The sequence below is a fragment of the Mesocricetus auratus genome, unplaced genomic scaffold (genome assembly GCF_017639785.1).
Source record: "Mesocricetus auratus isolate SY011 unplaced genomic scaffold, BCM_Maur_2.0 Super-Scaffold_100676, whole genome shotgun sequence".
Lineage (NCBI taxonomy): Eukaryota > Metazoa > Chordata > Mammalia > Rodentia > Cricetidae > Mesocricetus > Mesocricetus auratus.
Genome location: NW_024429266.1, coordinates 57,588,389 through 57,648,987, shown reverse-complemented (window position 1 = coordinate 57,648,987; position 60,599 = coordinate 57,588,389). Strand labels below are relative to the sequence as shown.

General features: G+C 48.2%; 2 protein-coding genes and 2 long non-coding RNA genes across 4 annotated transcripts; 2 read left to right on the top strand and 2 right to left on the bottom strand.

The window, feature by feature from the left end:
* The first annotated feature begins 5,943 nt into the window (after positions 1 to 5,943).
* Positions 5,944 to 28,325, top strand: Pm20d1 (peptidase M20 domain containing 1). The gene is made up of 13 exons (XM_040738279.1): positions 5,944 to 6,159; positions 7,414 to 7,500; positions 10,603 to 10,835; positions 11,401 to 11,487; positions 11,977 to 12,110; positions 12,398 to 12,517; positions 13,709 to 13,784; positions 14,067 to 14,128; positions 14,362 to 14,440; positions 16,327 to 16,398; positions 22,067 to 22,235; positions 23,945 to 24,044; positions 25,995 to 28,325. Exons 1-13 carry the CDS (start codon positions 5,991 to 5,993, stop codon positions 26,116 to 26,118), a joined length of 1,512 nt encoding a protein of 503 aa, XP_040594213.1. The 5' UTR covers positions 5,944 to 5,990; the 3' UTR covers positions 26,119 to 28,325.
* On the bottom strand, positions 20,385 to 25,999 carry LOC121136851. Its single transcript, XR_005874010.1, has 2 exons — positions 25,368 to 25,999; positions 20,385 to 22,362 (listed from the first exon to the last, which is right to left on the bottom strand). It is a non-coding gene; the product is annotated as an uncharacterized LOC121136851 (long non-coding RNA).
* Positions 28,326 to 37,210: 8,885 nt separating the features above from the next.
* On the bottom strand, positions 37,211 to 40,996 carry LOC121136700. Its single transcript, XR_005873756.1, has 2 exons — positions 40,875 to 40,996; positions 37,211 to 37,489 (listed from the first exon to the last, which is right to left on the bottom strand). It is a non-coding gene; the product is annotated as an uncharacterized LOC121136700 (long non-coding RNA).
* A 118-nt stretch (positions 40,997 to 41,114) lies between these two features.
* Positions 41,115 to 60,240, top strand: Slc41a1 (solute carrier family 41 member 1). The gene is made up of 10 exons (XM_040737542.1): positions 41,115 to 41,496; positions 50,667 to 50,774; positions 51,684 to 51,755; positions 52,364 to 52,508; positions 52,646 to 52,792; positions 53,524 to 53,671; positions 54,469 to 54,548; positions 55,460 to 55,594; positions 55,795 to 55,943; positions 57,953 to 60,240. The coding sequence occupies exons 1-10, from the start codon at positions 41,122 to 41,124 to the stop codon at positions 58,136 to 58,138; spliced, it is 1,545 nt and encodes a 514-aa protein (XP_040593476.1). The 5' UTR covers positions 41,115 to 41,121; the 3' UTR covers positions 58,139 to 60,240.
* The last annotated feature ends 359 nt before the right edge of the window (positions 60,241 to 60,599 follow it).

The following is a 60,599-nucleotide window of genomic DNA, read 5'->3' as shown; positions in this document are numbered from 1 at the left end:
AGCCTGTGAAACACTCAAGAAGGACAATGACAACACCAGGTGATTGAAAGACCACCTGCTCTCCTGGGCTGAAAAGAAGGAATAGTGTAAAAATAGGTATCTTAGCATCCAGTAGACTCAATGCAGTCTGATCAAAATTCCAATATCATTTTTCACAAAAAAGAAAGAAATCTTAAGTTTCATTTGGAATCATAAAAGACTTGGAATAACCAAAATGATCCTTAGCAAAAAGAATAATTCTAGAGCTATCACCATACTTGATCTCAAGTCATATTACAGAATTGTAGTAAGGAAAATAGCACAATACTGGCACAAAAAGGCATGCAGAACAGCAGGACAACGTAACGCCAGAGCACTCTTCCTGCCAGCCTGGTCCCAGAGCCGCGTCAACCCCAAATAACACGCAGGATGCTGTATTAATTAGGAAGCCGTTGGCCTTTGGCTATGGTTTCTTAATGGCTAGCTCTGACTTAATTATTAACCCATAAATGCTAATCTGAGTATTTCCATGTGGTCTTCTCTTACAGGAGAAAGGGTCCGGACCTCTTACTCCTCTCTCGTCCTACATGGTGACTGACTGCGCCTCCATCTCCCAGAATCCTCCACCTCTCTTAGTCCCACCTATCTTGCTTCTCTGTTGGCCAACAGTGCTTTATTTATCAACCAATAAGACAAACATACATACAGAAGGACTTCCTCCATCAGAACAGAATAGACATCCAACACCAAACCCACACAGCCACAACCCTCTGACTTTTGGTAGAGTCAGAAAAAAAATACACATTGGAGAAAATACAGTCACTTTAGTAGCGATAGGAAAATTGGACACTTACATGTAGAAGATTCAAACTACATCCTTCTCTCTCGACCTGCACAGAAGTCAACTCCAAACATATCAAAAACATTAATGTAAAACCTAAGACTCTGATAAAGAAAAAAGAGGGAAAATGCTTCAAGATATGGGCATAATAAGGACTTTCAGAGTAGAATCCTACGCTCCAAGGTGTGACAGGGCAAGACAGTGCAGAAGTTTTCCATCTTGTATTCTTGTCGAGGCCATTTCAGGCTTTACTATAATTTTATCTCCTTGACAAGTGAATCTGTTGGAAAACTATCCAACTCTATTCTAGGAGCCCCAGGTCAAGATGTCCCAACTAACTCATCTTAACTTCTGTCAAACTGCTGTGTATGCATAGCCTCCATCCCTACCCCACCCCACACCCACCTATAGATGCCAGGATGTGGTTTCTGCCTTCAGAAACTCTGTGCTCTGGACACTCTGTGCTACCTACACTTAGTACCTGAATGCCTAAGTGTAGTCCCAGCCAGCTGGAATAGACACTTTCTTTCTTTCTTTCTTTCTTTCTTTCTTTCTTTCTTTCTTTCTCTGTATTGTTTGGGAGGCTGTCCTGGAACTCGCTCTGTAGACCATGCTGGCCTCGAACTCACAGAGATCCACCTGCCTCTGCCTCTCGAGTGCTGGGATTAAAGGCGTGCACCACCAACGCCCAGTTTGGAATAGACACTTTCAATTGGCTTTATACTATACCTGAGTGGTCACCTGTAGTGGGCTTCTCATAACACATGAAATATAGTAAAGAAAAATAGAAAATAGACTCTCATGAAATAAATTGAATTTCTGTACAGCAAAGGAAATAGTTAATGGAATGAAGAGACAGCCTTCAAAAAGAGATATTATTTGCCAGATGTACATCTGACAGAGGATTAGTATCTGGAATACATAAAGAACTAAAAAAAACTGAGCAATAAAGGACTAGAGAGGTGGCATTGCAGGTAAAGTACTTGCCACAAAAGCATAAGGACAATATCTGGATGCCCACAACCCACATAAATGGTGCTTGGAAGGCAGAGAGATTGAGACCCCTGGAGCAAGTTGGTCAGCTAGACTAGCCAAAGCAGTGAGCTCTGGGTTCAAATTAGAGATCTCACCCCAATATATAAGGTGGAGAGTGATAGAGGAAAACACCCAACGTCAACCCCTGGTCTCCGCACATGCACACACAGGCACACGATCATTCACATACATATACACAGCAATAAAACTGAGCAATAAGAAAACAAATCATCCGATCAATAAATGGACTAATGAAATGAATAGACAGTTCACAAAGGAAGAAATACAAACGGCCCACTATCTTGTGAAAATAAAGTCCAAGCTCTCTAGCTGTCACAGAAATGCTTTACAGCCTGCTGTGCTGGTGCACACCTTTAATCCCAGCACTCGGGAGGCAGAGGCAGGTGGATTTCTGTGAGTTGAGGCCAGCCTGGTCTACATAGTGAGCTTCAGGATAGCCAGGGGTATGTAAAGAGACCCTGTTTCAAAACACACACAGAGAGAGAGAGAGAGAGAGAGAGAGAGAGAGAGAGAGAGAGAGAGAGAGAGAGCTGGGCATGGTGACACACACACACACACACACACACACACACACACACACACACACGCCTTTAATCCCAGAACTAGGGAGGCAGAGGCAGGCGGATCTCTGTGAGTTCGAGGCCCGCCTGGTCTACAAGAGCTAGTTCCAGGACAGCCTCCAAAACAATACAGAGAAACCCTGTCTCGAAAAAAAAAAAAAAAAAAAAAAAAGAGTGACTCCTTTTTTAGCAAGCAGGAGCTTTCAAGCCTCTGAAAGAATAGTAACTTTTGTCTAAATGCCTGACTTTAGGAAAGGGGCTTTCTTTGGGGATCACACACTCCATTATAGAATATTGCAGTTTCTTGTATGGCTTAATTAACCCAAATAGCTAAAGCTTAAAGTGAGCAAAGACAAAACTAGACAAATATTAATGTGAACCTGAGTAGACCTTAGGACTTTATAAATAGTGATTATCAAGTATACCTTGTTACTTATCTAAATTTTCTAGCAGCTTAAGGTTAACTTGTGTGGTAGTAACCAGAGTTGTCACGCTATATGGTCCCAGAGTGGTAGGAATTTTTTCCAAGGAGTTTTTTTGTTGTTGTTGTTCAGAAAGGCTGCCATTTGCATACATTGTCATCCTTAAAAACCTGCACAAATTTTCCTAAAGGGAAAGGCATAATAGTGAGGTTTATTAGAAATGAAAGAAAAAGGGTGCTGGAGATTGTGATACACAAGTCTGCAACACTGGAACTCTGTCAAGCAGCAATGGTTGCCGTGCATGCTGTCCACTCCATAAACTGGTCCCATCTCTGTGGAGGTTTTCAAAAACTAGAAACAGGGGCTGCAGTGATGGCTGCTCTTCTAGAGAACCGGGGTTCAGTTCCCAGCACCCACATGGTAGCTCGTACTGTCTATAACTTCAATTCTAAGGTAGATGATGCCCTCTTCTGACTTTTGCAGGCACAAGTAATGCACATGGTGCACACACATACATGTGGGCAAAACACTAGTACACATAAATTAAATAAATCAAAATTTTAATTTTTATATGATGTATTTTTATATTCTGATTATGTTCCTTCTTCTCCCTCAACTCCTCCCCAATTCCCTCTTACCTCCCTATCCGCCCAACTTTATGCTCTATCTCTGTTTAATTTTGCTGAGTTTTTTCTTCTCCTTTTTGAAAATTTATTCTTCTCCCATGTATTACATCCTTGCTGAAGTTTCCCCTCCCGCAACTCCTCCCAGTTCCTCCCATCTCCCCTCTCCCCCAGATCCACTCCTTCATTTCCAAAGTGCAGGCCTCTGAGGGACATCAGCTGAGCATGGCTTAACAAGTTGTGATGAGACTAGGCACAGACCCTCACATGAAGGTTAGACAAATCAACCCAGTGCGAGGAAGGGATCCCAAGAGCAGGCAAAAGCGTCAGAGACACTCACTGTTATGAGTCCCACAAGAACTCCAGGCTGTACAACCATAGTATATTTGCAGAGGACCTAGTTGCTGATCAGTCTCTGTGAGCCCCTGGGAGTCCTGCTTAGTTGACTCTTCGGGACACTGTTCTCATGGTAAACTGGACCCCTCTGGCCTGGCTCCTACAATCCTTCCTCCTCTTCGTCTGCTTGGTTCCCTGAGCTCTGCTCAGTGTTCGTCTGTGGTCTCTGTTTCTGCTCGCATCAGTTGCTGAATGAGACCTCTGATGACTATTTGGCTAGGCTCCAGTCTACGGGTTTAGCACAACATTATTAGGAATCATTTGATTGACTTTTTTTTTTGGCCAGTTAGTCATGTTTGGTTCTATCCAAAGTCTCTGGGCTACCCCGCCTCTTGTTCCTGGCCCTCCACGCAGAATCAGGCGTGGGCTACCACTCATGATGTGGGCCTGAAGTTGGACCAGTCATTTGACCACTCCAACAAGTTCTGCACCACCATTACCCCAGCACATCTTGGAGGCAGGACAAATTGTAGGTCAAAGGTTTTGTGGCTGGGGTGATGTCCCAGTCTCACCACCGGAAGCCTTGGTTTGGGCTCCACATCTCCTATTATGAGTCTTTGCTAGGGTCATCCTCATAGATTCCAAGGAGTTTCTTTTCTTTTCTTTTCTTTTCTTTTCTTTTTTTTTTTTTTTACTTTTTTGTTTGTTTGTTTTTTTCGAGACAGGGTTTCTCTGTATTGTTTTGGAGGTTTCCTGGAACTCACTCTGTAGACCAGGCTAGCCTTGAACTCACAGAGATCTGCCTGCCTCTGCCTCCCGAGTGCTGGGATTAAAGGCGTGCACCACCAACACCCGGCCCAGGGAGTTTCTATTGCACTGAGTTTCTGCACACCCCTAAAAAACTATGCGTGGTGGCACACACCTTTAATCCTAGGACTCAGGAGATAGGGGCAGGTAGATCTCTGAGAGTTCAAGGCCAGTCAGGGATATGTAGAAACACCCTGTCTCAAAAATAAAATAAAAAATAAACATACACACACACACACACAAATGAAAATTGAAAGAAGCAACAAAAAAAAAGAAGCCACATTAAAACAAAAAAATCCCACCCCCAAAAAAGAAGCACCACACACACAAAGAAACATCAAGTTTATTTTATGTTGGCTGTTTCTGGGCCTGTGCCTGTCCTGGATCACTCCGTAGAAGAAAACTTGCTTTCCTCTTGCCAGCAGGGATCAGTAGCAAAGAACTTGATTAGGAGTGGGACCCTGTGTTCACTCCCTCTCAGTGTTGGGACCCTACCTGGCTTGATAGTAAACAAACAAACAACTAGATAATAGATTACTGCATAGCCTAGCTGTACCACTCCTCAGCACTTCTGTCTGGAGGACACCAAGTCAACAGATTACATAGATACATACTCATCAGTCTTTATTGCAGCAATATTCACAATAGCTAAATTACAGACCCTTGGTGTCCAGCCACATAGGAATGAGTGAAAAGGTGTGATATATACAGATTTTTTTCAGCCATGAAGAAGGAAGTTATGTCATTTGTGGGAAAACAGATGCACCTGGTGTGAGAGCCAGTTACATTTGGTTTTGTTGTTGTTTTGCTGTGTTGTTGTTTTGGTTTGTTTTTTTTTTTTTTTTTGAGACAGGGTTTCTCAGTGTAGCTTTGGAGCTGGTATGTCAAAGCACTGTGTGTTAACAGTCATTTTGTTGCAGTTTTCATATATATATATATATATTTGGTTTTTCGATTGTTGCAGTTTTAGATGTAATTAAAGCCGAAATTCACCGCGTTCCTCCACAGAACCTAGGGACTGGGAGTCAAAATCTAAACCTAAACAGACTCCAGAAAGAAACTGAGGTCTAATAACCTTGATTTACACACAGAGAGACTAGTTTGCTCTCTCATACGGCAAAAGATTTCACAGACAAGCCATAACCTTTGCCTAGAGCGCGGTATTGCTTCACAGTTTGCTTCCCGACGCTACTCCCGCCTACCATGGGAAACCACACACCCCTAGAGGCCTGGCGGGCAGGGGGCGGAGTCGTTCTGTTGATTGGTTAGCTGCCGACCGGGACAGGCGGTGATTGGTCAGTTACCAGTCAGGCTTTGGGCTTTTAGGTTCAAACTCCGCCCGGACTGGCGGCGCTTCGGTAGAGACATGGCTGGGTCCAGTGTGGTCGCGCAAGTCTTGGCAGCTGCCCTTCTGCTTTTTCTCGCCATCGTCTTTGGATCTACGGTCCCTAGGAGTGGGGAAAGTTGGGGGTCGTCGCGGATCCCTTCCCAGTTCAGCGAGGAGGAGCGCGTCGCTATTAAGGAGGCGCTGAAAGGTGAACCTCCGCCCCCTTGTGCTCAGATGTGGGCGCTCAGTGCCCAGTCAGCCTGGGACAGTCTCCCTCTGCAAAAGGGACAGATCGCTCGTTGCGGCTTGAGTTCCACTCGCCACACTGAGCGAGCCCAGTCAGCGTTCCCGCACACGTCCCGGCACACGGTGCACGGTTCTAACACGTCCCTCGCGTCGGTGTCACCTTACCTACTCCAGCTTCTCTCCTCTCGGCATAGCCCGCTCCCACCCTACCCCTACCTGCCTCCAATAAGTGTTTGTAGCACTTTGAACCTCTCAAAGGTTTCATGGCTGTTAAATCTACTCAGTGTCTTAAAACTGATTAGTTTCGATAAATCATTTCCCAGGGCCCCCGGCAAGGGCTGGGCACTGGGTAGCAACTTTTTAGAGTCAGTGGGACTCCCTGGCTCTGAGAGGAATGAATTGTTCCTGGCGTGTATTATTTATCTAGTTGCCCCTTAATACGAGGACCTAACAAAGCACCCAACTCATTGTCCCGAGTTTGTACCATTCCGGAGGAAAGAGGAGCATTTGTGGGGGCCCGTGGGATGCTTTGTGAACGCCGTTCTCGACCCCTCTTTTCCTCTTTTCACTAGACAGTGGGTTAATAAAAACTGCATACGCAAACATGTGCAGGCCGACACAGGGACCAAATGCTAGCCTCTATGTGGGAGATGGATTGTGCATATTCTGGAGTGACAGGCCTGGGAAGAGCTTTCCCATCGTGCATATAGCCCTCTGCAAACTGGTGGGCTGCTGCAGTCCCTTTGCACACAAGAAAGCAAGAGCTTACCAAGACCTCATAGCATCATGGTGTAAACTCTCTAACAAGATGGAAAACATTGAAGTCCGGATGTTGGATCTGCTCTCTGATGGGCAGTTTAACCTGTTTGGATTTAAGATTCCCCATCTGGGTAGTAGGCTGTGGTGTGGTTAGTTGATCCTTAAATAGAAGTAATTGTGTCTTTCGGACAAAACCTAAGTGCTCTAAAATCCAAATTTTCTTAATGTCGTGTTAACCCTCAAAAATTTTTGAGTTTCAATTTTTCTGTCTTCTATTTGGGACAGTTTCCTGCTACCTCAGCCTAGGTTCAAAATTGCAGTCTTCTTGTTTTAGCCTCCAGGTGCTGGGATTAAAGGTGTGCACCACCACACCTGGCTGTTTCAGACTTTTATTTTTATTGGAAATATCCAACCTCTATCCACTTGAATCCTCCATCTCTGACTTGAATCTTGACAGGTGCCATCCAGATTCCCACAGTGTCTTTCAGCCATGAGGAATCCAACACCACAGCCCTGGCTGAGTTTGGAGAATACATTCGCAAAGGTCAGCTGTAAACCGCGGGCAAAGGGTGGCAGAGATACACCGGAGACCTTGTCCTTGACAAGGTGATAAGGAAATATATTTTGTCATGAATAGAAGACAGTCACATTCTCTCGGGGGGGGGGGTTGCTTTTTACTTTGTACATAGAATGTATAAAAGAGAGAACTCAAAAGTTACACCGTCGAGGGCAAAGTGAGGAGTGTAGACTTGCCTTTGAAGAACTGAGAATTAGCTATAGTTCTCTAAACATGCACCCATTAGTAAACCAGATCATTAGCAGGTAAAGCAGGTTCCTTCTCTTGTGCAGATGTCTAGAACTCTGACCCAGCACCTCCCACTCCCGCTACCATACCCCCATTCATGCAGCTTGCAAAGACACTCCACCTAGTGGGCTCCATTTACAGTAATTACTAACACATTCCTAAGCCTCTTGGCAGCCAGCATCCTTGACCTGTCCTATCATTCTCTCTCTTTATCCTTATGACTGTGGAACCCAAAGCTAGGGAGAATGGATTGGAGAGAGTGTTAGAATCTTCCTTAGTAAAAACAAACAACCTAATGGAGAATAGGGAGCCCCCCCTTTCAGAGTGTCAAAGTAAGCTGAGTAACAGGCTGAACCACACTCTTTAGGTTTCTTTTTTTTGCCGTGTGTGTGTGTGTGTGTGTGTGTGTGTGTGTGTGTGTGTGTGTGCACAGAAGAGTAAGTGGATTCTTCCCAGAAAGTCCAGGAGGGGATTATCTAGACCACCTGTATTAAGGCCTGCCTATAATGTGAGTAATCTTCCCTGAGGACATCCACACCTACATACAGAAATATGGTTATGGTCTCACAGAGCAGATTTTGTCTCCACAAAACACAACTAGTGAAAAATTGTATTTTCTTTCTTCATGGTAGCATTATGTATAGTGTGTGTGTGTGTGTGTGTGTGTGTATCCCTCAATTAGAAACAACCCAAATTTCATCACTTCATAAATGGTCCATTAAAGCAAAGTACAGGACCTGGAAGATGGCTCAGTGGTTAAGAGCACTGGCTGCCCTTGCAAAGAACCTGGGTTCCATTTTCCTGTATCCACATGATGGCTCACACCTGTCTGTACCTCCAGTTCCAGAGGACCCAGCAGCCTCTTTCCCTTCATGAGCACAGGCACAGGTGCACACATGTGGTTCACTGACACACAATCAGGCAAAACACATATCTATTTAAAAGAAAACAATAATAAAAGTAATAATAATAAACTTTTTTTGAGACAGGGTTTCTCTGTAGTCTTTTAGAGGCTGTCCTGTAGACCAGGCTGGCCTCGAACTCACAGAGATCCGCCTGCCTCTGCCTCCCGAGTGCTGGGATTAAAGGTGTGTGCCACCACTGCCTGGCAATAATAATAAACTTTAAAAAATATTACACACAGCTGTCTGTATCCATGGATTTCATGTGTGGGTTCAACCAACCTCTGATTGAAAATATTAAATAGATGGTGGCTCACATCTGTAGTCCCAGAACTTAGAAGGTTGAGGCAGAAGGATCATGGGTTCCTAAATGACGTCGTGAAAACATGTCTCAGAAAAGAAAAGAAAATCTTGCTGTCCTGAGTAGTTTCATGTCAGTTTGACCCAGGCTAAAGTCACATGAGAGAGGGAAACTCAATTGAGAAAATTCCTTCATTGGTTTGGGCTGTACGAAAGCCTGTGGGGCATTTTCTTAATTAGTAGTTGATGTGAGAGGGCCCAGCCATTGTGGCTTTAATCCCAGCATTCAGGAGGGAGCGGCTGGTGGATCTCTGAGTTCGAGGCCAGCCTGGTCTACAGAGCAAGTTCCAGGACACTCCAAAGTTAAAGAGAAACCCTGTCTTGAAAAACAAACAAACAAAAAAAGCAGGCTGAGCAAGTCAGTAAGCAGCCCCCCTCCATGGCCTCTGCATCAGCTCCTGCCTCCAGGTTCCTGCCCTGTTTGAGTTCCTGTCTTGACTTCCTTCAATGATGGACAGTGATGTGGAAGTGTCAGTCAAATGAACCCTTTCCTCCCCCAGTTGCTTTGCTCATGATGCCTCATCACAGCAATAGTAACTCTAACTAGATACTTGCATGTCTCTGTCTTCCCCCCACCACCCCCATCTGTTTTGCTTTTGAGACAGGGTCTTACTGTGTGGTCCAATAGCCTCCAACTCAGGTCCTTTCTCTTCTGCTTCCTGTAGGCACATGCCCATGTTGTTTTCTTAAAAGAAAAAAGAGCTTGCCGGGCGTTGGGGCGCACACCTTTAATCCCAGCACTCGGGAGGCAGAGGCAGGCTGATCTCTGTGAGTTCGAGGCCAGCCTGATCTACCAAGCAAGTTCCAGGACAAGCTCCAAAACAATACAGAGAAACCCTGTCTCGAAAAACCAAAAAAGAAAAAAGAGCTTAGGATGTTTTACATGATTATGCTTACCTCTGAGTGATTTGGATATTAGGAACTATTACATTCAAGTTTTAGCACAATAACACAATCCTCATCTATAAAGGTGTCAATATGTGATAGCATGTTAGGCTAGAATGAGCCAGATCTTGTGCTATTACCCAGTGGTGTGTGTGTGTGTGTGTGTGTGTGTGTGTGTGTGTGTGTGTGTGTGTGTGTGTGGTTGTTTTGCCTACGTGCATGTCTACACACTATGTGTGCAGTTCCCTCAGAGGCCATAAGAGGGCATCAGATATCCTTGGAACTTGAGTTACAGATGGTTATGGGTCTCCATTGTGGGTTCTGGGAATTGAATCTGGGTCCTCTGCAAGAGCAACTAATGCTCTTAACCTCTGAGCCATCTCTCCAGCTCTAATATCTAATGGTACAGTTTTAAATAGCTTATTAAAATAGGAGGGGTTTGATCCTGGAGGGAATGTCTATATGTGTATACATTATGTTACATATATGTTATAATGTACATACACACAGAGAGAGAAGAGGAATTTCAGAAACTGAATAGATGGAACAGAATGTATAACTGTAAAGAGCATTCATATTCAAAAAGTAGAGAAAGAAAGGAAGAGAAAGGACTTGGGAGCAAAAACTGGGAGGGGAACAGAAGGAAACTTGGCCCTGGCTTTCCCTGCTTCTCATCCCTTTGCCTTTCCTACAGTCTTCCCTACAGTGTTCCACAGCAGCTTTGTCCAGCATGAAGTCGTGGGAACGTATAGCCACCTGTTTACTGTCCAAGGCTCAGACTCCAGTTTGCAACCCTACCTGCTGATGGCTCACTTTGATGTGGTTCCTGCCCCTGAAGAAGGATGGGAGGTGCCCCCGTTCTCAGGCCTGGAACGTGACGGCTTCATCCATGGCCGGGGCACACTGGACAACAAAAATTCTGTGATGGTCTGAAATGCTATGCTTAATACCTGACTTAGGGTCCAAAGGTTACTCCGGGATGGGAGAATTTGGCTGACTTTGGGAGAGGAAGGAGGTTATGGTTGAAAGAATTGGCTGAAGTTGGGCAGTGGTGGCACATGCCTTTCATCTCAGCACTCAAAAGGTAGAGACAGACAGGCCTCTCTGAGTTCGGGAGGCCAGCCTGTCCTATAGAGCAAGTTCTAGGACAGCCAGGACTACACAGAAAAACCCTGTCTCAAAGAAACAGGAAGGAAGGAGGGAGGGAAGGAAGAGAAAAGTGGCTGTAGGAGCCTGAATGGTAGCTATTAGTTTTCTGGACCTTGACTTCTTAACCATGTAGAAATTGGAGGTAGATAATCCTCTGCATAGGGACCACTGGCAGTGATAAATGCATACTTCTCTCAGGTGGCAAGGGTTTTCTACAGTGCTCTGGACCCCCTGAAGTTGTTCTCTTTAAAACCAGACCACCAGATCTTTGTCCCACCCTCCCTGATGAATGACTCTGATACCCTACTTAAATAGTAAGCCTTTCTTCTCTTCTGAATCCTAGGCAATCCTGCAAGCCTTGGAGCTTCTGTTGATCAGAAACTATAGCCCCAAAAGATCTTTCTTCATAGCTTTGGGCCACGATGAAGAGGTAAGCTGTCTACCCAGAACCTGTCTCAGGGCCTCTTGGAGGTGGAGTACTTTACCCTAATCCTGTATGCCCATCAGCTGCAGGGACTCCTTGAGATTCTGTAGCTGTTTGCCAGTTTCTCTGTGTGTCTGTGTGCCAGCATTAAACTTCCTGGTAATATCCAAGGCAATCAGAGTCTGGCAATTCCATCCCAGGAAACCTACGTATGACAAAAAGAGAACTGAAGGTTTCATTCTCAGTGATGCTACTTGCTTTCAACCTGGCCCAACCTTTCGCTCTCTAGACCCCAGTTCCTTCATCTGTGAAATTAGAAGGACCCAGAGGGACTCAGACACTGGACAAGTCTGTGAGACAGAATAATCTCAGGCCATGCCCCATAAACAAAGACTAGGACGGAAGGGTCTGGAGTGACAAGCTGAGCAAGTCTACATTTGCTGTCTCTCTGTTTCTGACTAAGAAGGACTGTAGCTTTGGCTTCTCTGTCTACAGGTGTCAGGGACAAAGGGAGCTGTGAAGATCTCTGCACTCCTACAGGCGAGGGGTGTTCAGCTGGCCTTCCTTGTGGACGAAGGTAGCTTTATCTTGGAAGATTTTATTCCGAACGTCAAGAAGCCCTTTGCCATGTAAGTGAAGCATCCCACCTCCCTTCCTAAAGAGTTATCATCCATTTGAGAGCATCCAGCCTGACACCTGTAAGCCACACTCAGATATGGTCGCATCATTCACCCTCATCTCAGCATGTCCTGGGCTCCCCCGTCATGCCCTTCCTCCAGTGGTGAATTTCTCAAAACAGCATGAAGCTGACCTCCCAGACCAAACAGCCAGACCTTTATGCAGATGACCCTGTGGGTCTACGAAATGGTTCAGTGGGGAAGCGCTCTGGAGACTCATCTTTGACCCTCTCCCACAGGATCTCGGTCTCAGAGAAGGGTGCCCTTGATCTCATGCTGCAAGTAAACATGACTCCGAGCCACTCTTCAGCTCCCCCGAAGGAGACAAGCATTGGCATCCTCTCTGCCGCTGTCAGCCGGTAAGCAGCTCCTGGCTTCGCTCCCAGGACCACCTTGGATGGAAGACCTGGCACTCGCCCACTCTGAGACTGAAGAGCCGGCCTGCCTGTTCTTCCTGCCATAATGCTGGCCTGAGGAGCAGAGGTGCAGGCAGCAGGAGGGACAAAGCCACCAATACCAAGAACAGGACTGGGATCAAAAGATATTATCAGGCCAGCTAGAGGGCATGCAGGAGCCAGTAGACAAAAGCCAAACCAGAGAGCTGGCTAGTCCAGAGCACAGCCAAGCAGTTAGAATTACAAGTTGGCAGTGACTGGTAACGCTGTCTGAATTCTCCTACGGCTCTGGCAGGAGGACAAAGATAAATACGGGGCCCTGGCTGTGGATAAAGACCAAGGTTTGCAAGAACAACACTTACCTGTGTCTAGGTTCTCTTTGCAAGGTAAAAAGAAAGTGTGCTGGCTAGCTTTGTCAACTTGACACAAGCAAGAGTCATTGGGGAGGAAGAAGTCTCAACTGAGAAAATGCCTCCATAAGACAGGGCTGCAGGCAAGCCTGTGGGGGTGTTTTCTTTATTAGTAGTTGATGTGAGAGGGCCCAGCCCATTGTGGGTGGTGCCATCCCTGGACGGGTGGTCCTGGGTGCTATAAAGCAGGCTGAGCAAGCCACCGGGAGCAAGCCAGTAAGCAGCACCCCTCCATGGTCTTTGCATCAGTTCCTGACTCCAGGTTCCTGCCCTGTTTGAGTTCCTGTCCTGACTTCCTTCCGTGATGGACAGCAATATGGAAGTGTAAATCAAATTGACCTTTTCCTCCCCGAGTTGCTTTTTGGGCATTGTGTTTTCATCGTAGCAATAGTAACACTGACAGACGGAGAGCTGCTTTGTGCCAGGGACTACACTAAAAATTGAAATGGCCCCTGCCCTACGGAAGCCCCCGTTGGTTCATGAGACTGGCAGTCCTGCCACACTATGAGAGTGGACACGGGGCGAGAGGGGGGCAGAGCAAGAGACGGGCGTAGCTCTGACTTAACACGTGTGGCCAGCGAAGGCTCCTGCAGATGCTCCAGATCTTCAGCTGGGGTTGGTGGAGGTGGCAGGCAGGTGGATGACGGAGCAGGCTTATTGAGGCTTGCACCCATCTCCCTCATCTTGAGAATGCTGATCTTGGGTTGGGAGAGGCCTGGTCCTGAGAACTCTGTTTCTCTTCCAGACTGGAGCAGACACCAATGCCGAACATGTTTGGAAGTGGGCCGCTGAAGAAGGCACTGAAGCTGCTGGCAAACGAGGTGCGGGAGGAACGTTCCACGCTCCTGGCCAGCTTTGGAAGAGGAGCGGAAAGTGGGGGGAGAAGGAGCTGTGGAGTAGTGGGAGGGCTACTAGGTCACTCAGGTCTCCGCCCATTCTCACCTACTCCCAGCCAATGCTGAACCAAGAAGGGGCGTGTCATCGGAAGCTGATAGGACTTACCCAAGTCAGATATACCCATCCAGGTGGAAACTGCCTCACTCCAGCAGAGGCCCTGTTAGGCTGACCCTTCCCTCCTGCTGACCTTGTTCCTTCCCTTACAGTTTCCCTTCCCTGCCAATATAGCCTTGAGAAACCTGTGGCTGTTTCGGCCCATCGTAAGCAGGTAACTTGTTTTGTTTCCCCCTGTAAATCTCTCTCCCCGGATACCTGCCCCTTCCCCGTTTCTTGGCTTACCTGGCCTGACTAGTCATCCCTCAACCATAGATACTTCATGTTACTACCGTGTAGGCTGATGTCTCTCCCGGCCTTAAAGATCTCCAAGGTTTAGGACAGAGAGTGAAATTCCAAACCTCCTTCCTGATGTCTAACTGTAGTTAGTCTTTTTGCTTTATTTAGGCTAATGGAGAGGAATTACATAACCAATGCGCTGGTCAGAACCACCACAGCCCTCACCATTTTCAAGGCAGGAATCAAGGTAACATCATCCGGTCCTCCGGCTACATTTGCACTCCCGTCCCTTGGGGCTTTCCCTTCCTGCTGTAGCTACAGTGATGGGAGAGCCAGTGTCGTCCCTTGCCGCTGTGCTGTCATCAGTTGGTAAGCCTCAAGAGCAAAGGCTGCAGCGAAAAAGTCTACAGCCCATTGAGAGTGTGGTCACATGTGTCTGTGTGTGTGCAGAGGGGCACCTGTGCCCTGAATGTAGTCCCACGTGGTTTATACTTTCCTAGCACTTTGGTCATCAGACTAAACTCCTTTACCGTCCAAGGTCTCTATTTTTTGTCTACTCGATCACTTTTTTGTAGTGTTAATAGACCAAGCCTGTAGCCTTCTACCCGGTGGGTGCCCTGCCACAGAACAACAGCACCGGCCAAGTAGAGTCTTTTTAGAAAGTCTTTGTTTTAAAAGATTTATCCCCCGAACTAATGCAGTGAGTGGTTAATGTATGTACCCTTGGTTAAGCTCAAAGACACACTCACTTGCCACTCATAAAATCCATGATGTCTTTTCTCCAAATCTGCCTCAGTCAATATAATTTCAATATGAGTCTTACATTTGGATAAATAAGAATAGATAATTTGATAAGGTTTTATTCCATAAAGAAAGCATTTAGTTTTCAGTAAATTGACCCACTTGTGGTTATACTGTCTACTAAGGAGTCTCTTGCTAAAAGACAAAGCCTGGCCTACAAAAGGCTCAGGGCTTTGAAGAGAATTAGACCCACCCACAACCATCATTATCACCAGCACAACTTCAGGGGCCATTTTCCTGAAGTACAATATGATCTTGAACTATACTAATCTGGAAAACAAGATTGATTTGGGTTTGGCATTTTGTCTGTATACAGTATTTCACCATATAGCTCTTGCTGACCTAGAATTTGCTATGTAGACCAGATAGGCCTAAAAACCACAGATATCTACCTGCCTCTGTTTCCTGAGTGCCGGGATTAAAGGTAGCACCACCACACCCGGTCCCAAGTTTGATAGAAGTAATGCCTCTATATTTACTTCTGGCATAACAAACTGGAACCAACCCAGATTATCTCCACCAGCTGCTGCCCAGCTATTGTTTGATCACCAACGTATTGTGCTCTTGCATTTGACCTGTGGTTTTCTGTCCACGGAGGCTGGGGGATACTCCATTTGATTCTTCTAGAATTGCTCCAACTGCCAGCTGGAGAAGCAGAGGTGCAGAGAAGTAGCAGCTACTCAGGAATCACACCTCCAGTTTGCAATAGCCCAGCACGTTCCTGCCCCTGGTGCTGGCATCTTACCAGTTCAAAGAAAGATAAAAGAAATCTCTCTCATGACATCAAGGAAACATCCCTAGCCTGTCCTCTCCAACTAGCCAATAGGTTCAGACAAAAAAAAAATAGGTATACTTTATACCCAGACATGCACAACAACCACCACTACCATCCCTTCAGGAATGAGACACACGTATTATGGAGGAGACCCTTGAGACCCTAGGTGTTCCACCACAAGTAAGCACTAGTATAAAAGAAATGGCCAGGGTGTCCTGGGAACATGCACACAGAAGACTCCTGATGGCGCAACAGAGTTGTCCGGGCAGTCGCAGGGCAAGCAGTCCTGTTCTGAGCTGCTCTGTGAGCCCTCCAGGACCAAGAAGCACAAAGAGCTTGCCTAAAGCAGAGACCCTAAACGTGAATATAACAGCAGGTTATATTTACACGAGAAGGGACATGAGAAGACAAGGGCAGACTCTGGATTTAGCCCTGGCTCCTTAAGCCAGAGCAGTTGCTTCTCCTCCTCCTGGGTGGTAGCTGGTGTGCCCTGGGCAGGGGCCAGCTCTTGGAAGACACGAGGAGGGTTCAGACCAGGTTTCTGGTTCTCTGTCTAGGTGAATGTCATCCCCCCATTGGCTCAGGCTACAATCAACTTCCGAATTCACCCTTCGCAGACAGTCCATGAGGTATGTACTTATGTTCCAAAGAGCAGGAAGTAGGACCCTCGACACCTGGGGTTTGTTTTGTTTTGTTTTGTAAAAGCTCCTATACACCAACTGCATAGGATAGGAGATATCTGGTTTGGGGAAACTTGAAGTCTAAGGCTGAGACACAAAGACAAGTAAATGATAGTCATGATAGTAAGTCTTTCTTACTGCGTGCTTGCTGCATGCTTGACCATTCTGTGGTATACAGATGCATGCATTCACTCGTTAGCACTCACACCAGCCAGTTAAGGTAGGAGCTCTGCTGTCCTCACTCAGCTAAGGAAAGCTGGGGAGCAGAGCAAGTAGGCAGTGTGCCTGTGGGTACATATCCAACAGTCTGACTCCGGGGCTGCTGCTTTCTGCACCCTTTACTGCTGCCGTAATAATCCGGGGTGAACAGTCTCCCACAGGACACACTGCAAAGCCACCTAGAAGGTCAAAACAGCCCTTTTTTACTAATAGAAATTTGAGCTGGGTGTTAAAGGACCATTAAGATGTTGCTAAGAGTAAGATGTTAAGACAAAAAAAGAATAGGATAAATGAGAAAGTAGGGGAAGTTTGAGACTAGCCTAGGCTAGAGACCTTGCCTCAAAAACAACAGCAGCACATGTAAGCAATACTAAGTGAACTTGACTGGTTGTATATGTGTGCTGGGGGAGTGTGAGGTGTGGGGGTGGTGGGTGGGTGAGTGTGTAATACAATGATAATTAAGGAATAAGAGGTCATGAATTTGAGAAAGAGTGGGAGGTGTGCAATACTCATGAAATTCTCAGTAACAACAGAGCAAGTAGATCAGTGGAAAGCGGAATATGGGCTGGGGAAATGGCTCAGTGGTAGAGTGCCTGCCATGTAAGCCTGGGGACCTCAGTTCCCGGCACCCACAGAAAAGTCAGGTGAGCACTGCATCTCTTAACCCAGCCCTGGGGGAGCAGAGCGAGGATCCTTGGAGCTTGCTGGCTACCCAGTCAATCTAGCTGAATTGGTGAGACCTAAGTTCGGACCCTGTCCTAAAAACATAAGGTGGACTAGGAGGTGCATGCTTTTAACCCCAGTGCTTGGGAGACAGAGGCAGGTGAGTTCAAGGCCAGCCTGGTCTGTATGGCAAGCTGCAAGCCAGATGTCCTAGTCAATGTTCTGTTGCTGTGAAGAGACACTATGACCTCAACAACTCTTACAAAGGAAAGCATTTCATCGGGGCTAAGTCCATTCTCAACATGGCAGGGAACATGCAACCACACACACAGGCAGCCATGGTGCTGGAAAGGTAGCTGAGAGTTCTACATCTGGATCCGCAGGCAGCAGGAAGAGAGAGAGACACTAGGCCTGGCTTGGGCTTTTGAAATTTCAAAGCCCATCCCCAGTGACACACCTCCAACAAGGTCACCTCTCCTAATCCTTCTATGTAGTGCTATTCCCTGATGACTAAACATTCAAACATATGAGCCTATGGGGACCACTCTTCAAGCAATCACACAAGACAAAGCTACGTAGTGAGATTTTTTTTCTCAAAAATGAAATAAAAAGTAAGGCAGAGAACAAGAGAGAACTCACCCAACATTGACCTCTGATCTGTATATCACACATGCAGATACACAGGAACATACATACGCATGCCCGCACGCACACACACACACACACACACACACACACACTCAAAATGACAATAGCAACAACAAAAAAGAAAGCACCAAGAGGGCAAACCAGCAGCTGAGAGATGGTTAATACATTCTAGAATACAGTAGGGACTCTTGCCCATAGCCTGAAGGGTCAGACACACATGTTGGTTTTCAAGAGTTCTTCCCATGTAAGATTCAGCTGTCCCTGTGTCCCTGTGTAAGGAGGGAGGGATGCAGAAGTGGGCTAACAGCCTGCCTGGCCTGGGGAAGGGTCCTGAGTTCAGTGCGAATCCCTGATCGGCTGCTTTTCATCAGGTGCCAACCTTGTTCTCTCCCTGGAGGCTCATAGGATCAGGAAATCACTGAATTTAATCAGCTGAGCTTTCCACCTGTTTTTTTGTTTTGTTTTGTTTTTTTCCAGCACATTCTAGCTCCATCCTTTTCCAAAGTCTGTTTTCCACCCATTAGGGCTTTCATCTCCCTGGTCCTGGCACTTTCCCCTCCCAACCACAGGGCCTTCCCTCCTGGTCTATCTGATGGCGCTTCTGGAATCCCCTGGACTCAGCCTGGCCACCTGCCCGATGAGGGATGGAAAACCTCCATCCTTTAGAAAGCTCAGAGGGAGGGGCCCATTTGTCCTGGTCACTCCTCTTTCTTGTCCAGAGGCCACAAGCTCAGAGCTTCATTCTGGGTCCAGTGGGAACACCTGTGGGTACCACAGTTCTCCTCTTCTGTCCGCACCTGTTCTTCCCCACAATGTAGAGGTAGGTAGCTGGATGGACACGGACACACACACACACACGCACGCAGCTGGCTCACTCACTCACTAGGTGAGAGCCCTCCCATTATATCCCCAGCCCCTCCCCACTCTTTCCTACTTGGTTATTTTGAAACAGGACCTTACCAGGTTACCCCAGCCAGCCTTGAGCTTGTCATCCTCTAAAGTATCTAGAGTGTCAGGCCTGCACCCCTGGACCCAGGTAGACATTCTTCTAACTACTTGGGATAGTTGTGAGCCAGAAAGACAAGGTTCCCATTCTAATGGTATTTGTGGTCCAGTGAGAAGGGACAGCAGCAAGCAGTCAAATGAATGAAGAAGGTAGCGTAAGTGACTATAAAGATAATTGGCTGCCATTCCACACAGTGATTGTGAAGTGGCAGTGGGGACATAAGCAGAGTTAAATACAGGGACAGTGAATATTAGCTGGGTGTACTGACATATCTTTTTTTGGTTTTTCAAGAAAGGGTTTCTCAGTGTAGCCTTGGCTATCCTGAAACCCGATCTATAGACCAGGCTGTCCTGAATCTCACAGAGATCCACCTGCCTCTGCTTCCCAAGTGCTGGGATTAAAGGCGTGTGCCACCACCACCTTTTTTTTTTAAAGACAAGGTCTCACTATGTAGTCCCCACTGCTTGGAACTCACTGTAGATCAGGCTGGCCTTGGACTCACAGATCCTCCTGCCTCTGCCTCTGCCTCTGCTGGAAATGAAGCTATGCTCAGCCACACCCAGCCAGGAGAGGCCTTTACCCCTGCCCTCAGGAGGTTGATACCAGATAGTAAGTTACTGGCCACTCTGGTTATAGTAACTGTTTGTCTGTTTGTATAAAGACACACAACCCCTCCAGCAATAATTAGAGGCACAATAATGGGACTGGAAGGAGGGACTACCAATGGGGAGAGAGACCTCCAAGGTTGCTATAGAGATGTTGACTTTTAGTTCTCCATCTACAGTCCTTCTGGCACATTCCCACAGTCTGGTTTTCTCTTTTATGTGTAGCGATGTTATGTTTGTTGATGGTAAGAACATTGGCTATTTAAAACTTGGTCAGGTCTTCATGGTTATGAGTCCACCTTCCATCCAGCTCTGTAGGCTGCTTACCGGAAGACCCATGACAGGCTACTTACTGTCTTTTTTTTTTTTTTTTTTTTTTTTTTTGGTTTTTTGAGACAGGGTTTCTCTGCATTGTTTTGGAGGTTGTCCTGGAACTCACCCTGTAGACCAGGCTGGCCTCAAACTCACAAAGATCCGCCTGCCTCTGCCTCCCGAGTGCTGGGATTAAAGGCGTGCGCCAGCAATGCCCGGCCCGGCCCATTTTTTTTTTAGCATCCTGATTATGAGTATCTTCCTTATGAATTTGAGGCATGGCTTCCCGTAATACCTAACCCCATTCCCTTCTTCCATTCTGCACATACTGCACCGAGTGGAACATAATGCTAGACACGTCATAAGCATTAGAAGAATCTCAGCTCCTGGTATCACAGGCACAAACAGGCACAGAGAGGTCTGGGGGCTTGCCCAAAGGCACAGCAGCACTGTGAGGAATTATCCCGAGCGCAACACTCTTGTCATGGCTCTTTTTTTATTTTTTGTGTTTGTTGCCCATCCCTCTCCACCTTAGGAATACCTGTTTGCCTCTTCTCTACCAGGACCGTATCCTCTCTTCAGACCCGAAATTCCTGACTCCAAACTGCACACCTAAGATGAATGCTTTTCTGAGCCGCACCTCCTCTTCCGGTTGGACTCAGTAAAGCACCATCCTTAGGTAGTCCAACAGACACTCAGCCCAGCACTTCTAACTGTATACGACGGGCAAGGTACCTAGGGGAACAGTGCCTGTTATCGTTTCTGTTGGTTCTTATCCCTTACAGCTAAAGTAGCCAGCATTTATTACTTCTTACTTGCTCACTACTCTAGATAAGGGAATGAGGCTGACACAGTCCCTGCCTTTGAAGCAGGCCCCACCTCTCACTAAACAGAGCCAGTTGTCATATGGCCTTCAGTTTCCAGATGCAGAAAGCTCTGCAGGGACCCAAGCAAGACACAGCAGGCACAGTCCCTATCTACTGCATAGGTGGTGACCCAGGAGCCTTTTCCTGGGTAAAGCGATGTGTGAAGACTACAGATACTTTTACTAAGGTACTGGGGCTTGAACCTAGGGCCTTATGCATGGTAGGCAAGCATTCTGCCATTGAGCCATACCCACGGTGAATTTGGTATTGACAGTGTTGGGGGTACTAGTGATAGGGTGATTAAAAATGAGTTCTTATAATCTTCATCCATTCCCCATGGGCATTTGCTTTGATTCTGATGGAGTTTCTAAGCTAGAGGTGGGAGCCTTCACTGTCTCCTCCCCCGGTTTCATCTCTGCCACCCTTCTAGGGGCCATTGGCCTAAAATGAGCACTCCAAATAATGCCCCCGTTCTGGTGATTGCCAGCTGTGCAACCCAGCCCTTCCCAGGCAGAAGCAGCTTCAAACTAATAAGCACTGGTCAAATGGTTGATATTGAGCTTTCCCTTGTGGAGCTGACTAGGTTGGGGGGACCACTGTAATGCTCCTGGTCTGTTCTCTCAAGTGACCTGAGCCTCCGGGTCTGGTCTGTATCCTTCCTGGAACCAGGGATTTCATTGGATTTCCCCCTAGTCACCTCAGGCTCGATTTTCTGGGAATTTCCTCATAGTCTTTCTCAATAAAAAGAGGCAAAGGGAAAACCTCCAGTCACGGCACCACACTCCTGACTTTGTGTGCATGCTGAGCTCATCTTTCTGGCTCAGTGTATTTGGTTACAAATAGGTAACAGCTCGAGAGGAGAAAGAAAACTGTGTGGTAAGGTCTTTTGCAACCTGTGTCACCACCCCAAGGCTGTCTCTCAGGTTGGAACAGGATCATCCTATTGAGACAGCTGAGATTCTCATCCTAGTATCTCTGATACTTTACCTAATCCCATGGCTCACAACCCAGGGTGGGTGGGGGGACCACAACACAAGTTCCGGATTATCCAATTCCCCGTCTGACTTAGAGCTGTAACACAATCCTCCCAAACGCTTAGCTGAATTCTGCCATGCTTTCTAGGAAATGCCAGCTCTTACATCACTCACAGCCAGGCAGTAAAAGTTGGGGTCCCACTGCAAAAACAAACATTCTTTTCTCTAAACTCCAGAGTGCTACCTGCTAAAACAAAAGATCTGAGTTTGGTGCTTAGATAGCAGGTCAATGCAACTGTAACCGTCTTGGTTTCCTCCCTGAAGGTCCTGGAGCTTGTCAAGAACATCGTGGCTGATGACCGAGTCCAGTTGCATGTGCTGAGATCTTTTGATCCCCTTCCTGTCAGCCCCTCTGATGAGCACGCCATGGGCTACCAGCTGCTTCAACAGACCATACGTTCTGTCTTCCCGGAAGTCAATATTGTTGTCCCCGGTAATGACTTCATCAGCTGTGGCTTGTGGGTGGTGGTGACTGGAACAGCTTCCCATCTGATGTCCCTTTCCCTACCCCCAGCCCAGCCACTCATCCTGGAAACAGCTGGCTGCTTCTGTCCCTGGAACTGTATTTTCCCCCGGGGTGGAAGTGAGAAAGGAAACAGGAAAAGGACAGAAACAATAAATTAGGTCAGCTGAGGATGGGTCCTTGCATAACCTAGGGCAGCAGGGTTGTGTGTCCCTCTGACACAGAGGAGGGGTTGGCTTAGAATATACATCTCCCAGAGGGGTTACCTCGCCACCATCCTAGGATACCAGCTGAGCAGCAGGACTCAGAATGACAGTCCAGAAAAGCCTCTGAGTCCACGCCATTCAAACGCCTCTCCTCAGCCTAGTATCCCTCGTATCCCTGTGCATTTCTCCCACCTTCTAGAACACCATCTAAACCTGGCAGTGGTTCTCCCAGGGAACTTCATAAAATGTAGAACACCCAGACCCACTCATATATTCCAGCTGGAATCTGCCTTTTTGAAAGATAATCCCAGAGGACTTTTGGCATAGTGATACCTGAGCAGTTTCCAAATCATCTCTGGTCTCCACGTGTGGGCATGTTCTAATGTGAAAGCCCGTGCCCAGTTCCTTCTCGGTAGGTTTACTTGTGGCTTTCTATGAACATCTAGGAACCCTGGCTCTCACAGCCCATATCCTCTTTCAGCCTTAAGGGCTCTCTCCACCTTATCATTGCCACTGGCCACAATCCCATCAGTAGGGTCAGACGGCAAACACAGTGGAAAAAATCAACAGGAAGAAATCCACATAGCATAGAATTAGACCCTGGTACCCACTTGAGATGAGAAGCAGAAAATAGAACAAAACACAAAAATACCATCTTGAGCTGTCTCACCACACTTGAACTGATGCTGGGAATGTCTTTTCCTAGAGGTCGTACCTATCCCAGGACAAATCCCAGTCCAGCTGAGCAACCTATCCTTTGGGAAAGTAGGAGACTAGGAGGAGTTTCCTAGGACTTTCCCATCTGAGCTTTGCCTCCCAGAAAATGAGACCAGCAGAACATCCTGACCCATGAGGAGGGATGTGTTCTACTTCAGCAAAATGCCCTTACAGTTGTTTACTTCTGTCCTAAGTGATACAAAATACAGGTCAAGTGATCTCTAAACTCTTGATTTCTCAAACAGCAAATGGCCTTGACTGTGGGGGTAAAATGAAAGCCTCTCTGGTCATCATGGGACGAGAACAACTTAGCTTTGGACCACTCAGGGCTATCTCACCAGTGCTTCTAGGAAATTCCACGTTCCTGGTTAAAGTTACAGTTTTTGTAAGGATTGGAAAAGACACACCTTAAACGATTTTAAAAAATGCCCTAGGTGCTGGGTGTTGCATGCCTTTAGTCCCAGCACTCAGGAGGCAGAGGCAGGCAGATCTCTGTGAGTTCAAGACCAACCTGGTCTACAGAGTGAGTTCCACAACAGTCAGAGCTACCCAGAGAAACCCTGTCTTGGGAGAACAGGGGAGCAGTGAAGGTGGGGGGGCAGTCATAGGCAGATGCTCTTAGGAAGTCCCAGAAATCACTCTACAGTGACCCAAGTTCCTCATTGGCTTCCAGTCAGTCACCCAGCTAGCTTCTCCTATGTCACTGACGAGGTGGCTTGCATAAAGCCCATTTTTCTTTTACTCCTCCCCTTCTAGGTATTTGTATTGGCAATACAGACAGCCGACACTATACCAACCTCACCAATGGCATCTATCTGTTCAATCCCGTTTTCCTGCAGTCTCGGGACTTCAGTAGGTATGTGGAATGGGGTTAGGCAGCAAGGTGGAGAGGAGATGTATCGGAAGTGTCCCTCACATTTGGGTGACTTACAGAATAGAGAGAGGAGCCAGATTTTGACAAATCAAAGAGATCCTAGAATCCAGATCGGAATCATGGCTCCAGGAATTGTGGTGATAACCCCCATGCACACTCCTCTTTTAAAAAATGGAGAAAATCAGGTGACTGGTGAGAACTTGTTGAAAATAAGATCCTTGGGTAAAACTGGATGTAGTAGCCTATAATCCTAGCACTTAAGAGACTGAGTCAGGAGGATGGCCATTTTTTAATATTATTTTATATGAGTGTTTTGTCTGCATGTACAGCTGCACACCATTTGCATGCATTGTTTTTAGGGGCCAGAAGGGGGCACCTCAGAACAGATAGTTGTGAACCACCATGTGGGTGCTGGGACTAAAACTCAGGTCCTCTGGAAGAGCAGATAGTGCTCTTAACTGCTGGGCTATCTCTCCAGCCCCATCGATTGACAAACTTAAATCCAGCTTGGACTATGTAGCAAAACCATGTGTAGGAAGGAAGGAGGGAGGGAGGAGGAACCCCCTAAGGGGTTTCCCACTTTGAGAGAAAACTCACCCCTGAACCTCACTTCCTCCACCTATAAAATACAGAGACCCTCCAACATTCTTGGGTAAGAAAACACACATGAGTTCAAAGGTAGGCATGTTAGTTGGCCTTCTCGTAAGAAATACTATGAAAATCCAAAATGTGAGTGCCAATATTAACTGTCATGTGTGACTATTCTGTGATTTTGCAGCAAATTTTGGCTCAAAGTTGGGAAGATAATTTCCATTTAGCCTTCTGCAGTCTGTTATATCAGACCTGATTTCTTCACCACACCACAAGTCAGTTGAAACAGAATGAAAGTGTTTGAATGTGATCTTAAGAGTAACTCTCATGGCGGGGCACATGCCTTTGATCCCAGAGCTTGGGAGGCAGAGGCAGGTGGATCTCTGTGAGTTCCAGGCCAGCCTGGTCTACTTTAGCAAGCTTCTGAAGAACCTTAGGACGACATAGAGAGACCCTGTCTCAAAAACAAAAATCATAGTATTTATGTTTGGGGTTTGTTAAAATGGGGGTAAATGGCCCCTCTGTTTCCTATCGTCTTTGCACTTTGGGGGTGAGCATGAGATCTGGTAGCCATGATCCAAGACAGAGCTTGGAGTGGTGCTCTAGACTGTTGCCTTCCTGCCTTCCCTTACCCATGGTGAGCAAAACCTTAGGGAAAACTCTAGCAAGAGACTGTAAAAAAAAAAAAAAAAAAAAAAAAAAGAATAAACGGACCTCAGAACAGAAGACTGGGTGAACTCCTCAGGACAGAAGACTGGGTGAACTCCTCAGAACAGAAGACTGGGTGAACTCCTCAGGACAGAAGACTGAGTGAACTCCTCAGGACAGAAGACTGGGTGAACTCCTCAGGACAGAAGACTGGGTGAACTCCTCAGAACAGAAGACTGGGTGAACTCCTCAGAACAGAAGACTGGGTGAACTCCTCAGGACAGAAGACTGAGTGAACTCCTCAGGACAGAAGACTGGGTGAACTCCTCAGGACAGAAGACTGGGTGAACTCCTCAGAACAGAAGACTGGGTGAACTCCTCAGGACAGAAGACTGAGTGAACTCCTCAGGACAGAAGACTGGGTGAACTCCTCAGGACAGAAGACTGGGTGAACTCCTCAGGAGTTTATTCATTGCTTTCCTCACTGTTCTCGTGCATGAGCGCAGGTCCTTGGGAAATAGGCAGTGTGTGACACTCAAGCTGACAATGACTTTTCTCTCCTTGTCCCCATGGAGACCCAAAGATCAGTCATATCAGGGGGTGAGGGGTGGGGGCAGGAAGGGTGTTCTGTGACAGCTCTTGTACTACCGCATTTGACCCTTATCTCCTGCCCCCAAATGCTTCTTCCCGCAGTATCCATGGAATCAATGAGAAAATCTCAGTCCAGAACTACGAGAACCAGGTGAAGTTCATGTTTGAGTTGATCCAGAACGCTGATACCTACAAGGAGCCAGTTCCCCATCAGCATGAACTATGAAGCGAGGATTCAGCCGGGTGAGGGGTGCCCAGCACTGGGCCAGGACTCACCTGGAGAGAGAGAGAGAGCATTGATGAAAGGTTTGGTGGAAACCACCTTGTAACGGAGAGTTCATCTGCCTGGCTCCCTCTCCACTCACCACAGAACAAGCTCCAAGGAGGAAGAGAAGATGATCAGAATCTGGCTTGTCAGCCAGGTGTTGGTGGCGAACACCTTTAATCCCAACATTCGGGAGGCAGAGGCAGGCTGGTCTTCAGAGCAAGTTCCAGGACAGCCAGAGCTACACACAGAGAAACCCTGTCTCAAAAAAAAAAGAAAGAAAGAAAGAAGGAATCTGACCTGTTACTTCCCATGTCTGCATGTCTGTACTCCTCCCCTGAGTGGCCTCTACTTCCTTCTGTCCTGCCTTAGAAGGCGTTGGCCTGTCTCATGCTGGTTGTTTAACTAGTCGGCTTTCCCAGCCTGTCTTAGCAAATGCAGGCTTTATCTAGCTAGAGTGTTAACTTAGGGCACCTGAGCGAGACTCTTCTAGAATTCCTTTTCTCCTGCCACCCGCTCTCTTCTTGGACTTGAGAGCTGCCTCCCCTACCCCTGCCTCCTCCCTCCACTTCCGGATATACCCCACATCTGGAGTAAGACTCCATCAAACTGAGGAGCTCCCACCACACAATCGGTCAGATGAAGGGGTCTCTGACAGGTGAGCCTGCAGTGGAAACGCTGAGGGAACCCAGAACCCCTGGTTCCACAGGCCGGGACCTGGGAAAGTGAGCCACTATTCCTTGGGCTTCTGGAACTTTGCTCCCTTCCCTGCCCTGTTCCTGTCACCTGCTGTTGCTGCCCCACCCCAGGAGGCACTAATCTGTAGAAACATTTCCCTGGCACAGCCTGTGGGCTGAGCTTCCAAGAGAGGAACTCAAGATCCAGCCTCATACTGGAGCCCAGAACCAGCAGAGCTGTGGACTGGCACCATGTCCTATTTCAGAGTGACCAAGGGAAAGTAGGGGAGCAAGGTCACTAGAGGCAAGAGAGGCAAGGGGAGGTAGCCTCCATTAGAGGATAGCAGAGCTCCTGCCTTCTCTCTGGACTCCAACCCTAGGCATATTTGGTTCTGCCCAGTAGCTGCAGGTGGGGGGCATTGGAAAGCAGCAGTCTTGACTCAGGGCCAGGATTTGTGCTTTGTGAATCACAGGGGAGTCGAGGTCACAAGGGGAGACTCAGAAGTGGGACTTAAAAGACTCCCTCTTTTTCCCTCTCCGAGCGAGGCCCTTCCATGTCTCCTAAGGGTTTGCTGGCACTGGCTTTCCTTGCCCCCTCCTCAGAACCCCCATTCTCCCTCAGTCCGGAGTCCTTACCTTCCTCCTGTGGAGGTGAACTGTTCCTTGCAGCTCTTGGCTTAATTGTTAATGTTAGAAACAGTGTGGGAATTATTCAAGCTTTTTTTGCTACTCCTGCTAAGATTCACATTCCTTCCCTCACTCTCCCTTTTTGGCCAATTCAGTACTTATTCAGCCTTTGTTGTAGGGCAAGCTTAAGAACAAAAATAATCCTTCACATTTGTGCAGAGCCCTACCAACTCGTTTCCTACACCTTATCTCAGCCCTGTGAATATGCTATTGTCACTCCTTCCACAGCGATAGACTTGATTCTGAGTGGGTTACACATTTAGCTGGAAACAGTTGCTTGAACCCATGTTTCCTGGCTCCCAAACCCACCATTATTCTCTGACCCTGGATCACCTACTCCCCACTGATTTTCTATTTAATTCTCATAACAACTACTGGGGTGTGAGTGTGCCCCCACATCTGTATGCTGTAAACTCAATCATGTGAGAAAAGTATTCCGAGGGAGGAAACAACCAGCTACCATCCGCCTTTGTGGATGGGGCTGTTAGGATTAGACAAGGCCGTCACAGTTGAGCCTCATCCTTGACTTTTGGTGGCTTTTTTCAGAGAAGCTAAGACACATTTGATCTGATTTGGACATCCCACCGTGAATACATGTGTTACTATATCACACAGTACCCCATTAAAAGAGGGAGGAACCAGAAGACAGAAAAGGTCATGCATGCATTCCCTGCATCTTGCCGTGTGATGTCCTATGCTGTCTCTCCAGCAAGAAGACCTCCACTGGGGCAAACCGTGCTCCCCGCATGATCTTAAAGCTCCAGGGCTGTGAGCCAAAATAAACCTCCCCTCTTTATAACTCAACTCAGTTTGCAGTATTGTGTCTTTGGAAACAGAGCAGCACAGCTCCTATGCGCTATTGCTTCATGTTATAGATGGAGTCCCAGGTTTACAGATTTCAAGGTCACACAGGTGTTGAATCCGAAGTCTATGCTAATAGTTCTGAAGAGAAAACAGACTGCCCCAAAGCCCAAGGTGACAGGATGCTTAAGGGACTGTTCTAGAACCAAAAGGAGCTCCAGATTCCCCAAGTCCTGCCTCCCCCCAGACCCTGTGGGGTTTGACTTCTTCAGTGGCCCAGGGAGATGCAGAGAACAAAGGCTCCTCCGTCTGGAGGTCTGGAGTTTCCCTGGCTGGACTCTCCTGTCACACTCTCCCGGTGTCTGCCAGCATTTCTTCCTGCCCTCCTCTCACTCCCCAGGCTCAGCTCTCTAATGAACATAGGGTGACTGGGAGGACATGGCAGGGAGTTTGTCCCCAGCTTTAAAAAACAAACTTTCTGAAAACCCCATGGGAAGAAAGGGCCGGGAGAGGGAAAGGCCGGGGCTCCCTGAGAGAATGCATGCCGGAGCAGAGGCCCTGCAGGCTCCTGCAGGAGATGGCTCAAAGTGTTAGCTAGCTTGGCTAGAGTTTGACTCTATGTAGGTGGATAGTAAGTCTGGGGCATTCCTCCAACCCTACCCGTCCACCAGTTCCCAAATTCACCTTGAAAGAGACCCAGCATACATTCACTACATACATATCTGCTGACCCTAACCAAGACATAGCTCAAGCTTTCTGCTTAGATCTCACTTCGTTCCTGCCTAAATGGGAAGGAAGACAAAATATGTGTCGGGAAAGGTAAGTGAGTAAAATTGGGCTATGATCCTTGATTGTGAGTTTTGAGCTAAAAATAGTATTTTTATTTTTGAGACAGGGTCTCACTATGTAGCTCTGACTGTCCTGGAACTTGCTATGTAGACCAGGATGGCCTAAAACTCACAAGGCTCCTCCTCCTGCCTCTGCCTCCTGAATGCTGGGATTAAAGGTGTGCTCCACCACCTCTGACTTAGTGTCCTTTTCTTTCAGTAAGAGCTGAACATTTCATGAAATGTTTTTGAAAACATTTAAGTGAAATGAAACAACTTGAAATTCTTGTGTTTGATGTCCAGCACACTGTCAATAATTAAATTGTCCCTTTACATATGTTACTTTTAGATCTGCAAATAAAATATTTCAGAATTGAAGAAAATATTTAATACTAAGAAATGTTATTTGGTCATTCTGCAATGTTGTAAATGCTACACTAACTCATGGGTACCCCAAACCAGGGATTAGAACTCGAAGAACATCAAGAAAATGGATGTTCAGTACTACTGACAAATAGCATCACACAAGGATCATTGCCCTCTTTCTACCCAAGGGGAGGATATGACAGGCTTTCCTTTGTCTTTTTGTCCTAAGCATTTTGACAACTCAGTTCTTCCTTGTACTCCAAATTCATGCCTGCCTCTAGTTCACAACAACCCACTAGCCTTTAGGACAGCCAGGAATCACTTTTTCTGATGGAGGACATGCTTGATTTGGCAAACACATACATCAAACTTGGAAGGAAACAAGGATTAGTGTGTCTCCCACCCACCCCACAAGGATGGCATGGGAATTTGTAAGGTGTTCCATATTTTTAAAATTCATTTTCCTTTATTTTTATGTGTTTAGTCATTTAGCATCTGTGAATGCTTGTGCACTACATGTATGCAGTGCCTTCAGAGGCCAGAGGAAGACACCAGATCCCCTGGTACTGGAGTTATAGATGGTTATGAACCACAATTTAGGTGCTGGGAATCAAACTCTGGTCCTCTGGAAGAGCAGCCAAGTGCTCTTAACCTCTGAGCCATCTCTCCACCCCCTTATATTTTTAATGTATACCTACTTCAAAACATTACAAGATAGACCAAAATGTACACTGTTTTAATTTATCAATTTAAACAAACACTTAGAGCAAGATAGACATGTGTTTCCTGGGAACCTAATCTCTCAGGGATGTGTATGCTCAGGGCTACTAGCTGCTCCATCAGCACCGAACAGCAAATGCCAAGAGACAGAGTGTTAGACACATCAGGGCTACGATATACAGTTCGTTCTAAAGCCAAAAGCCCAGGTCAGGTGTTTCTGTTGCCCAAGTGTCAGAGATACAAAGTCTTATTCTATATGTGTCTTGGTGTCTAGTTTGGGAAATGGACCACCATGGTGAAGAAATCGCTATTGCAGCTGAGACTTCAGAGTCGAATGAGAGCTAGACGAAGAACGGAGAGTGCTCTCTAAGACGATGAAGCAGATGGGCAGAAAGAAAGCTGAATGATGTCATCTTGGGCCTTTTAAGTCAAGGGAGGGAAAGAAGCACAGCCAAGACCCTTTTGTGGGTCCTGTCTACTTTGTTCCTTCTTTCTACTTGTACAGAATTTACTACCAGGCACTGTGACGTATAAAGGCTCGGTGCTAATATAATTAGCCTATGAAGGAAGCAGTTGCAGGGTAACAGGTGGAAAGCAGAGGCAGTGAAATGGAAAAAGATATGTAAAGGTAAAAGTTGTTAGTCATTAGGGAAATGCAAATTAAAAAACTACGGTGAGCTACCACTTTATATTCACCAGGTTGGCTGCAATCAAAAAAAAGTGGAAAATAACAAATGTTGGCAAGGATGTAGAGAAGTTGGAAACCTTGTGCATTCGCTGGTGGGAATGTGAAATGGTGCAGCAGCTGTGGAGTCAGCTGTGGAAATGGTTGGTGTTTCCTCCAAGGTTAAACAGAGTTGCCATATTACTCTGTAATACCCCTTCAAAGTGTGCGGTCAAGAGAAATGAAAACAACAGGTGTTCAAATACCTTTTTGTTGACCCCACCCCCAAATGATATCACAGAAAAAATTTTTTTGGTTTTTTGAGACAGGGTTTCTCTGTGGCTTTGGAGGCTGTCCTGGAACTAGCTCTTGTAGACCAGGCTGGCCTCGAACTCACAGAGATCCGCCTGCCTCTGCCTCCCAAGTGCTGGGATTAAAGGCGTGCACCACCAAAAAATGTTAATGTATACAATTTAAAATATGTACATGTCTATGCTCAAAGGCTTTGTAATGTAGATTGGAAAACAAAACAAATATAATAAAACAAGACATTCATGGGCCAGCAAGGTGGCTTAGTGGGTAGAAAGTGTTTGCTGCCAAGCTTTACCACCAGAGTTCAGTCCCCAGGACCTACATAGTGGAATGAGAAAATTAAATCCCACAATAATTCTCTGGCCTCCATGTACACACATATTAAATTTATTTTTTAAAAGGAATTCATGGAGCTGGAGGTATAGCTCAGTAATAGAGAGTTTGCCTGGCATGCATGGAGCCCTGGGTTCTATCCCCAGCAACTGAGAGAGGAGGCGGGGGGGGGGGGGGGGGATGAAGACGAAATATGTGTGACAGAAATCTTGACCTGTGTGAGCGGCCGTCTCATCTCACATCTATTCTCTTCCACCTGCACCCAGTCACAGGCTCAACACTGTCCTTTGCATAGGCCACATTCTCCCGTCTGCCTACCTGTCATTGCAGTCTTCCTTTTAACCAGAATTATCTCCCTCCCCATCCCCCCATCCCCCCCTTTCAATTATTCTAGACAGTCACTTAGGACTGAAAATGCTTGGTCATGTGGAAATTCTGTGCTTAACTTTGAGAAAACACCACGTGTTCACTACAGAAGCCAAAACCATTTTACCTTCCTGGCAGTAATGTACACTGACAGGTGTTATTTTCGGGGTTTTGTTTCTCCAACACTACCTATGTGACCGATGTAGCAGATGCAACATGTTATCTTGTGGTTTGGATTTGCATTTCCCTAATGACTAACTTCAATTACTTTTTTAATCTATCTGTCTTGTTTTCAATGCACTGACTCCATTTTCTAATCTTTAGACTGCAGCAAACACCTTCGCAGTGTGATTACTAAGAGCAAATGAATTTTCATAGGAACCTACACTGTCAGGTTTAGTCAGAGCTCCACTGTGTCACTGAAGACTTTCTGAGCTTGGCTGAGCCTTCGCAGGCAAAGGCAGGTCAGTCTCCTGTAAAAGGATGTTTCTAGGAAAGCTCCCTGGAGAATCTAATATGAAGTCAAGACTGAGAGCCACCAGGCAAGGGTTAACTAGGTCCAAACTAGTCAGTTCATAAGTGTTACCTCGGGTACGTTATAAGAATAGATTTTTTTTCTTGTCTGTCTTCCCAAAGTTATGTAAGCGAATTTTTCAGGAAGTCAGAATTTTGAAACAAGTGCCCATCGGTGATTCCTATGAACAGGCCAGTTTAGTATCTAAAGATAAATGAGCAAAGGAGAATAATTCAGAGGATAGTTTGAAAGTAGATAATATGCTTTGCAGGATATATTCTTCTCAAATGCTGGCTCTTTTTTGTTTGTTTTGTTTTGAGGTAGGGTTTCTCTGGGTAGCTCTGGCTGTCCTGGAACTATCTCCGTAGACCAGGCTGGCCTCGAACTTACAGAGATGCACTTGCCTCTGCCTCCCAAGTCCTGGGACTAAAGGTGTTCGCCATCACCGCCCTGCTCAAATGCTAGCTCTTACAAAATGGCGTTTTCAGTCTCTGGCTTGTGAGCCACTGAAGGAACACTGTCCCACTTGCTCCGTGTCAGTGCCTTTATTCTGAGACTGCCCATGCTTAACTCTTTGCACTCTGCGACATTTAGATTTCAACATGAAGCTCAGAGAATGTGCGCTGACCCTTCCTGATGTCTCATGCTTGGTTTTGCCTCTTCCTTTTTTGGTGAAATCAGAACAGTCCTACTGTGTGAGAAAATTTCCCAAATGCAATGTGACCACCAATTCGCAGTCTCTGAGAGAGGCAGTCCTGTCTCCCCATGAGAGATGTGGCTCAGAGATAAAACGGTGCTCACTCCCGGCCACACACCTAACGTGCAGCTAAGCGTGATTCAACCCATGTAATTTCAGGCACATTCCACCCTGGCACACTGCTTTAGTGATAGCACGGCCTCCTGTTACAGTTCACTGGACAACTTTGCCTGCTGCTGTTCACCCAGCTGTGCCCAATAAAATGCTGGAAAATACCTTGAATTCTTCTGCTTGAAGAAATTCCAGTGTGGGCATCAAGGAGGATTTGGGAACCCAGAGTTCAGTTAGAGAGAAGCCAAGGCAAAGGTGACAGCACCTAGCCCTGAGGACAGATGTCCATACTTCCCCATACCACCCACATCCCTACATCCTTTTAGAGCTGAATGGAGCCGGAAGGTGATATCACCTCAGCTCCAGGGGACAGGAAAGAAGTTGACCTCTGGGAGGGTGGCAGTAGGGGGAAAAATGGGAGGGGGCACACAGGCTCAGAAAAACAAAAGCCAGGAAACTTTCCAGCCATGCTGAGCTAGTCTTGTGACCATGGCATAGGGGCCAGGGACTCTGGAATTTTGTGATGCTTCAGAATGACTTTAAAAGTTGGTCTTGAAGGAGCCCTTAGTGGTCAGCAGCTGTACCTGAAGGAAGCATGAGGTGTGGAGAACCACGGAACAGAAGGCTGAATGAACTGTCTATTAGGACAAGTGCCAAGCAACACTGGAAAAGGCTACTCCAAGAAGCCGCCCCCTTGTGGGCTCTTCATAGGAGCCTCACTGTTTCCCCTGTAAATGTTCCCATGCCCCCCAAGGAAACTCTGTGTCTCCCACACAAGTGCCATCACACTTCTCTTCAACTAAGCCACTGCCTCTGGACCAATGCCACTTTGCTTCTCTAGGACTTCACTCAGCAGAGGACACTGTGAGTTTACTACAGCATTAAGAGGACAGTTTCCCTACCCCATAGTAATGGAGACCACTCAGAGCCTCCAAAGCAGACCTGTGCCCGGGTTACCGTGTTACAGCTGGAGAAAAACGGCAGCAAGAAGAAGTGCTACACAATACAACAGGCCTTCCGAAAGACTTTGTGGAAATTAATGGTCTTCTGTGTTCAGAATGAACATTATAGGTCACGTAGAAGCTAAAGACAGATCTAAACAGGAAAGAGGAGGTCTCCAGGGAGAGGTACTGTTGAGACTGCCACCAAAGTGTCTGGGAACCTGCTTTGGAGAGGGCTTACTGCCCTTGCAGAGGACCTGATTCTGGTACCCATCACCTACATCAGCATGTCAGTTGTCTGTAACTGCAGCTCCAGGGGATCTGATGTCTTCGGGACTCCATGTGAACATACAGTTACACACGCACAGATCTACATACACACAGACACACACATGCAAGCACATAACTTTAAACAAAGCCAACATTTTAATTTAAAGAACAGACTTTAACTTATTTATTATTAGTATGTGGGCAGGTACACGTGCAGAGGCCAGGGGACGACTCTGTAAACCCAGTTCTTTTCCTCCCATCTCTACAAGACCTCTAGGGAATTGTACTCTGTTGGGGAAGTCCTGTGTATATGTCAATAAATTACTGCTGGCCAATAGGAATCTAGATAGGTGGGGCTAGGAGTCCAGGAGGATTCTGGGAAGGAGAAACACAAGAGAGTCAACATGTAACGCCATGGGGGTAGGAAGCCTGGAACTATTCTCCAGTAAGAAACATACTTAGATTAACAATTATGGGGTAATTACTTAAATCAGAGCTAGCCAGTAAGAAACAAACAAAGGCCAACAGCTTCATAATTAATACAGCCTACTGTGTGTTTATTTGGGACTGATGCCGATCTAGAACCAGGCGGGCGGGAAGGCATCCTCTCAAGGAAAGCTTCTCTTAACAGTACTCAGTCACCAGGTTTGTGCAGCAAGCGCCTCTCCTCACTGAGCCATTTTGCTGGCCCAAAAGAGGACACATCCAGGAGGCCAGATGAGGAGCATGTGAGCTCCTTGGGCACATGGGGGTTCTTGTCTTACTAAGGGCCACAAAAATGTTCAGAGAGGCACGCTATCTGCCTGCCACTCATGACTGAGTCTTGCCTGATGACTCTGGCTGGCTTGCTACCTGCTGCTAAGTCCTGTCTTTGCATCTGTGACCTTTGCTCCCCACATCTGGGCTTCTCACTTCACAGACTTGTAGCTATTTCTGCTCTTTCAGTGGAGAAGGAGTGAGATGTTTTCCTCTTCTCAAGGTTACAGGTGGCTGGACTGGAAGGAAATGTGCTTCCCCTAGGCCCTTTTGCTGTTTAACTCTAGGAATCAGCATACCATAGGCCACACTAACTAGAGACAGAGGAGGACGATCTCCTCTATCTCATCCATTAGTCATTTATCATATTTACTGAGTACTTACTGTGTGCCAGGTGATTAAAACATAGTGATCATAATCTTGTCGCAATGGTCCTGACACCTCAGGACACCCCAAAACAAGACCTCCTGTACTTAAGACTTAAAAAGATGTTTGGACTACCCAAAGCCAACGAAGAACTCATATCCAAAATATATGAACTCCTGAAAGGCAATGAGACGAAAGCCCAGTGGAAAATTGACATAATACTTAGCAACTACTCAAATGGCAAAGAAATGTATGGGGAAAGCGCTTAACCTCATTGGCTGTGAGGGCAATACAGATGTAAGCTACAGTGAAATACTGTACTACACACCCGCCAGAATGGCTACAATTTTTTCTTACTTTTTGTTTGTTTGTTTTTGGACAGAGTTTCATCACAGCAGCCTTGGCAGGCCTGGAACTCACTATGTAGACAAGGCTGGCTTTGAACCCACAGAGATCAGCCTATCTCTGCCTTTTGGGTGCTAGGATTGAATGGCTACAACTTTAATCTTTTCAGATTGATAGTACCAGTATTATTAGTAAGGTTATGAAGCAATAAGGCATTGCTAGCAAAAATATAAATTAATAAAAGACATTAGAAAGTTATTAGTAGCATTTACTAAAGTTAAACACTCGCCTGCCCTATGACCCAGTTCTGTTCCAACGTACAAGTTCAGGCTGGGCATGGTGGCACACGCACTTTTAATCCAAACACATAAGAGGCAAAGGCACAAGCAGGCAGATCTCTGGGAGTTTGAGGCAGCCTGGCCTACAGGGTGAATTCTAGATCAGCCAGGGTCACACAGAGAGACTCTGTTTCAAAAACAAACAAAACAGAATGTAAGTGTACTAAGTGACATAAAGATGCCATAGCAGACTGATACAATAATCACACCTGGAAACAACTTAAGTACCCATCAGCAGATACAAATGGTGTGTGGTTGCTTAGTGACATTACACTGCAATAAAGGTGAATTAACTGATGCTATCATGTGTGTGTAGGGGTGAGAGAAACCGGGTACAGAAACCACTAGTACCTCCTGAGTGGTTCTGTTACATAAGTCCAAAAGCTGGAGGACAGACTAGCAGGGTCAGATAGAGGCTCCCTTAGAGAGTGACCAAGGGGGCTTCTAGGGTGGCAGTAATGACTGAATTCTTCCTCTCGGTGGTGGCTACATGGGCCTGTTCACTGTGCCATAACTTGTCCGTCTATACTCTAGGTTTTTATGTGTTTTCCGTATGTTTGATTTATTTCAATACAAAAGAGAACCTTGTCAAGTAGATAAAAAGTTGGGGAATAAGGGAAAGACAAAGATTTTGTTTGTAAGTTTGTTTTGGGATGAAAGGTTTTGGTCTTTTTGATACAGAGTCTCAACTACATAGCCCTGACTCTCCTGGCACTCTCTCGGCAGACGACAATGGCCTCGTTTATTTATTTATTTATTTTGTAGAGATTCTCCTGCCTCTGTCTCCCAAGGGCTAAGATTACCAACACTCACCATCAGGCTGGGCAGGCACATCAGTCAGTCTTAATTTCCCTCCCATTCTATGCTCACTCTTCACAAAGCTGACCCTTCTGGAGACCCAGTGTTGCCCAGTTTAGGAGTAACTTCCATATCCAAACACAGACTCAGCTTTGAAACCAAAATTGGGGTTCTACCACAGTGACATTTGCTTTATTTAGTCTTTAAAAATGTAGGTAGGTCTCTGATGTCCTAGCAAGCAGCTGAGCTGAACCCAGGGATGCTGGATTGGCAGGTGGAGGCAGGCTTTTGTTGATACATTCGTCATCATTGTCCAAAGGAATGGCCTGCTCAGGTTGCTGTTGGACACGTGTCCCAAAAGCTTGGTTGCCAGCAAGACACATCCCTGCTCCGATCCTCATTCAAAGGTCTGGAGGTATGCTCAATTGCCCCTGAGCGCCTTTCTAGAGAGGAAAGGGGCAGGAAGGAACCACTGGTCACATGTTCCACCAACAAAAGGGGAAAAAAAAGCCTGGGAGTGGGAGTTCCTTTATGGGGAGGTCACATCCCCCGAACAAAAACATCCCAGAGAGAACTGGTACTGAGTTTGGGTTGATGTGAGGTGGAGACACCCCAGGGAGGAAGTGGCAAAAAGGCGAGGGTGAAAACACTCCTCTTTGATCCCACAAGGTGCGTCAGGGAAAATTGGACTTCATTTCGCTTGGGATGGAGACATCTCTCCCCATGGGGCCACGAATTGGTCAAAGCAAACCTGCTCCCCTCCACCCTTACCTCAGGTGGTTTATGTGGCCCCAGCCGTGAGTTTAACGAATTTTCCCTCCAGCCTGCCCATCCCCACCCCTTTGAAGGCTGGAACTTTATTAAAGCAGATTCATTAAGGTCCGGCCAGTCGCCCAGAGAGGAACGCGGAACCTGGAGGGAAAGATGACGAGCCCGAGGACAAGGAACTGTGCCCAAGAAGAAGGTAGGTAGGATCTGGGCGCGGGGAAAGAACTCGCTATGACTGCCGGGGCCCGCGCGATCGCCAGCTGGCCGGCCCACTGGGGTGGTTTCGGGTCTTCCGGAAGGCGAGAGGCTCACTAGAGATAACCAAGATGCGGGGGTATACATGTGTACAGGCGCGGTCGCCGTGCGAGGCCATGGGAACTCAGGCGCGCACCACTGGCCCCCACGCTCGAGTTCCCGTCACTCTGTTGCGTTCTTCCCCCACCCCCGCTCACGAAGCGCGGGGAAATGGGCAGACCTGGGCGGAGCTCTTCTTCTTCCTGTCCTGATTGGCTGATGCAGTTGTCCATCCTGAATCTATTTTTTGATGGAGGGGGGGTTCCACCCGCTCTGCCCCAGATCACGTTTGCCACCCACAGCCAACCACTCTTGTCCAAGTCCGCGGGCAAGAGGCGATTGGGGGCGAGCGAGCTCGGCACCCCAGGCTCTGTCCTGTCCCCGCCGGCCCGAGGCGGAATATCCTGCCCTCCAGGCCACCTCCCCATCGTGGAATCGGAGCGGCGGCCTCGCAGGAAGGCTGAAGCGAAATGTAGCGAGCCGGGTGTCGCGGTTGGACGCTCGCCTTGGCTGGGAGTGTAGCGGGGCACACGCTGGGGCTCGAGGAGGACGGCTGAGGGGGAGGAGTGATGAGAAGAGGGGGTACCCTGCATCCCCGGATACCACGGGCCCCTGCTGCCACTCTCCAGGCGCCCTTCATCCCCAGCGAGGCGCAGGTCAGTGTTGTTGGGTCTGGGGGCAGATGGGGGAGGGGGACTCCAGCACGCAGCGCTTTTGCAGAGTGTTAGTTGCAGGGAGACAGCAGAAGTCATCCAGTTACCCCTCCACCCCACCTCTGTAGTTGGGGATACCCAAACAAGTCCTTTTTGTCCATCCCCGCCGGGGAAGGAAGTGGGGCGTCCTAGGGCCTGAGGCCCATCGGTAGTGGTCTTACTGGTGATGTAATTGAGGTACTGGCCTGCCCCCTTACTAGCCCCCTACCAGGTCAAAGTGGCCTGCCTGCGAGACGGGAGGGGTGGTGGTGTCAGGTTTTAGCGAACGAACTCAGAAACTTTTCTGGCATGGACGCGGTGGACTCACAGTATTTCCTCTCTGGCTGATGATCTTTGAAAACAACGGTGCTGTGTTAAGGTGGCTTTGGCTGGGGACCGAGTAGATGGAAGAATTGTAACTTGGGTCCTAGAGTATGATTCAGCCTTAACCAAACTGGAGTTGACAAATCGTGAGTGTTTGGAATACAAACGCCTGTTCTTCACATCGGCAAAACCCTCTGGAAATGTTTTACTATTGAGAGCAATACTGGTGGCATGCAACAAGTTGGAATCAAGGCCAGGGGATTCCTTTAAAAAACAAGAAAAAGTGGAGCGGGGTAAGGCAGAGACATGATTGGGAGTGAATGCATGATTAGCTTGTGACACTTGGATTTGCCTTCGTTTGTTTTTCTTTCCTCCTTCTCCACCTTTTACTGATACTTTTGTTTTTATGAATTGCACTCTGTCCAGCTGTTGGTAATCCTAGGGAATAGGGGGAGCCTAGGTAATTAAAATATGTAGGTAATAACCGGTAGTTTTAACCTCTGTCTCTTCAACCTAGTTAACTGCCATGTCCTATCTGACAAGCTCACTCGGCCAAGCACAGAGGGAGAGAAGTGTAGACAGCCTGGACCAGGCTCAGCCTCCCAGGTTTCTGTAACACTGTTGACTCTCAAGGGCAGGAGTAGGTAGTAGGCCTCTGGCTCTTAGCCTTGCGTTGGTAGGCTTTCCCTGTCCCAGTGCCTGCTGAGCCCTGGCATTTTCCCTCTTTGGGGGGCTAGGGCAATTAGAGGTCTCTCAGTGATCAGTCTCCCTGTGTGCTTGCCCTGTCTTGCCACTGCTGTCTTGTGATAAGTCATTCACAGAAGAGTGACTCTGTAGGGAATTTGTGACTTACTGCTAAGGAACTACACTTATTACTGAGAAGACGACTCCTGAGAACACCTCTCCCCACCCCAGGCTGCTCAGAAGACAGTGCCAACATCTCCTACACAGCATCCTCCTGTGGAGTCCAGGAGGATGCTGGGACGAGAACCTACTGGGCCTCCACATGAAGTGGGGCAGAACTGCATAATTTTATTATTTATTTATTCATTTATTTATTTTTGGTTTTTGAGACAGGGTTTCTCTGTAGCTTTGGAGGCTGTCCTGGAACTCGCTCTGTAGATCAGGCTGGCCTCTAACTCACAGAGATCCATCTGCCTCTGCCTCCCAAGTGGTGGGATTAAAGGCGTGTGCCACCACTGCCTGTCGACTGTATAATTTTAATGGGAAAAGAGCAAATAGCCGCCTCTGTAACAGACTACTATGTGCTCTGAAGATCATCCTGGCAGGGACTGCCTTTGCTATGTACTAACATTCTCTCCTCTCTCTCTTTTTCCTTTCCTCCCACATAAGGTGTTCCACACAGATTTTTGTGACTTTAAGGACCAGGCAACTGAGAAACTACAAGAACTTCTCAAGAAGGGAGGAGACCTCTGGGAGAGAGGGAAAAGACAGCAGACACTGTCCTGGGACCAGCTGAGCCGAGGGTGCTGCGGGAAGCTGAGGGCACCCAGCAGGAGTGAGAAGAAGCCCCGGCTTCAGACTGAGGCTGTATTCTGAACAATCTGAGCTCATTCAGCTTTTCACAAGAGAGGGCTGCAACATCAGGCACTCCAGACTCAGGTTGAGCCCATCTCTTCTGCATGCCCCTGCTCTGAGGAGCTGGCCACCACTGAGAACCAAAGATACCCGCCCCCCCCACTCCCACCCCCAGCATAGTGCAGAGCTGGGAACAGGAATCCGCACTCACCCCTAGTGGCAGCTGCTGCATCTGATGTGAGGAGTTTGTTTCCTTCCAGCTCCGGGCTGCACTGCTTGATGGGGCTGCCTTTTGGTAGATCAGTTTTTATAGTGCCAGGTAGGAGTGGAGAGCCGTGGGAAGAGGTCCCACGGCACTCAAGCTTGGGTTCAACCCAAGACTAAGTTCTTTCCCGAGTTAGAGTCAGAGAAAGAAAGAAAAATAAATAAATTCTCCCCTCCTCTCCTCCCTGCCTGTCATGTCCTCTAAGCCAGAGCCAAAGGACATCCACCAGCCGAACGGTACTGGCCCTACTCCCTCTCCCTGCTCTTCGGATGGCCCTGGGCGAGAGCCCTTGGCTGGGACCTCAGAGTTCCTGGGGCCTGATGGGGCTGGGGTGGAGGTGGTGGTGATTGAGTCTCGAGCTAACGCCAAGGGAGTTCGGGAGGAGGACGCACTGCTGGAGAATGGGAGCCAGAGCAATGAAAGTGACGACGTCAGCACGGACCGTGGCCCTGCGCCACCCTCCCCACTCAAGGAGACCTCCTTTTCCATTGGACTGCAAGTGCTGTTCCCCTTCCTCCTGGCAGGCTTTGGGACCGTGGCAGCTGGCATGGTGCTGGACATTGTGCAGGTAAGACCTGAGCAGGATAGCTTCTCCTCACAGGCCCTGGATACCTTGGCCTTCTGGGAAAGTGACTCCTGGAACTTCCTCTCCATCTCTGGGTCAGAAGCAGCTGCTGCTTCCTAGAATACTATTTCCCTTTGGATCACACCCTCGGTTTCATCGTTGTCTCTGTAACTTTCTACAGAAGGCTCTGAGAAGTCAAGTAGCCCCAGGGAGGTGTCAGAGCAGTATTGCCTAACAGTGGCAGATGTAACTCCAGAACTCAGGCAGAAAGGAGGAGAGAGGGGCAGGGCTATTGCTTGCCACGATGCCTCAGTGCTGTTGAGTCCAGCCCAGTAGGAGGCATCTAGATGGGTCTCCTCTTTATGCTTGCTTTCCTTTTACTGGAAGTTTCAAGGATACTCAAGGTAGAAAGCGCCTTTTCAAGCCTTTTCTTCCATTCCCCTGCTGGGCAGGAATTTACTCAGCTGTCAGGAGGGTCTCAGATCCAGTTAGAAAGCTCTTAAGGCATTTTGTGTTGCTTATCTCCATGCATCCTTGGCACAGTCTCCTTGGTGAGTGAGAATGGTTTGGGAAGGTGGTGTAAGCTCTGGAAAGGTTGTAAGTGCTGGGGATGAGAACAAAATGTAACCAGACCTTGGCAGGACCATCTGTCTTTGCTCCTTGTCTGTCATCAACCTGTTCTGGGCCATCGGGGCAATTCATATTGAGTAGAAAGAACAGTAAGAGTTGGTAGGACCTGGGAGCTAAGGACCAGGGCAGGGGCGAGCTGTATTTATTGCATTGTGAGTCAGGACTTCCCAAGAGTCTCCAGGTTAGAGAGAGAAGTCTTGCTTCTAAGTAAAAGTTTTGGAAGCTCAGTGCACTGTGCTTTCTACCAGTGCTTGGTTCATCTGAGTTGACCACGATATATCTAACGCCTGCTCAATGCTGGCTCTACCCTAGGTACTCCAAAATGCAGAGGTAGAGGTGCTTTGGCCCGTGTCCTTGGGGACTACTCCTCCCCCAACCCAGGCTTCATTCACTATGAAGCTCGGTATCACCTCTGCTTGAGCCCCGCTAATGCTGCAAGCCATGCACACGGAGATTGCTGTAGAAGTCCCCAGGCCAGTCTCAGGGGCTGAAGGTGGTTGGTGCCGTCTAAAATGTCCATGTAGACCCTGAGTCTTCCAGGAGAACCTTCCAACTTTGGAAATAATGAGAATGATATTTATAGCTTGCAAAAGTGCCTGGTGCTGCCTCCCCTCTCCTTAAACCTGTTATTGTGAGGACTCTTCCTACGAGGAGGTTAGGAAGCCAATCCAGAGCTTGGGACTCCTCCCCTGCTGGTTGTCTTTCTTCCTGGGGCTGAGAGCAGGGGGAGGAGGAAGGGGGAAGAAGTGAGACTGGTTTTGTAGTCTGCCTACCTCTCCTTCCTGAAGCCCTCTGTCTCATCTTACCATTTTTTGAGTCCTAGATTAGTACCTATAAGGAGCTGCAGGGCTGTGGATGTCGTTCATTGTACAGAGAGCTTGCCTAGCATGCACAAAGCCCCAGGTTCCATCCCCAGCCCCACAAGACTTAAAACAAGGGGCTACAAAACCAGCATCCTGGGGTAAAGTAGGAGACACTTAGCTTAGTTTCTCGATAATGATGGTTGATAATGGGGGGGGCATCAGAGGGCATCCTGTAAGCCTAAAAAGTAGGAAAAAGGCATTGATCTCCATTTTGTAGATGGGAAACTACGTCATAGATAAATAAGCCACTGGTCACCTCTCCCAGAGCCTGTGTCAATAACCTTTGTTATGGTTGGGATTTGCAACCTGGCTTAAGACTGTGAGGAGCCTGCTGTTTTGGTCTTGTCTTGGAGAACAGGGCAGACTGGGAACCAGAACAATTGGCATTGGCTTTTAAAGTGAACCAGAGCCAAAGGGAATGGAGGCTCAGCCCCACTCCTCCCTCATGTCAGGGTTGCAGAGTGGGGACAGTCCTCTGATGTCTTGCCTTATGCCCACGAACCTAAGACATTGAGAGATTTAGGTAGTAGGGACCTGGAACCACCCAGCATGCCCGCTGAAGGCTGGTATCGCCCTCGGTGTGGCATCTTGGCTCATACCAGAGCTAGGGTTCAGTTGGTGTAGATGACAATGACTGGTTTGTCCTTGTGCCCCTCCCCCCATGTTCCCACCACAGCTGGGCTAAAGCAGGGCCCACAGACGGCTCCAGCCAGATGACTGAAGTGGGTGGGTACAGGAGGACAGGGGCAGGGGACCACAGGGAGAGTTTTTCACTCTACATCCAGGGAAGTGATGGGGATGATAGATGCTCTTGGATACAGGATAAAATAACCTGCAGTGAGACAGTCTAGAACCACCTGGTGGTTGTTCAAGATCCCTGTGGTTCAGAGCAGCAGGAGCCTATTTGAACCTTGTTACAGATACATCCTTGGCCCAAGGTTGCCCCTGCAGCTAAGACTGGGCTTTTCTAGAAGACCCCTTCTGTGTCTTGTCTGACCTCTTGCATCACACCACGTGTGCACTAGCCTCCCCAGTGAGATAGGAGCATAGGGATTTTTCCAGAGTCTAAACGGAGAAGCCGACTATAGTCTGCTCTACCTTGCCCACTACAGCCAATATTTGCAAGGAGCATGCCCAGTGGTTGGCTTCAGAAAGAGACTGCACAGGAGTCTCAGGCTGCCCGTGCTCTTTGGCTCTCCCCTGTCTGTCCTGGGCTCCTGCAGGGCTTCATGTCCATTTCCTGTCAGCCTTTGTGAGGAATGGGTGGCAGGAGGTGGTGTGTGGTCTCCACTGGACCTCTCAACTAGGTTAGAACAGGGGGACTCTCCAGTCCTTGTTTAAGGCACTCCTTTCTTGACCCCTCCCTAGTACCTTCAAAGATGGGAGTGGCTGGCCGCATGGCCTTGGGGAGGGATATGGGAGGGAAACAGACTTCTTTTTCTGGAGGCTGCTGAAGCCCCTGGGCAGGACACTCAGATCCTGTTCCCTTGATCACCTCTGCTCTGCCCATCTCTGCCTCCTGGGTGCTATCAGGGCCATTTCCTTTTCTCATGCTGTGTGCAGCTCTGTACCTGCAGGTATCGCCCTGAGGCCCCTCTGCTTGGATACCTGCAGGACGCCTGGGACAAGCCTCCAGCAGATGGAAACTATGATCCAGCCTGACCCAAGACTGCCTGAAAAGTCTTTGGGCAGCTTGGTACCCGGTGCTAGAATCTGGGAGTTTGGGTCCTTTTAATTTCCCGATTCCATCTCTTGCTGACTTGGCTTCTTGCTGATGTGTTTCCGGAGCAGGAGGCTCTGCCAGGTGGAAGAGCAGGTTGGATGGCCCAGGAGGGAGTCATAGCAAGATCCCTGAGCTGTGAGGCTTGGGAGAGTGCTCTGGGTCAGTGTTGGTTTTGAGTGCGGAGGCTGCTGTCTCATCTCGTCCTATACTTTTAGAATATCGGGAATCCAGGAGAGAGAACAAAGAGAGGGTCCCAGATTCTGAGAAGCAATTAAAAAAAAATCCCTAGGTGTTCCCCTCTAACCTCTAAGCCAAGCAGCTTCCTGGACCCTGTTCCATCCCTATTGGTACAGATAGGTGTGGGTGGTAGCTTGACTAATGGCTTAGCTGACTGGTTTGACTTCAGGGCAGACAGTCCGAGCCAGGGTGAACAGGATGGGCCTGAATTAGGCCAAAGAATTAAGAAAAGCCACCCCCATCTACACCACTCCATCCTCAACCCCTAACCTCAGGACCACCCTGCTTTCTGGCTGCCTCTGCTTCCCAGAGTCCTCTGCGTGCATACAGGTCATAGACTCCCGGCCTGAACTACATTTTTGAGAGGGTTTTATGGGTAGGAAAAACAGATGTAGGGATTGGCTCTTCTGTCTCAAGTGCCAGCTTAGGGCTTTGCTGGGTTAAAGGGTCTGGTATTGTGAGTTCCAGGCTGTATTCTGAGAGTTGAGAAGATTTCTGCATGGGACTGCTACTTACTGACCCTTGGCCTTTTCCTTGCCCATCCATCTGTCCCATGTCATCCCTTCCAAAACCCCACAACTTCCAGATCCCTCTGTAGTTAAAAGCAGAGGACATATATATATATATATATATATATATATATATATATATATATATATATTGGAAGGAGAAAATTAGAGGTAGCACCTAGTGGGGGTTAACTGAACTTCTTACATTCTTTTCTCCAGGATCTTGTTGCTGTGTAGCCCAGGCTAGACTCAAACTCACAACTTGCCTCATCATCCTGAATGGTAGACTTACAGGCATGCCACCATGTCTGTGAGTGTTACCTTCTGGGAGGATGCCCATCACCTTCACTCTCTGGAGAGCTGAGCTTTCAGAGAACTAGCAGCTCAGGCGGGCGCAGGTAGGCAAGCATGTGGGGCTGTGTTCTGAAAGCACCCCAAAGACTCACAGTCTTCTCACTTGTCAAGAGAGGGGAAGAATTCTTCCTTCTCTGAAGCTGCTTATCCAGTCCAAGAGAGGCTCAGCTGAGGGAGCTGGATCCACAGGGGTGGATGTTCTAGCCTTGTCCAAGAGTAACACTCCCGGGGCTCATGAGGCGCCTCTTGGGCTGCCTGGGAGGGGGGAAGATACCTTCCCCAGTATTTGAAAGGCAGCAGTGGAAGGTCAGAACTGATGTGGAGGGGGGAAGATCCTCACCTTCCCCAGTATTTGGAAGGCAGCAGTGGAAGGTCAGAACTCATGTGGAGGGGGGAATGCCTCTTCCCTTGCCCCACAGGAAGCTTTAGAGAGTCTAGGTCCTTTAGGAAATGCCCAAAAGAATCCTATGCCCAGGAACTTGGACATGAAGAAATGAACTATCCTCTGGGTCCTACTCCCTGCACACATACCCCAAGAACACTAACAAAAAGGCAAGGTTTGTATCTTTTAGGACACCCCCCACAGTGTTTTAGCCTCTCTGCTCCCTGGCCCCAGCCCCCTCTGATGGCTTCATGAATCTTGGGTTTTGATGTGGTTTGGTTTTTTCAAGACAGGGTTTCTTAGTATAACGGCCCTGGCTGTCCTGGAGCTCACTCTGTAGACCAGGCAAGCCTTGACGAGAGTGTTGGGATCTCCAGGCTTTGTTTTGTTTTTTGAGATAAAATCTCTACCTCCAACTATCTTCAGACTCCCAATCTGCCTCAGCCTCTGAATGCTAGGATTACAGACATACCATCAGGGTTGTGTTTTTTTTTTTTTTTTTTTTTTTTTTTTTGGTTTGGTTTGGTTTTGGTTTTTCGAGACAGGGTTTCTCTGTATTGTTTTGGAGGCTATCGGTCCAGCCCAGCCTCGAACTCACAGAGATCCGCCTGCCTCTGCCTCCCGAGTGCTGGGATTAAAGGCGTGGGCCACCAAGGGTTGTTTGTTTTTAATGTTGCAAGAAGTCACATAACATGAAGCTACACTGTAACCATCTTGAAGTGTGTAAAGTGTGTTCTCTGTACCATTTTCTCTGACACTCTGTATCCATATAATGTATCCATATAATGCTAATTCCCTTCTCCCGGCCCTCAGCCATTCTCTTCTTCTTCTTCTTCTTCTTTTTTTTTTTATTTATTTCTATGAATGTGATGACTATTCCATGTAGGGAGTGATTTTACATACCCGTGAACACACCCACACAGGAGTGGTCACTCCCTATAACTTCAGAGTGGAATAAGTGGAATTATACAACATTTGCATTGTGGCTGGATTGGTTGGTTTAATGTCCTCAAGATTCACCCGTGTTGTAGCATGGGACAGGATTTCCTTTTCAAAGCTGAGTCATACTTTGGTATTGCTCTGCTGTATTTTACTGGTCCGCTCAGCTACTGAGGGACAGTTGAATAGCTTCCGCCTCTTGGCTGTCCTGCACAAGTGAAGCTATGAACAGGAGTATATAAATACTCCTCCAAGATCCTGCTTTCAATGATTTTTAATAAATACTTAGGACTTGGGGGTAAGTAGTCAGGAGAAGTACTGGGATTGCTAATCATATGGCCATTCTTATTTAATCACCCATCCATTCACTGTGTGTGTCTGTGTTATATGGATTGTGTACATTCCATACATGTGCCAGTGGTCAACATGGGGCATTTTCTCTGCTGCTCACCACTGGCTTTTTTGTTTGTTTTTTTTTTGGGGGGGGGGCGGGTTGGTTTTTTTGTTTGTTTGTTATTTTGGTTTTCCGAGACAGGGTTTCTCTGTTTAACAGTCCTAGCTGTCCTGGAACTTGCTCTGTAGATCAGAATGGCCTCAAACTCACAGAAATCCACCCGCATCTGCCTCCCAAGTGCTGTGGTTAAAGGTGCGCACCACTGCCGCCTGGATTGTTTTTTGTTGTTTTGGTTTGGGTTTTTTTTTTTTTTTGGTTGTTGTTGTTGTTTTCTTAGAGACAGGGTGTTTGGGGTTTTTTGGGGTATTATTTTTTGGGGTATTGTTTTGGGGGTGATATTTTTGGGGGTGTTATTTGGGGGATATTATTTTAGGAGTGTTATTTTTGAATGTTATTTTTGGGGTGTTGTTTTGGGGGGTATTTTGGGGTGTTTTTGGGTATTTTTGGGGTGTTGTTTTGGGGTATTATTTTTGGGTTTTATTTTTGGGGTGTTGTTTTGGGGTGTTATTTTTTGGGTATTCTTTTTGGGGTGTTGTTTTGGGGTGTTATTTTTGGGTATTATTTTTTGGGGTGTTGTTTTTTGTATATGGGTGTTTTACTTGCATCATGTCTGTGCATCACATGCATGCCTGGTGCCTGGGAAGGCCAGAAAAGGGTGTCAAGTCTCTTGGGGTTATAAGACAGTTGTGAGCCATCATGAGGTATTGGGAATGGAACCTAGGTCCTCTGCAAGAGCGGTTAATGCTCTTAATCACTGTGTCATCTCTCCAGGCCTGTATCACTTCACTTTTTTTTTTTAAGAGTTTCTCACTGAATCTGAAGCTCACTGGTTGGCTAAGCTGGTGGTTCCGTGATCCTCAAGGCCCAGTAAGCCTCAGTGTTGCAGTTACGGACATGCACTGTTGTGCTTGACTTTTTATGTGAGCACTAGAAATCAAAACTCAGGCACTCCACCTTGCTGCTTGCGCTACCAGGCCTTGACTGACCGAGCCATATCCCCAGCTGGTTTGTTTGTTTGTTTGTTTGTTTGTTTTTTGAGACAGGGTTTCTGTGTGTAGCCCCAGTCATCCTGGAACTTTCTCTGTAGACCAGGCTGGCCTCAAACTCATAGAGATCCACCTGCCTCTGCCTCCCCAGTGTTGGGATTAAAGGTGTGTGCCTACAACCACCTGGCTTGTTTGTTTATTTTTTTGTTTGTTTGTTTGTTTGTTTTTTGGTTTTTCGAGACAGGGTTTCTCTGTATTGTTTTGGAGGCTATCGGTTGTTTGTTTATTTTTAAGACAGAGTCTTTCTATGTAGACAGCTGGCCTTGAGCTTTCAGCAGAGCCCATTCCTCCCAAGTGCTGGGGGTACAAGCACAACCACCACATACAATTTGTTGTCAGTGTGAGGAACTGCCATACTGTTGCCATAGTAGCTGCATCTTATACTCCCACCAGCAATGCAAAGGTGCTCTCATCTCCATGTCCACACAGTACTTGGTGTTATCCCTTTGTCCTCCTAGACATCCTAACGGGTATACAGTGCACCTCACTGTGGTTCAATTTGCAGCCTTGCTCTTTAGCAGTAGAATAGAGGGGCTGGAATTGCCTAGTGGGCTGACTCTCTAGTCTGGCCCTGGAACTGGGAACTGAACACTTGAGCAGGAGTTTGATGCCTTTGTAACCTATCTGAGGGCCCCGCCGGGCGATTGTGAAGAAGTGTGCTGAGGAAACAGCTTAAGAACCCTCCCTGTATCTCAGCTCTAGTTACCCCAACCAACCTGCATACACCACCTGCTGTTCACCCCTCCTCCCTTTACAAACCTGCAGGCTTGCCATTCTTTTTGTTGTTGTTGTTTGTTTGTTTGTTTTCTGAGACTGGGTTTCTCTGTTTTGTTTTGGAGGTTGTCCTGGAACTCCCTCTGTAGACCAGGCTGGTCTCGAACTCACAGAGATCCGCCTGCCTCTGCCTCCTGAGTGCTGGGATTAAAGGCGTGCGCCACCAGTGCCCGGCCAGGGTTTCCATTCTTAAAACCCCGTGGTCCTTTGGGGCCAGGAAGGGAGGCATAATCTGAACTTCTTTAGGAAAGCCTCAGTTTGGGTTACAACTAAGAGGGCTTTCAGTCCTACAATAACTAGGGTAGTACTTCCTTTTCTTTTTTCTTTTTAGTTTTTGTTTGTTTTGTTGGCTTTTTTGTTTTGTTTTGTTTTTGTTTTTGAGACAGGGTTTCTCTATGGAGCCCTGGCTGGCCGTCCTGTAACTTGTTCTGTGGAGCAGGCTGTCCTTGAACTGATAGAGATCCACCTGCCTCTGCTTCTCAGTTGGTAGTACTTTTCTGAACCTTCAGTTTTCTCATGTGCAAGATGGGAACAAGAAAAAAGCTCTTCATTGTCTTGTTGAGGTGCCTAGGTGAGAAAACTCATTAACATATGTCAGCCAAAGAAGTTGATGGGAGAGCCAGGACTGATTGCCCCAGGACTAGAGCCCAGCCTCTCCTAACGGGTATATTTGCTTCTGTCGGCTAAGGAATGGGAGTGTAGAGAGGAGTAAAAAAAATCTCTCGCAGACCAGCATAGGAGAAGCACCATGTACATCAGAGCCTGGTCAGGAAAGCCACTGTGGCTGAGACCCAGAGCCCTTGAAAATAGAAACCAAACAAACGTTCTAATCACCCTGGCCCCAGCCCTGTGGAGCCTGGCTCTCCACAGCTGAGACAACACCTCCCGAGGCTGAGGCCACCGAGACGCTGGATGAAGGCAAGGGGGCTGCAGAGTGCTGTTTGAGAGGGCATCACCAAGGAGTTCTGGGGCAAAAGCCAGCTTGGGGTGGTTCCACTGTGGGGTCCCCATGAAAGCATATAGAAGGGCCAGTCAGGCAGTCAGGCTGTGAGTCTCTCCTGTTCTGGAATGGGGGTTAGGCTGTCTTATTGGAATTCTTGGGCTTTTTCTACTCCCAGGCTTCTCAAGGGGAAATAAGGTTCCTGGTGTACTTACTCATGCTGGTCCTTTCTCTCTCCTGTCCCCTGACCCCACACTCTGTTCAGCTTCAATGCCAGTCCTTTGAGGTACTAAAATTCTCGGACTCTGTGTTCATCTTATAGCACTGGGAGGTCTTCCAGAAGGTGACAGAGGTCTTCATCCTGGTGCCTGCACTGCTGGGGCTCAAAGGGAACTTGGAAATGACCCTGGCGTCAAGGCTGTCCACTGCAGTGAGTGTCCTAGCTGTGGGAAGCGGGAGAGGGGGCAGGGAGAAGATAATGGGTAACACAGAGACTAGTAGGTATCCACACAACTGCATGGGCCTGTGGAGGGAGATCCCAGACTGGGTGTCCTGTCCCCGGGCAGGGGCTCCCTGCCCAGAATGGTTCCTAGGCTTGGACTCTGGATGTCCCAGCCATCCCTGGATGCCTGCCCCACCTCCTGCTTTGCAACCTGCCTCGTGACTGTTTGTGCAGCTTTGACAGGCAGGCATCATGCTGGTCCCTCCAGCCACACAGGTGGGGGCCTCCTCTGATCTCTAGCCCTACTCTGCAGCTGGGCAGGAGCAGAGCCAGGGCCCTCCCAACACCCCTTCAAACCATTCCCTTTCTCCATCGCAGCTTGCTCTTCAAGAGAAGAGGCATTTCCACCTCCCACAACCCTTTCTCTCTGCCACAGCCATTCATGGACTAAGCCCAATAGAAGGCCATGGCTGGGAGGCAAGAGGTGTTAACACTCAGGAGACGAGGCATGTCCCCTTATGGCCAAGTCTGGAGCAGATAGCGTGGAGCGCAGCTGGTCTATCCCACCCCTTGCTCTTTCTTTCTCCTGGCTGGGGCTACCCACTTCCTTCAGCCTCAGCCCTGGGCCAACAACTGACCTTGCCTTCCCTAAGAGAACAAGCTGCTTCACCAAATCATGCAGATCCTTGCAGAAGCATGCTACCCAGATGAACAAAACAGAATGGAATCTTCCTCAGTTCCCCTCACGCCCTGGAACTTACCCTCCTTGGATGCTTTCGTATTGGAGTCCATAGTCATAGAGTCTTAAGCTTTATGCATTGCTTTTTGACCCAGTCTAACAGATAGAAACCCAGACCCTGTGCAGCAGGCTCCAACCACTCACTCTCCCTCTTCCAGGCCAACATTGGACAAATGGACACACCTAAGGAGCTCTGGCGGATGATCACGGGGAATATGGCCCTCATCCAGGTAAGAAAACACGGACCAGAGACAATAGGCTAAGCATCTCCTTAGTCATGAATCCCTGAAAGGCTTAGGTCAGCCCAGCTGGCTCCTAAGTGGCTGTCCAGCATCCTGCAAAGTAGGCTAGGAGGTGACTAGTTACTCAGGAAAATGGCCAAAATAGGGAGAGCCCCAGCAGCTTCCATGTCACATGGCTTCCTTGTCATAGGCTCTGGATAGTTCTGGGGTTTTTGAGCCTTCACCAGTCTTTGTGGTAGAATCAGACTTGTGAGTGTTGGAATGTCCTCTGCCACGGTTGTCCCATCCCTCCCCTCCTGGGAGGCCACACAGATCGAATGTTTTCCCCCTTGGGTCCCAGCTCTGGACTCTGACTGATCTCTGGGCTGTTGACTCTTATCCCATCTCCAGAGAAACATCCAACCAGCCAGTAACGTGTCCTAGGATTCCCTCTACTAGAGTCAGGGCTAAAACTAAATAAAGGCATCCTTCTAGCCTACAAGGACCGTGGAGTCTGGTCCTGCCTGCTTGCTAAGGGCTAGGAAGAGTCCTTTGGGTACTTGGTGACTCCCTCAACTAAGGAACTCTGCTCTCCTCACTACCATGTCTCTCCCCAGGTGCAGGCCACGGTGGTGGGCTTCCTGGCATCCATCGCAGCTGTCATCTTTGGCTGGATCCCTGACGGCCACTTTAGTATCCCGCATGCCTTCCTGTTGTGCGCCAGCAGCGTGGCCACAGCCTTCATCGCCTCCTTGGTGCTGGGTAAGAAAGGGAGGAAGGCACAGGGCCGAGGGTGCTGCTCCCAAGGTGTCCACTCTACCTGGCTCCTCCATGCTCTTTCGTTTATTGATGCCCCTCTATTTCCTTCTCTCCCTGGCCTGTCTGTCCTTCCTCACCAGGTATGATCATGATTGGAGTCATCATTGGGTCTCGAAAAATTGGGATCAACCCAGACAACGTGGCCACGCCCATCGCTGCTAGCCTGGGCGACCTCATCACTTTGGCACTCCTCTCAGGCATCAGCTGGGGACTCTACCTGGAATTAAGTAAGGCTAAGGCCACTGAGAATGGCTTGGGTGCACTCCAGAGTGGCGTTGGGAGAGGTGGGGACCATTTTGCACACGTGTGGAAGGTTTTTGCCATATTGTTACCTATGTGGACAGTTTGTCACACCTCCCGGTGGTAGGGAGACTAGATAGGCCCTCATCTCGGTTCCTGCAGTCAGACAGCAGAAGGGAGAGGTTCAGAACTCGTCCCTGCTTAATCCTAGGGGTTTTGTTTCCCTTGGAGGGATGGGATGTGGAAAGGGGAATGGGAAGAATGGAAGATGGCAATCTGCTTGTAAACTGAAGAAGAGGAGGGGAGGTAGGGATTTCTGGGATCGGACCAAGGCACATACAGTTGGTGTCTGTTTCTGTTAACTTTACGGCCTGAGCCGGGCATGGTGGTGCACACCTATGATCCTCGCCTCCCAGGAGGTGAAAGCAGGAAGAGAGTGAGAGTAAGGCAACTTGGGCTACGCAGCAAGACCTGGTCTCAAAACAAAAATGTAGTGCCTGAGTAGCTGTCTGCCTTCATTTCTTCCTCTACAAAGTAGACAAAGCTAGCCTCACTACCTCCCGGGTGTGCAGTGAGGATCAGATGAGGTGATACGCTTCCAGGCATTTAGGGTAGAATTACTGCCAATGGGTTGGTCTCTTGGGACATCTGCAGTCTGAGCTGGGGGGAGCTGGTACTGGGGTCTTGGCGCTGATCTCCCTCTGGTCTCTGCCCTCAGAGCACTGGCGATACATCTACCCCCTGGTGTGTGCCTTCTTTGTGGCCCTGCTGCCTGTCTGGGTGGTGCTGGCCCGAAGGAGCCCAGCCACAAGGGAGGTGTTGTACTCAGGCTGGGAGCCTGTCATCATTGCCATGGCCATCAGCAGGTAGGCTGGGGCCCTGAGTATATACCCCTATGTCATTCCCTCCTCGCCACAGACCCCATCTGAAACTGGAAGTGCATCTGTAGTGCCAGTCATGTGTCCCTCCATTGCAAGTGACAGGAACTATGTGTATTAGGTTTCATTCCAAAGCAGAACATATTGACCTCGGGGACTAAAAAAAGCAGCTGTATCCCGGGATGAATGCAATACTATTGAGACCCTGGAACTCTACCGTTCTGCTTTCTCTGTGGTGATCAGCAGTCCAGGGTTTCACCCTTCTGACTCCTCCCACTCCCCGCAGGAGGAGAGAGGCTTTCCCCCAACGGTTGCACAGAGACCCGGTATAGAATGTCCTTGCTTCCTGTTCAGTTGGTCACAGTTCTGTCCTTGAATCCGTCATTTGGGCTTGGGAATGCAGCTGTCTGATTGGATGGGGAGATTAGCCACAGCTGAAACAGTGTTACCTGGACCACAGTGACTGAGTTTGAGAGCACTGCTTCCCTCAGGGAGAAGCCAGTGCTGTTACCATAGAGGAAATCAGTGCTGAGCAGGCAGGCGACCAGGGTCCTCACAGGAAGGTGGCTCTGCTCACACTTCTTATGCCAGAGTCACTATGCCAAGTCAGGAGATTATGAGCAACAACTGTTGCATGCATGAGAACCAAAGACTGAAAGGAGAGACTTCTGGAAGCCACTTTGCTGCCCTTGCCCCAAGGTTAGAACGACCTGTGCCTCTCATTCTAGAGACCAGAGCAGAGCCTTTCGGTGGTCTCTGTGTCATTTGTCTTTGTGTCTCCGTAGTGTGGGCGGCCTCATCTTGGACAAGACTGTGTCAGACCCCAACTTTGCAGGAATGGCTGTCTTCACACCTGTGATTAATGGTGAGGCCTTAGCGTCAGCTGCTGGGGGAACAGCTGGACATAGCTTCTGTGTCATTCAGGGTTCCAGCAGGCAAGAGAATCTAACTCAGAGAGGACAAGACTTAAAGATAGAGGTGGGGAAGAAGAACCAACAGGGGACCATGGGGCACCCAGAAATTAGCAACATGAAAGTCTCTAGCCCTGAAGGGCCAAGGGGACCCAGAAATTATCTCGCAGGAATCCAGTTAGAATTCCAGCCTGCCCCCTGCAAGAGTAAACTCTTGCCAAAAAGGAGAAAAGGATCTAGAAAACCAAAACAAACCACTAGGCCCCTCTCCCTGCTCACCTGCTGGTGTCTCCCACTGCACAAGCCAAGTAAAAGCATCCAGCAAGAGAAACTGGTATGAGGCCTGTAGCCGCCACCTCTCGGGGCTCAGGGCAAAGCTGAGAAAGAAGTACAGGGACTAGGTTGTATGCAGTGCTAAAGGCAAATGGTAATGGGCAGTGTACCTGGACAGTACCACGTAAGAGGTTACACTGCTTCCTGGAAACTCGTTATTGAGTGTGTGAGCGCTGGGTCAGCTCTGGAGAAGGCCTTGAACCCTACTGTGCAGCAGGCAGGTGTCTGCGCTGCACAGTAGGCTTCAAGGCTATATCCCTGAGTAGGCTTGAAGTAGCCACTTCAAGGGTACGTGGAACCATCACACCTGCATGTAAGGGAAGCTGAAAGCCTAGAAGACTCCTCGGAAGCAGCGAAGTATCATTTGTCTTCTCCCGTCACGTTTTCTTGGCACGGGGAGGGGGGGGGGACACGATACCTGCATAGATTCTAGTGAAGGCAGAAGACAGGGCCCTACCGATGAAGACAAAGAACAAGGTGGTTCCCTCCCAGTCCTTCTATCCACGTCTGAGTCCTGTGTGTCTCTCTGCAGGTGTTGGGGGCAATCTGGTGGCTGTGCAGGCCAGCCGCATCTCCACTTTCCTCCACATGAATGGCACGCCAGGGGAAAACTCTGAGCCAACTCCTCGCCGCTGCCCCAGTCCATGCACCACCTTCTTCAGCCCTGGTAACCACAGCATCTCAAGGGTCCATTCCCGCCATAGAGGGAGGGCGCCTGCAGACAGGAACTTCACTCGAGGCACCCGGGGCCCTGGCTTCACGGTTCTCCTGAAATGCCCTGGAGATAGAGCTGTGTGCTGGCCTAGAATATGGCATTGACCGTCCTGTGACCTTCTGGTCTTCCTGCTTTCCTCTCTCCTCTTCCAGACGTGAATTCACGCTCAGCCCGGGTCCTCTTCCTCCTTGTGGTCCCAGGACACCTGGTGTTCCTCTACACCATCAGCTGCATGCAGGGCGGGCACACCACCCTCACGCTCATCTTCATCGTCTTCTACATGACAGCTGCGCTGCTCCAGGTATGGCCTAGCAGGAGCAGGGGAGCCCAGGGCCCCTGTGGAGTAAGAACCCCAAGTTTAGACCTGGTCTCTTGCCACTTCTCTCTCTCTGCATCTGGATAGCCGCCGGCCAGGACTCGGGAGGATAAAAAGGCTGTGGCTCTAGAAGAGTTCCCGCCCATGCTGTGTGTCTTTAGCCTAGTTACATCCCTTCTCAGCCTCAGTGATACATTTTCAAAGTGAGCAGACCAGCAGCAGGGTTTTCAGGCAGACGATTACGGGGCGCTTAACAGGGGAACTCGGAACCACCTATACCCTGCTCCCCGCTGGCCTTGCCACAAAACTCTACTTGGCCATTTTGCATTCTGGGCTTCATTTAAATAAAGGGTTCCACAGCTACAACAAGCGTCAGAACCATTTTACAAGACCAATCCAGCCTCGGGACTTATCCAGCCTTGTCCTTCTGTACGGCCATGGTGCCGTCTCCCTAACTATTACTAGATTTGACTTAGCCATTCTCCTGTTGATAAATAGTTTCCCTCCAAACCCCCAGCTCAGAGGTTCCTTGGGAAAGTTGTGTGTTCTAGGAATCTTGGCAAGCGCTGGGCTAAGAATCAGCCATGTGCTGTTTCCCAGCAGTAGTTACCCAAATCACCATGCTCCCTTGCAAATGTAATCAGGAACCCGTACACACACACACATACACACACACACACACACACACACACACACACACACACACACCAATGGGAAAGGAGCATAGGTGTGTCTGTTGTGGCTGCTTCAGTTCCTCCTTTTGCCTGGGTTGGAAGGCCAGACCTTCATGCTATCTCCTATCTGTGAATACCCTGTGGTCAGGTTTAGCTGTGCTTCCTTCTCTAGATCTGTGGAAAAGCAAAGTGTTGACAATTGCTCCCTGTAAAGTTCTGCCAGGTCCCTTTGCACCTGTCCCAACGTGTCCTTGTGCTACTCGGGAGGCTAAATGTGAGGACAGCTGCTGCCATTTCCCTCTAGTGCACATCTAGTCACACTCTTAATTTGGGACTCTGCTGCAGCTGTCAAAAGGCTGTGAAGTTACAGGGAGGCTGGACTGCAAAGCCAAGGCCAGGGCACAGGAATACAGGGCAGCTGTGTGCAGAACAGGGGGAACGTGAAAGGTTCTAGGATAGCAATCTCGAGAATAGCACACTCCACCCCCCCACCCCCCACCCCTCCCCCCTCCTACCACTCCACCCCCGCCATGAGCGTGCCAGAGCCTAACCGTTAGATAGTGTCTCATTCTCATAGGCACTGTCATTTGAGGGCCCCTAAACCAGACACTAGTGCTCTAGATTAAGTACAGTTCCAACTGTAAAGTGCATGTATATCTGACTAAAATGGCAAAATTCCTATTCCCGAAGGCCCAGTGTTAGGCCTGAGATTGTGCATTTGTGACACACTCCCCACTGCAGCCAGTACTTTTAAACCCAGTAACTAGATTCTGATCTTGGCTATTCTCAACTGTAATTACAGAAGGTAAGCAACTGTACAAACAAATCAAATTAGTAGATAATCTAAAATGGATTTTGAATTGCTATGCATTATAACTGACTTTATGTTTAGCTTTGTTCCTAAACCTTTTTTACAGCTGAATGTTAGAATAAACTTAGATTCTTTGAGCCCACAACAGCAGGATGGAAAGGGTGAAGAGAAAGCAGCTTGGATAGTCAACTGTTACCCAGATGACAGAGGAGAAAGACCCTTGTAAGAGAAACTGGCTCTAACTGCCAGCCCCCACCGGGCTGGCTCCTGGAGAGACCAACATGGCAGGAATTGCAGTAACTCAAGAATGGTCTGACCCAGAATTAGAGGCAAAGACAGAGTTCCTGTTAGGGTAGGGTTTAGTTTGGAAAGCCTCTGGCTTGGAGCTGGCCTGGCAGAAAGGCTGTGTGACTGTCCAAGCCTTGGGATACACTGAACAGTCCAGTCATGTGGCCTCTGGCTCCCCCTGCAGAACGAGGGTAGCTACAGCAGAACCCTTCTCTCTGCAGGTGCTGATTCTCCTGTACATCGCAGACTGGATGGTGCACTGGATGTGGGGTCGGGGCCTGGACCCGGACAACTTCTCCATCCCATACTTGACTGCTTTGGGGGACCTGCTTGGCACTGGGCTCCTAGCACTCAGCTTCCATGTCCTCTGGCTCATTGGGGACAGAGACACAGATGTTGGGGACTAGCTTAGCCACTCAGCCTTTTCCCTCACCCTCTGCACTTTCTATTTGGATTTTTTTCCCTTTTATTTCCCTACCCCACCCTACACTACACTCCCATGTCTTTCTGGGATTTCACTTTGATACCAAATTCTCATTATTTTCAATGGGAATTTTTTATACATTGAGCCAAGCTTGGATAGCAAGAAATCAGGAAGGACAGACGGACTGAAATAAGCAGTTAAAGTGGCTTTTTGAGACAATCACCAAGTGCAATTCCATGGTGGGTGCCTCCAGGTGAGGTAGATTGGGACCTGGGCAGATTGGGACCTGGGCATTCTGTCCGGCATCTGGGGACCTTTGGATTAGCTTTAGCAACCTCAGCCTTGGCCCTAGTGAGAAACTCTTTGTAAGTGGGCTCTCTGGGTTGTTTTCAGTTTGGTTGAACAGAGAGGTGAGGGATAATTAACACTCCACACATACTTTTATAGGAATGGACCAACTTCAAAGCACTGGGCAGGAGAAAGTTTCTTCAGCCCTCTAGTAATCACAGCGCTGTTGCTCCGGGCAGCCTGCACGCAGAGTTAGGTGAACCTGTTCTGTGTACATGCGCCTTGCCCAACTGCCCTATTGCTTTCCAGCTGAATGAGCAGTGGCCTGGGCTCTGCGTGGATCACTGTCACCCATAGGTTTCCAGCGGTCCACGTGCCCCGAGTCTAGAGACCCTAGTGCCTGTTCAAGCTTCCTAATTGTTTCCAAGCACTCCCTTTCCCCACAGCTTGCCAGATGGGCTTCCAAGACTAGAGACAGGACAAGGAAATGCAGCAAATGAGGTTGATGCAACCTGGGGGTGTTTCGCTGCTGTTTCTCATGAGGACATAACCGCATGGTCTGCCTCGGCGACTGTCACTTCCTAAAAGCGCTCATTCTAACGAACCAGTCAGTTGGCCTTTCTCTTGGCTCCTGCCCATTGACATTTGTCATCCATTCACTCATTCAGCAAATCTCAGTGCCCCCCCCCCCCCCCGCCGCCATGAGCCTTTCCATAGTATGGCCCATACTGATTCTCCATCGAGCAATAGTTATGGGGTGCCTACTGTGTTAGGTACAGTGCCAGGCATTGACTAGCCAGTGCTAAGGGGATCACAGCCCTAACCTCCCCTCATTCCCTAGGTTACCGAGGCCATGTGCCCCTTTAATCTGGCAGTAAGCGATCCCTCGCTGTAGGTCTCTGTCTACTTCCCTCTTTAGATCCAAAGTCTGCAGTGATTGCCAGCACCATTACTCCAGCAGTTTCATGTCCTTAGATACCGCCCCCCCCCCCCATACACATCTCACTAACATTCAGAAGAGGGTTTAGAATGATCGAGCTGGATTTCAGGCGGCTGCTTTGGCACTTACCTGTTCATGATTAGAAGGAAACTTCTCCACACATTGCTCTGAATGGCTCAACAGCCGGGCTGCAGGCTCCTTTCTAGTCTGTTTGTCAGGAGCCCACAGACTCTTCCCCCATATAGCCTAAAGGATTGGCCTCCAAGGATAGGACTAAGCTGTGCCTGGACCTACAGAGACTTCTTACCTCCCCCCTCCCTCCCGCATCACCTGAAATCATAGAACCTTAGAATTGGAGTCAGGTTATCTAGTTGGAATTGCGTCAAGCAGATGAATAGCAATCTGGGCTTGTTCCTGCTCTCCCCTCTGACCTAACTCTACCCCAAAACAGACTTGTGCAGGCACCACACCCCGAGACTGTGACCCCAGGACCCCCCAGCCACTTACCCTATCCTGATTTCTGGTTTTGGATCAGGTTGTCTAGAGACTGAAGCATCCCTCCCCCTTTGCCCAGAAAGCAGAAAAGTAGGCACACCCAGGCTCAGCATGTGAGCGGAGGAGGACTGGGGTGAGGAGGAGTTGACTTAAGTAAGGGTCGTCTCTTCCCTCTGGGTTGCACCTATTGCATGTACTTTTGGCCTGACTGGAAGAAACAAAATTGGTTTACTTTCATATCCTTCAAAAGTTACAGAACTGTGTCTTAAGAGAATTATTTATAGTTACTATAACTGAATTGACAAATGTCGACTTAACTGATAAATTATATTTGGTAAAATAAAGTGGAAGTTTTATTTCGATGGTTGGTAGTGCCGTGTGTCTCGTCAAAAAAGCAGCCTCAACCATTTTCTTGGACCCCCTTCTGTGGTCCTACTCTCTCCTCAGAAGTGGGAAGGGGCTAATGTGACAAGCAAGGAACCACCTTAGAGAGAATAATAGAAAATACACATCCCGGGCGGCGGTGGCTCACGCTTTTAATCCCAGCACTTGGGAGGCAGAGGCAGGCAGGTCTCTGTGAGTTCGAGGACCATCCTGGTCTACAAGAGCTAGTTCCAGGACAGCCTCCAAAGCCACAGAGTAGAGGCAAGAGGATTTCCCCAAGTTCAAAGCCAGCCTGGTCTACATAGTGAGTTCCAGACCAGCCATGGCCACATATTGA

Coding starts and splice junctions, on each gene's coding strand:
- Pm20d1 (XM_040738279.1), top strand. CDS start 5,991: ATGGCTGGGTCCAGTGTGGTCGCGCAAGTCTTGGCAGCTGCCCTTCTG. Junction 7,501..10,602: donor TGGAGAATACATTCGCAAAG/GTCAGCTGTAAA, acceptor CCTTTCCTACAG/TCTTCCCTACAGTGTTCCAC. Junction 22,236..23,944: donor AGTCAATATTGTTGTCCCCG/GTAATGACTTCA, acceptor CTCCCCTTCTAG/GTATTTGTATTGGCAATACA.
- Slc41a1 (XM_040737542.1), top strand. CDS start 41,122: ATGTCCTCTAAGCCAGAGCCAAAGGACATCCACCAGCCGAACGGTACT. Junction 50,775..51,683: donor CGTCAAGGCTGTCCACTGCA/GTGAGTGTCCTA, acceptor TCCCTCTTCCAG/GCCAACATTGGACAAATGGA. Junction 53,672..54,468: donor ATTGCCATGGCCATCAGCAG/GTAGGCTGGGGC, acceptor GTGTCTCCGTAG/TGTGGGCGGCCTCATCTTGG.